We start from the raw sequence: 62,006 nt of genomic DNA, 5'->3' as shown, positions 1-62,006 counted from the left end.
CTCTAAATATCATTATGCAGAGAAAGACCCTATTTTATATTTTTTTGAGTTGTTCTGCTGAAATCTACTATGCTCTACTGAAATCTAATCAGCTTTGCAGTGTTGGAAGCTGATGTTTTGCTATGCTCTGCTAATCCCCTACTCTGCTCTGTCCAAAAGCTCAAAAGAATAGAGTCTAAGTTACCAGGATTAGTTATCGATTTAGCATTACATTATATTTTTTAATCTTGGAAGTGAATACATATTGATCGAGCTATTAAATCGATTGTTAAATACTTAATATGTTGATAATTGATTTTATAAAAATGTGCAATTAAAAAAACTTGCTACCTACGTCTCTGTGTGTCAAATAAATGTCTATAACTTGTATTAAACCTATTATTAGGGTGTGTTTTAATCTAAACGAACTAATTTAAATTTAATTGAACTTAACTGAACTAGCTTAGTTGTGATCTAATTTGTAATTTGGTAATCCTTATCAAAACTTATTTTCTCTGAATCGAATTTATTTGGACTTATTAGACCTATAATAAGTGAAAATAAGGAGAACAGAACAAGCCAATAGATTTTAATGATCTTAATTAAAATGTCTCAACATAACATAAAGTGTATTAAATTACCTACATTATATCAAAATTAAACCTTAATGATGGATACTTATATATATAGATTGTCGTATAGTCAATCGGCTACAAGATAGGTTAAGCTATATTATATGAATAAATTTAGGATGACCTTTACTCGTGGGGAAAGATTATTCCCTACTTTATAATAAACGTTGATCAATCACAGGGTCCATGAGCGCTATCTTTTGGACCTTATTTATACTTGAATGACAAAGGCTGGAGAAAGCCAACTTAAAGATAAAGAAGGCTGAAGAAAGATATAAATTTATAAAAAGGCAATTAATTAAAGAACCAAAACCAAGAATTTTTTTCATGCAAAAGTTTGTCTACAAACAGCTTATTAGCTTTGTGTTATTCCAAAAGATGTATGTACAATTTCTAGCTTTCATATTATAACAAACTTAAGAAAGTAAAAAGTACTTAAATTTATGTATATATGTTGTTCATTTAACCATTAAGACATCCTTAATTCATGCTTATTTTTTTAATTCATCAATTTACCTAATAAAATAATGTACTCTTGTATCTCAGAGATTTATACCGTATCGTTTCAAGCTAATTGATCGAATATTACATAATTTAACTCAGAAATTTAACAACTAATCTTGAATATTTTATAGTTTTTCTTTTTCTAATATGCATGTAATTGATCGAATAACACTGATTAAATTAAAGTAGTGTGATCTAGACGCACAAAATGCAAACATGATAACCAAAAGGAGTAACTTATATGTATTGAGCTATTGGCTTTTATTTTACAAGTAGATGATAGGGAGTGCTTATAAGAGGAGTGAGGTGAATTAATTATAAACTAAAAAAGGTTAATATATAGTAAAACAAATTATTTGCTAGAAATAAAGAACATACAAAGACAAAGAAATCAATGCATGCGTGCGTTTAATGAAGATTGAAAACACGTCGTAAAGTATTAACGATCTTTGCTAGTGATTGCTAATGTGTTACATGGCTAGATCACTTTAGTTTAATTTGTCCATCAACTAGCACCACCACATACTTTTTATACATATTCAACTCATTTAATCATTACCTAATCTAATGCAAATGTGACAATATCTCGACAGCTTACTTCGTTGTCGATTAAATGTTAATATATACGGATATTTATTTTGCTCTCATATCAATTAAAAAAATAGTTTTTTTTTTTTTTTTTTTTTTTTTAAAAAAAAAAAAAATCCTATTATCTCTTAAAGACTTTAGTTGTATAGCCAGAAAAAAATCTAAATTAAATAGCCATACTAGGTAGACAGATATATTTAATCTATATGTAGACTTGATTTAATTTTCACATATATACATGAATTTATAAAACTTATTAGAAATTTTTAGAACTTACTTCCTCTGTTCTTTTTACTTGACCCACTTTAATTTTTACATTATTCACCACTCTTCCTTTGACCGTATTTTGTGAATTATATGTAAGGAAAACATATTCATGTGAGATCTTGTTGGAATCGTCTCAATAAATATTACTGTACACAATTTACAACTTTTATAATTTATACTTATAGAGTAATAAAGTTATTAATGGTTAAAATTGTGCATCAACAAGCGTGAAAAAGAAACAGGTCAAATAAAAAAGAACGGAGAAAGTATTATTTATGAAATTATATTGACCTTATTCAAACTAATTTTAATTTATATTTCTTAAAATAAGTGGAAAAAACCTGAACATAATCGAGCCTATACAGGATTTTAGAATAGGGGACAAGGTAATACTATTTACACAAAGTATGCTATTAACCCTATAACAAATCTCAGAAGTCGATCTTTTAAGCAAAATACTCACCGGCCAATCGAGAAAAAGATAATTTTGTGAGATAATTGAGAGGGAAGGTCCCAAAGATATTGCTTGCATGTATATTCTTTTCTAAATAATGCATTTATGTACTCCTTATTAAAAATGATTGGTAATAAAAACCCAAAAAGTGTACATAAAGCTCATTTTTTCCCGTCTTAATTGGGTAATTAACTTGATCTAACACCATCTTTACAGGAAACAAACAAAAGAAACAACCTTCATTAAAACTAAAAACATGCTTTTTCCCTGGTACAATGCATCATATGGTACACTAAATCTTTTACTTAAGTACACAGTAATTCTTCTAGTTGTTTGTGCATAAATAACCTTCTAATTAATAATTAATCAAGAACACATTGACAATTAAGAAGATTAATGCCCTACTTAGTGTTTTGTTGCCCTCCTTTTCTTTGCTAATAGGGCCCAATCAATGATGTAAATTGCGCTCCTAAATGCAAACTTTCCGTTAATTTGTTGAACTTGTAATCGAAATGTTTGACATACATACTAGTAGAATTAAAGATGATAGAATTTTGCCCTACAAATTAAATAAAGTTTATATTATGGCAAAAAGAGTATGCATAATCTAATATTTTTGGAATAATAAAAGACAATGAGTACAAAACCACTTTCTTATATTGTCTACTCGTTTTCATAAATAGTGAAATAGCTTTTTAATTTTAGGTTTTACATAAGTGCAGAAGGGGAAAATATATATACAATAAATAAAATTGTAAAAAAAAAAAATAAAAATAAAAAAATAGAAAGAAAGATAGATGATAGAATTTTTCCCTACAAATAAAGTTTGATGGCAAAAGGTGTACCCATAATTCAATAATTGAGCAAGAAAAGACAATTTGAGCCCAAATCACTTTCTAATATTGTCTACTCATCTTAATTTTATATTTTATAATAAGTATTATCTTTGATTTTTTTTTTTTTAACCTTCTATGGCGTAGATAATACTAGAAAGTATATAATATTGCCTACTGAAAAATTTGCATAATATTCAAGAGAACATATATAATACTTTGTACAGCAACTTCATGGATCATTTATTTGTCAACTAAATTTTCGTTAGCGTAATTACTTGTAAATAAAGTTACACAATTCTCCCATTCAAAAAAAAAAAAAAAAAAAATGTTACACAATTCTTAAATTAAACTTCAATAATTCACTTAAATGAAGAGTGGATGTTACATGATTAAGCCATATTTTATTTAACTCATTTAATTTTGAGTGGGTGTTACATAATTAAGCCATATTTTATTTTACTCATTTAATTTTCACTTATATCAGAAAAAATAAATGTCAATTAATCCAAATAACCTCATTTTGAGCTTGTTCAAATTAAAACAATAAATCAACATAAACTACCGTACCCATGTTTAATCTATAGATAAGACAAGCTAATTATTTTCTTAAAAAGTGTTACTCGTAATTCAAGTTCATGCAAATAAGATCAAATTTATAGAATTCACCTATACAGTTTTCATACGAATATTGCTCTATAAAATATAAATGTACGTACTATATCTCCATGCAATACAAGATAATGCTTTCTACAAGCCTATCATGTAATAATACAAAATAACATTCATGCTTTTAATCAAATGAATACGGAGTACGTACGTACAAGATATAAGTGTATAGGAAGACTATTCAATGACTACAATAAAATTGTGGCCATTATAATGACATTAAATCTCAGCCCTTTATTTTTAAGAAACGATCTTATCCATTCATTATCACTAAAAAAAAAAAAAAAAAAAAAAAAAACTTTATATAAAAATTAGTTTTTAAAATCTAAACCAGTAAGAGACTTCTTTTCCCCAATAATTAAACATTTAATTGTATAAAAACCATGCATTTCCCTTTTTATGCTTCAAGATCAAAATTTATACGTAGTACTATCCACGGAAAATCAATGGAAAACTTCATTCCATTCTATGTTTGTTAAAAAAATATAATTATTTTTCCTACTTTTTATTTATACATTACATGAATACTCTTGTTGCTTTGTTGGTCATATTAAATTACCATTGTCTATGTATTTTTTCATTTGATAATGATCAGAATATGAATTTCGTGTAAATGGGTTGATTGGCTGTTCATAATTTGCAGAGAATTAGCAATTGAAGTTTCGGTACGAGAGAGTAGTTTACTTTTGGGAAAAAACAGTTAAAAGTTTTTTATTTTTTAATTTATTTTTTATGGTTGTTTTTTTGTCAACTTAATCAACGGTATTAATTTATATAATTACAATCAACGGTATAGATTTCATTGTTATAATGACCACAATTTTATTGTAGGCATTGCAAAACTATCCCAAGTGTATAATACAATGAAACTTCATCTCAAAACATCCAAACTGAAGTTCAACTGTTATACTGTAAATCAGTAAAAATATAACAGTTGTAGCAAGTACCAACGTGTACTAGAATAACATGGTTTGGTTTGAGTATTAATATACAAACAGTTCACGAATTCAAGGAAATGTCAGAGTCAAAATCTTGTTAAACCGATAAAGTTGGTCAAGTACATGTCTTTCTCTTTTTAGATGCTTCTAATTATGTAATATAATACCTATTTATTTTTCCTTAATTCTTTGCTTAGCTATATTAGATAGCCACGGGTGTCACTAAAGGACAAGAAAAAGCAATTTAAAAACATTATAATTATCACTAAAACACAAAATTAATACTCCGTAATATATTTAGATATTTTAATAATATTGGCCAGTTAAATATATAATTATATATATAGATTTGGATTTAAGTTCATAATAAGAATTTGAATGTACACCAACCACTGGCATTCATTGATGCGTCAGATGGCATGCACCTTATAATTATTATTCGATGGATAATAAAAATATAAATATGAAGTGTGTATTAAATAGACATCAAAGGGAGAGGATTATAAGGATTAGATAGTGCTAAATATTTTATTAATTAAGCAAATTGTAGACACCTATTTCAAGTTCAAAATATATTAAATTATTTACTAATGTCTGACGACAAGAGAATTATCTGGCTAGTGTACTAACAAATTAAATAAGAAGGATCATTTTTAATAATTATTATGGAGACCATTTTTCCAAATGATCCATGATGTGTCAGAAAAATTTCATATCACCAGTTAAGAATGAAAGTTTTACAGCATGTAAAAGTGTAATATAAAATTAGAAAAAGCTAAGATTCAACATAATAAGTTATAATACAGAGTACTCGTATTGAGTTTTCCTTTCAATTTATTTTGATTTGTCTATACAAATCTAATCTAAATTTTTCTTAATTTAAACCTTTAAATTTTGTTTTCCTATTCCTGATTTCAATGCCTTACAAAAATAAAAGTCGGTTAACATACAAAGATAATAAACATTATAAATATGCTATGCTATGCTGTGCTACTCTTAAGAGTATTAATGAATAAAAATCTTCTATATTACTTCATCCATGTTTACTCAACTTAAATATTAAAAAAATTTAACTTAAATTAACTGGATATAGAAACAATTTTTTTATTGGTCTAGATAATATTCATGTATAGAGATTAGAGAATCTATTAATGTATGTATAATTATATATTGAATTAAGGATGTATTCTCTTCTCAGAATAAAAAAAAGCCTAACTTGAGAAAAAAAAAATGTATTAATGAATTGTCCCATCTTATGGACATTTTTTTTTCATAATTTCAGTTCAGTTATTAATTAGCTATATAAATTCTTATTTCCAACTCGATTCATCTTTATCAAGTTCAATTTATCCATATTTAAGTTTATCTATATTTAAGTTTAATTCAATAATTCAATTCTGTTCAACCCCATTAAATTTAGTTTAACTCAATTCTTTTATTACTAAATAACAAAACCTAATTTAACTTATTTCAACATGCACCAATTATCTATATTTAAGTTTAATTCAATAATTCAATTCTATTCAACCCCATTAAATTTAGTTTAACTCAATTCTTTTGTTACTAAATAACAAAACCTAATTTAACTTATTTCAACATGCACCAATTAGAGTCGTCTATATCGACGGGCAATTGGGAAAACATGAAAAGAAAATGGAATAAAAAGGCCCACGTGTGGAAAAGAGAAATAGGATAGATTATGAAATTATGACATTCAATCTTTTACAATTAAGTGAAGTTATAATTCATTTTTATTTATTTTATTTAAAAAAAATGCTTTTTAGTCATAAACTTTGCAAAACTTGGGATGCCTTTTTCTTTGCATTCCGTGTGGGCGCCTTACTATGTTCATTGAAATTCGAGCCAATTTCTCCAAACTTAAGCCTACCATTTACTTCTTCTCACTTCATCTTTTCTTCTGCAAAGCACGCTCTCTTAAAAGAGAGTGAAAACAGCTAAATTTTATTACAATTTTCATTTTATTTTTTTTAATTTGGGAATCCTATGCTTTTTTTATGTCAATTTTTCATCTATCTTATCAAATAAAATTCACTTTAAAAATCTAATTTTTATTGGTGAAAAAGTTTTGATTTGAGTTATGTTAGATTCCTACACCATCATCACTATCTAATGGTAACTGTTTCCTACTTTACCATCTTTTTGGTTTTTGTAATTTGGCGTTTACAACTTACAATGTAGATTATGCTCTCTACTAACCAACCAACCAAACATACTAGGACACAATAGATTACCAAATGTCATCAATCACCATATTTAAGATTGATCATTTTTAACATCTTGCCTAAGTAAATTATCCAAAATTGAACTAATATGGGTTGATTTAATGGGAGTCATTTGTCATCTTCTTTTCGCATACATATAATCTTGCCTAAAAATTATCCAAAATCGAATTAATACTAGTGGACAGTTAATGGAAGTTTCTTATCATCTTCTTTTTAGTGTATTGTCGTTTTGATATTGTAATTGTCAAAGTTCTGTTTTACACCACAAGTTGATTAGATATTTAATTTGCATATTTCCATTGATGATATGAGTTATCTAATGTGGTGCCTTATGAAAACTACTAAAATATAAAGTGACTAAAATGAAAGCAATATTGATAATCTTTTACCATATATTGATTAAGAATTTAAGATTAATCATCCTAGCTAATCAAATCATATTTTTGGATAAACAATAATATTAAGGAGAAAATATAAAGAATCACACGAACACCAATAATTTTAACAAGCCTTAATCTATCCACGTTTCATTCACCTAAACCTAATTCCGGTTAATGCGAGACAAATACGTAAATAAATAAAGGCAACATTTTTTAAAAAACATTTTCAGGGTCCTATCATAATTCATGAAAGCAAATAAAATGATGCAACCAGAGTCTATAACATAGTAAAAATGGTAGACATACAGAAAGTAAAGAACAGATAACAAAAAGACTCAAAGCAATATACCTTTCAATAAAAAAATATCATGTGCTCTTACAATAGCTCATACACTCTAAGGGCCCTGGTTTTGGGCATGCCTATGAATAGACTCCACTTTTTTTTTCTTTCTGTATAATATCAGCATCAGAAATATATATGAATGAAGAAAAAAAAAAAAAAAAGAGGGAATTTACAGAGCAGCTTGGTCAAAAGTTTCATAACAACAAACAACTAGGCCTAGTCTCTGATTCCTCCCAAACATAAAATAATACTCCGTAATTCTTATGTTTTTCTGTTTTATGACATGCACTTTGAGGAAGTGATTAGAGAAGATAAACGAACAACAAATCTTGCCAAAAAATTTAAGACCAATTGGCTACTACGTAGTCTCACTCGTATTTCTTACATGTGCTTAGTTTGACATAATTGTTTGTTTACTTTACTACTCTAATTAGTTTCACAAAGTGCATGTTATAAGATAGTATCAGAAAAAAGAAAAGAAAAATAAATAGAGAAAAAAAAAATTAAGGGTTGGTCCATTTGTACAGTAATTTAGTTACTTCCTCTGTTTTTTTATACTTGCAACACACCTTTTATCACGCTTTTCGAGGAGGTGATTAAATTGTGTAAACAAATGAATTAAGCTATGAAATTTAAACCATAACAACTTATCCCTTTCTTCTTATAGGTGGCAAAGTTTTGTAAATTAATTTATTCGCTTACCTAGTCTAATATCTTCCTTAAAATGCGTGCCGAATGGGGTGTGTTGCAACTAAATAAAGACGGAGGAAATATGTCTTTCCCTTTTCATCTTTGCCAATTTGCAAGAGAAGGGGGGTAGCAATTGATGGACTATCCCAAATTATATGGGGCATGACCCTGATGCATAGAGGCCATGCCCTCCTCAGCTTTTGAAACACTGACAAAATTATAGCTTAGGCCTTAAGGGGGGTTAAGGGTATCTATTTTAATATCTTTATAATATATGGTGCTATCATAATAAGGTCCCATATGAAAAAAAAAAAATAGTTATTATTAGCATAAAATACAAAAATAAGATGTGTAATCATATAAAATATCTTTAAATAGGACAAGAATAATACACTATGTACTAACCCTTATAGTATATGGTATGTGTGTGTGTGTGTGTGTGTGTGATTGTTTATAAAGATTTATGTAATGTAATCACATGACATGATCAAGAAGGGAGCCCAAACTTGGCCATCCCCATAATCTAATCATTCTCTTTCTGAATGTATAATCTAGCATTATCCTCAAGCAGCATCCAGCCATCCATCATGTCATGTTTGTGGAAGCAGGGCTCAAAAAAGAGGGCTCACAAAAGAGACGTTGAGGGGGGATCACTTATCATTCATTTCGAAAACAACGATTACAAAAATACTTTCATATGTTCTTTCTATTCAAATACAATGAAGGTCTACATATGTTTGTAAAATCACGTCATAATCTTAAAAAAATAATAACATGACAGCTAATTCTGGCCGAAAAGAATAAAATATAAATCGTTGCGTGGCCATCTAGTAGCATCCTATAAACTACAAATCATAAACTTGAATTGGGATGAGGGTGAGGCACTTATGCATAGATAATCAATTGAAGATCAAAAGTAAATGGAATACAAGGAATAATCTACCAGCATTCAAACCAAAACATGTTTTAATGATCCAAGAAGGGTAAATAAAACAGCTTAACTAAAAATTAATCATATTTAGAGGCTCCTAGTTAAATGATTACCTTCCTTAATTGTAAATACTTTGACTGAAATTTGAACAGCAAATTTGTCAATTTTAGGAAGTAAAAGATCCTTACATCATGACTACTGTGTTTACCGTTTAAGGATAAAATTTGATTTTGATATAAACAATATTAAACATTTTTAACCAAACAGCTTTAACACCTGATAATGATTTTCTCCAAAGCTCTAAAACAGGATTGCTATGACAACGCTTGATGAAAGATGCTACTAATGAGTGTTACTCTGTACTTATGAAATACAAAAGTAGCATATATAAACAGAAACTGCAGAATCACATTACAATCACTAGTTACAACAGCTGAATGGTGGAGCCACATAGGTTCAGCTGTAGTAAGCAGTCTTAGAACTTGACCTGTCAAAGCGGTCGGCTAGATTGGATTCTCGTTGGTTAAATTTATGTTCGGTACAGTTCCCTTGTTATCTATCTATACTAATATATTAAAATGTGTTCTCGAGTAAATTTAGTTGCCATGTGGTACCATCCCCTAATTCCGAATCATGCATCTATATTTAAAAAATTAGATATATGATTATTATAGATCAGGTCCCACACATACAATCTCTAAATTTGAATAAAAAATAGAATAACTATTGGATATGTAATCGTATGTTATCTCATTTCCAAACTAAGTATAACAACTTCAATAATTGAAAGAAATAATTACATACATCAATGTTGCTGATAAGATTAGACTATTTTTCCGTCCAATAACTTGGTATATCGCCCGAGACCAAAAGCTAGTTTAGGGATAAAACTGTGTTCAAGAATTTTAATTTTCAGATGGGTTTCAGGTCTAGATAACACTTCATTATATTTATTACATTTTGAAATTAGTTATAGTTTGGGGGCCATAGTATCAAGAATGACAAATTCCCAAAATTTTGATACCAGTTTGGCTAGCAATTATGGCCCAGCCCATTAGACTGAGTTCCAGTAGCAATTCTACCCCAACAAATCAAAAGTGTGTCAACTTGTCCATAGAATCTCATGTAACTTTAGGCCTTTGAAGTTTGAATTACTAAAATTCTGTTGAATGTTTCCATAGAACCTACTGTTGTATCACTCAAGAACATCCTCTGCATTTGTGATTTAATGATAGTGAATTTAATCCATTAAGTGTTTCCCACAACTTATGTAACTCGGACTTTAATTCATCTCAAGCATCTCATGCCGGATCATATATATTCTGGCATGTATGATAGACTAAACCTAGCAATTGGGCTTGGGCACAAACCCGTGTTCTAGTAACATTATTCTAGCTTATTCCGAAGAATGGATCTTCTCAAGCTATAGGCTAGGTTAGGGTTTCAGTCGCTCAACAACCATTACTAGACTCCTATGGAAAATTGACAGCAAATAATTACATGCTTCAGATGTTTAAGTAGGATCATAATGCTGCAAAATTTAGAGATGAGATACCATTTCATCTGTAATCTGTTCATTTGTATCGAATGGTGTTTGCTGCTTATTATTGTGAGTGATTAGACTTGCAAACGTGCAGGACGATTATTCTAAATTAACTACAGCCAGAAACCCCATGATCTACCCTCCATTGCACCAAAAAGAGTTGATGCTAACTTCCCTTGTCCAACAATTTGCATCAGACTTCATACTAGCTGTCTTTGTATCCGTTTTCCACAATAGGAAGTTTTCCATTATTCTAAATAAACAACAGCCAGAAACCCCAACGTACGATTCTCAGGTTAAGCTACATTCTATAAAATCCAGTTGCTACCAGTCCATCAAACACGCAATACAAAAACTCATCTTCCAGATACAAGTAGTAGAGAAAACTTTCCAATATTGACTTCTAAATAAACTACAGCCAAAAACTCCCACTAACGATTCTTAAGATAAGCTACACTCAATGATTTGCAGTTTCTGCAAAGTCTCCAACAACCATGAACACACATACTGACGTACATATGATCATTCATGTTATGGTTTGACGCTGCAAAGGTGCAAATTTACAAAAGCATAACTAACAATAGCTTGTACAAGAAATGAACTATACCTTTGTGATATTCTAGTTTGCTAGTTTTGATGATCTAAAGAAAGAATTCTAAATAGCAAGACAATTTCATTAGTCCTTTGGCAATCTACCAACCAAAAACAAAGGACAATCTAAATTTTTAAAATATGCTTAAAGCTAATGCCTTAATTCCCACACTTTAGGAAGACAAAGTCTAAAAGTAAAAATCCTACACTATTTCAATAGAGCAATTTCTTCAAAAACATGTTTAAAAGGCAAAGGTGGCAGAAATTTTATTAATTCAAACCAAGTTCTGCCAATTTAAAAATACAAAGTAACATATACGAACCGATTAGTAGCTGGTTGTATATCATAGTAATGGGAATGGAATTAAGTGTGATTTGACAAGATAACATCCTAATATTAATCTTATTCCAAAACTTAGTATTCTTCATAAATGTCTATTGCCACCACCAAGTACAACATTCTTGGGTGAAATAGCATTACCATGGTAGTAGACATTGTTTTTTCTTACAAATATATACTCTACACAAATCCATTACCATTATGGCGCCATTTATTACCACTTACCAAACGGGACGTAACCACGTAGGGGTTATGAGTTCAACCAAAGATCCTCATAGTTCATCAAAGTACAACCCAATAATAAAACCCATCATCCAATATATCAAAATTAAAATTTGCATTAAACAATCAAGAAAACCAAACCCATCGCACATTAATTATCATAATTAGACAAAATTGATGCATAAATACCAATATCTATTCAAATTTCTTTCAATTCACAACAAAATTACAGTATATTTGCTAACAATTAACCAGTAAAACATGATATAAAACCTCCAAAATCAAAAAATTTACATACCTCCTCATTTCCCTGAATCAGTCCAATGAATACAAAGCAATCAAAACCCTTTAGTACCAGTTTCTTTAAGAACAACAGGCTTCTGAGTCATAGAAAGACAATACTTTGCAATTTCCCTAAATTTAGGAACACTCCTTAAATCAACTTTAGTCCCATCTTTTAAGGTAATAATAATATCACCCCATTCTCCAATAAACCTAGGAACTACCTGAACATCCTTAATCACATTATAAGAGAAATCACTCCTATCATCCCCAGTTAACCCAGAAATTACAGTAACCCTTAAATTTGTAAACCTGTACCTCAGAAAAAATGCCCTTGAAACTGCTGCTACTGTTAAGGGAAGCCAAAACAGAGTAAAACCCAGAACAAGATTTGCGAGTAAGTCACCGTAGTGCGCACCTCCGTCAAAAAAGATGGTTTCTTGGGTGGTTTTTGAGGTGGGGTCAGTAATGGGTTTGTTGGTTGGAGAGGAGGAGACTTGGATTCGGGTTGTGGGCCGGGTCATGGGCCGGGTTGAGAGGGAAGTGGGTTTTGAAGGAAGAGGAAGAAGGTGGTGGTGTTTGGTGGTGGAGGGAGGAGAGAGAGAAGCTGTGGTTGCGGCGGAGATTGACATGGTTTTGGTGGGTTTTTAGTGAAGGAAGGAAGTGGATGAGGTTGTTAGAGATGTTTTTTCAAGCATTTTTTTTTCTGTGTTTTTGTGGATTATGGAGTTGGGAGGAATGAATTGACGTGGCTTATGATTAACCAATCAACATGAACTTTTAAGTTTTGATTTTTTGACGTATTCTTCGAGTAATGTTCTAAACTATTCAGCTTAATTTCAATTCAGTTCAGTTCAGATACAATCAGTTCAGCTCAATTCAGTAAATCAGAACAAGCCCTAAGTTTCGGTTTATCTCCTTTGATAAGCGAAATATGGCAATTAAAAAGTAAATTTGTTGCTTTATTTGCAAATGAAATGGAGGGTGCAGGTGGTTTCACTATTAGTCCAAGCGGGGGTGAGGTTAATCCGCCTCTGGTGTCATGATTTGCTCTATCTGGAATGTCAGGGGCCTGAATGACCTTGGCAAAGTTGCCTCTGTAAAGAGGTTGCTTCATTCTCATTCAGTTGATGTTCTTGGCTTACTTGAAACAAAGGTTAAATTAAAAAAATGTTGCTAAGTATCAAAAGAAATTTGGCTCTTCTTGGCTATGGGTTTGCAATTATGATTATTCCCCCAAAGGGAGGATTTGGCTTGGGTGGAATGCAGATAGAGTAACTATCAATGTTTTAAAGGTTCATGAGCAGTTCATTCATTGCAGTGTCCTTACTAAAGATCTTTCTACTCAAATTCACCTCACTGTTATCTATGGGCTTCACTCTATTCATGATAGACTTCCTATGTGGGATGAGATCAGAAATCTCTCTATTCAGCATTCTTCTTGGTTATGTGCTGGTGATTTTAACTCTGTGCTTACTTCTTCAGATAGGCTTCATGGTAATGATGTTACTGATTATGAGACTAGAGATTTTCAGAGTTTTGTGGTGATTTGAACCTCACTGAAGTCAAGAGCAAAGGACCTTTCTTTTCTTGGTCAAATAAGGCTCATACTGGTCCTAGAATTCTTTCTAGAATTGATAGAGTCCTTGGTAACCAAGCTTGGTTAGATTCTTATGGTCATGTTGAAACTGTCTATCTTCCCCCTGCTTTATCTGATCATAGTCCAGTCCTTTTGGATATCTGTTCTGTTCCTGCTGGGAAGGGTAGACCGTTCAAATTTCTGAACTGTATTGCTGATCATCCTGATTTTCTTGATATTGTTTCTCAGGCCTGGTGTTCTGGTAGTTCCGTCTGGCAGAAACTCAAATCTGTGAAGTCTAGTATCAAATCTCTTAACAGCAATCAGTTTGGCAATATTGCTGAGAAGATTGATCGAGCTAATGCCGAGCTTGATGAAATTCAGAACTTAATGGCTCGGAATACTGATGATTTGGATTTATATGCAAAAGAATTTGAGGCTATTAAGGTTGTTAAGCACTGGAATGATATTCAAGAAAGTATCTTCAAGCAAAAGTCTAGGATCAACTGGATCAAGCTTGGAGATGGCAATTCTCACTATTTCTCCTCAGTGATGAAGACTAGACAAGCAAGGAATAGAATTGATTCTATCTTTGATTCAAATCAGGTTTTGCTTAAGGATCCTGATTCTATTTCTCATGAGATTATTTCTTTCTATAAGTCTCTTGTAGGGACTAAGGCTCCTTGGCTTCCTGGTGTTGACCTTGTTACTATGAGGAGAGGTAAACAGCTTAGCTCTATTGCTCAGAGCTATCTTATTCATCCTATCTCTCATGCTGAAATTGATGATGCTCTTAAGGGAATTGATAACACTAAGGCTCCTGGTATTGATGGTTTTAACTCTTTTTTCTTTAAGAGAGCTTGGCATATTGTGAAAGATGATATTTATGCTAGTGTTGTTGATTTCTTTACTAAAGGGACCTTGCCTAAACAATGGAATTGCACAACTATCACTCTTGTTCCTAAAATTCCTAATGCTTCTCAAGTTAAGGATTTTAGGCCTATAGCTTGTTGCACTGTGGTCTATAAGCTTATCTCTAAGGTCATAACTGCTAGGCTTACTGCTGTCATTGGTGAGGTCATTGATGATGCTCAAGCAGGGTTTATTCCAGGCAAGCACATTGAAGACAATATCCTTCTTGCAACTGAGTTGATCAAAGGTTATGATCACAAATTCATTTCACCTAGGTGTATGGTTAAGGTGGACCTGAAGAAAGTCTATGACTCAGTTGAGTGGGGATTCTTGATATCTGTTATGCAGGAGCTTGGTTTTCCTCAAAGGTTTATTAGCTGGATCTGGACTTGCCTTACTTCTGTTTCTTATTCTATTCTTATCAATGGTTTTCCTACCCCTCCCTTTGAAGCTAAGAAAGGATTAAGGCAAGGTGATCCTATGTCTCCCTTTTTGTTTGCTATTGGTATGGAATACCTGTCCAGATGCTTGATGAGCTTAGGTTAACTCCTGATTTTAACTTTCATCCTAGATGTGAAAAGTTAAACCTAACTCATATGATGTTTGCTGATGATCTGTTAATGTTTTCTAGAGCTGATAGTGTTTCTGTCAAGCTTCTCTTCCAAGCTTTTTCAAAATTTTCTGATGCTTCAGGTCTTTCTGCTAACCTTGATAAAAGTGAAGTGTACTTTGGAGGAGTTTCTATTGATGTTCAGACTGAACTTAGAGAGCTTCTTGGTGTTTCTCAAGGTTCTATTCCCTTTAGATATCTTGGGGTTCCTCTCTCTTCTAAGAAGCTTACAATTGCTCAGTGTAGGCCTTTGGTGGAGAAAGTGACTGCTAGAATTCAAGGGTGGATGGCTAAACACTTGTCCTATGCTGGGAGACTCCAGTTGGTTAAGAGTGTGCTTTTTGGTATTCAGACATATTGGGCTCAAATTTTTATCTTACCAAAGAAAATCCTGAAAGAGATTGAGGCTAGATTCAGGTGCTTTCTTTGGACTGGCTCCTCTGCTCCTGCTAGGAAATCTTTGGTTGCTTGGAACTATGTCTGTCTTCCTAAAGTTTGTGGTGGCTGGAACTTGCTTTCTCTCCCTGAGTGGAATAAGGCAGCTGTCACTAAATTACTTTGGGATATTGCTCATAAGGCTGACAATCTTTGGGTTAAGTGGGTTCATGTTTATTACTTCAAGCATAAAGATTGTTGGACTACTCCTATTCCTGCTAAATGCTCTTGGTTTTTGAAGAAAATCTTAAGTTGTAGAGATATTGTGAATGATCAAGGGGGATGGGATGGTTTCATACAACACAATAAGATGAAGATCAAGAAACTTTATGCTGCTATTAGGCCTCAAGTTCCTAAGGTACCTTGGAAAAGGGTCATCTGTCACAACTTGGCAACTCCTAAAAGTGTGTTTATCTTGTGGCTAGCTTTGTGGGATAGACTTGTTACTAAGGATAGGTTGCTTCAATGCCACATCTCTTGTGATCCAAGGTGTTTCTTTTGCTTGAATAGTAATGAAAGTGTCCAACACCTATTCTTTGATTGTGAGTACTCTAGACAGGTTTGGAGCAAGATTTTGAGTATTTTGCATGTTTCCAAGCCTGTTAAGCAATTTGATGATGAGATTGCATGGTTGATGAAAATCTGCAGAGGTTCTAGAATGAAAAACAAAGTGATCCAAGTTGCCTTCACTGAAACAGTCTATAGTATTTGGATACAAAGGAATGCAGTTTTGTTCAATGGCTGTATTAAACCTGCTGATGTTCTAGTTAGGGATATTATCTTTCACTCAGCTTGTAGAATTCCAGCTGGAAGCAAGTACTTGATTGTGTAACTTTTTGCTCAGTTGGTTTTGCAGGGAGTTGCAGTTTTGTTAATGTTCTGGTTTCAGGCTGCTGTTGTTTGAAATCTGCAGCTTGATTTCTGTTTGCTGCAGTTTATTTTCTGGTTGGCAGCTGGTCTTTTGCCCTGCAGCTGCTCTGCTTTGACAGGCTGGATGCTGCAAGTTTGTCAGTTTGCTGCTGCTGCTGTCTTGATCTGCTGTTGCTGGTCTTTTGGTTGCTGTTGCTGTTTCTGATCTCTGGTTTGTATGTCTGTCAGCAAGTTTGCTGTAGTGTGGGCATTGGTTTGATATTTTTGTTCTGGCAGCTGGTGGTTTAGTGTCTGTCTCCTTCTTCAGCTTCTTTGTTTGCTGTTTTAGGCTTTTTTGGTGCTTTTAGCTGCTGTTTTGTCTTTTCTTTGTTTGCTGTTTTTGTCTTAGGTGCTCTTGTCAGGTCCTGGCTCTCAGAACCCTTCCTAGAAGGTGGCTGTGAGCCTGAGTCCAGTAGTTGTCCTTGTTTCTCTCAAGCACCCTTCCTAGAAGGTGGCTTGGGTAGATTCTTGGACTGTTGGTGTTGGGTTGGCCTTCTTTGGTGTTTGGTGTTGTTACAACTTAGCTCTTTGTAAGTTTGTAACTTTCTTTTTGGCAATAAAATTCTTATTTACCAAAAAAAAAAAGTAAATTTGTACTATTTGTGATAAAACGGCAAACACCACTAATTCTTTTATTCCGTATTAGTATCATTGTTACTTCTTTTTTTGTAAATAAGGTTATAAAGGGAAGAAAAAGAGGATATATTATGAAACTCTCCGCATGAGGGGAATTCCTAATGCGTTTGAAGAAAGAATAGAAATTAAAGAAGAGTTATTATAAGGACTAATGTACATACTATCAATAATTAAATGACATACATTAGCAACTCAGTCTGCCACTCTATTTGACTCTAAATAAATATGTCGGATGCTCCACTTGTTGAGTTTGCTAAAAAGGTAGTGTATGTAAATAATGATATGCTCGATCTGTCATGAAATTGACCAAGTACCTATAACGAAGTTGATGACTATATAACTAACAGATTATCACCTTTGATATAAATGTTCTTGATCCCTTCCTCAAGAGCTAGAAGAATGTCTTTTGTGAAGTAGAGTAGCTTCTGCTTTGACAACTTTGGTATTACCGAGATTGAAGGTGCATGCTCCAACAACCGTCCCAGACTCCCACTGTTGTCTCTTATGCTGATTTCCGATGCTACAAAGTTATTGAGAACTAAACCATCGAAGTTGAGTTTGAATGAACTGTCCTAGTGATGTATCATTTTTACTTTACTAATTAATTATGGAGTATAAGTTACCCACTCAATATACGTAATATTACTACTCGTATTATATATATACTTCGTATATTCTATTTTCATGGTAAATAAACTTGGTTTTACTCGCATTTTCCTATCTAGGCCTTTTTTATTATTATTATTATTATTTTTATTTATTTATAACTCTTTTTTTTTTTTTTTTTGTGAGGCAAAGGATTGGTGATTTTATTAATCTATGGACAATTTGTATGCGATAATAATATATGGGATCTTTCTTAGTTTCTTGTCCACAATAACAAACGAAGAAACCTGAAAGATTATGATTTTTCCAATTTGCTAAACTCTGAACAACACTAATCTATTACAATGATGGGTTACAACTTACAAGTCTTACAACATAATCATCTCTTTGATATGAGACCAAATAATCAAATGAAGTACAAAAAGTACTACTCTTTACTCTGTATGATACACATATCTTAAGATGTCAAGTTCGGAAAAGAAGGTTGTAGCTTGTTTTGTTGAGCCAAGAAAATAAACGACTACTATAGAATTTTCAAAGAAAATAGGACATGTGAAATTGTAGTTGGCAAGTAATTATCCAAGCAATTATTCTTATGAACAATTCAAAAGCCCAACACTAATTTCAACGCCAATATCAGACTGCATGTTTAATAAATGGCCCAGTTATTTAATAAGCCAAACCTAGCCAATGTTTATATCAAGCCCAACTAATTACACAAAACCCAGACAAATCTAGCTCTTATTAAACTTATTTATCAAGAGGAAATGAACAATTTATAGTAGTCTTCCAACCTCATTAACTTGTATCGACATTTACGGAGTATTATCTTGTGCTTCTTCCTCCTTTTTCTTAGTGTGGACGTGTGGTAAAAGAGGCTCATAAAAGTAAGATAATTTAGACAACATTCGATATTTGATTACATGTCTTTCAACGCCTTAACTTGTACTTTTCCTTTTTTTTTTTCCTTTTTACATTTACTTTCAACACTTTTACTTTTACATTTACAAATAAACACATTAGTGAAGTCATATAACTAATTTGGACTATTATGTAACTAACATTTCTATTGAACAACTCATTATGAAAATGCTTGAGTTTAACTAACAATTCCTAGTACATGGTGCATTTAAACAACTGACTATGAGGCTAAGCTATCTCCAATCTTTCTTGAGTTTAACATAATTGTATTAGAGATTGAACATTATTTAAACTTTTAGTCCTTTTAAAGTTTAGGTTGTTATTTTAACTTATTATATATATTTTTGTTATATAAAAGCTTTTTTTTTTTTTTTTTTTTTTTTGTTTAAATATTTTATTATTGTATGAAGATTAATAAGAACTTATTAAAACAAAATAAGTATGTAGAGGGACTCAAGGGAGTACTTAATTGATTTTTGGGTATTTAATAGCTTTTTATAGATAAAAGTATGTTTGGATTACACTTAACCACCCCTGATGAAAATGATGAAATTAATATTTTACAAGGGTTGAGTATGATATGTTCTAGAAACGAGAAGAAATAATCATATTCTTTTGGCTTTACTGCACCAAATATTATCAGGGAGTAATCATTTGGTTAAAGTTATTGGCACAAACTTCTATATATATGTTTGTTCTAATCATATTTATTACATACGGATTTAGATAACTTTGACTTCATTAGCGTAACAACTTAATAAGAAAATGGATTAATTAATTAACATTTCAATTAATTAAACCGTTGACACAAACTTACCTGAGATCTCAACTAACAATCATGATTGGCAGTAACTTTGCCCACCAGTTATCATAGATTCATAGTAAATCTACTGTAACAAAATGTAAGAAATAGCAATAAATCTAAGAATTAATCTAACTTTAATTTTAGATCTTGGACTCTTGGCTACTTTACATGTTAATATGTTTTGAAAATAGGTTGTATCCAGCATTCAAATTTGGATTGTTTTCTAATATTTTGTGGTACACGGAAAAACACATTGATTTTATACATACATGATATATGTACGATTGACATGAGATATCATGTCGTTTTAGCACTTAAATTCAACTTAAATTGCATATGGGGTACTAATTATACCTTTACAGAGTCAAGCTATGTAGAATTTAACAGACTAATTTTATACTATATGATACACCCGTTGTATACTAGAATTGATTTATAAAAAATCAAAACAATAAAGAAAATGTTGGAAGAAAAACAAAGGAGCTAGATATTACTTTGTGGAGCTTCCATGTTCTTTCAAGCCCAGGTGCCTACCACATGCAATTGTTGATTATAAAATTTCAATGATCCACCAACATGCCAGGATTTGTTTCCTAGAGTATTTGCAAAAATCTTCAATAAAATCCATAGTAATCTTCATTAGGTAATTAATTAATTCCAATTATACCACTAACCACGTGGCCACTTATAGAGCATCTGGATTTATTTTTTAAATATTTTTTTACTTAATCTTTACTACTTTATGTATGTCGATCTATTCAAAATTAATATTATATAGTAATAAAAAAATTACACTATTAAGATCATGTTGTTTGACATCTAAATGAACACCTCAAAATGCCAAATTTTCCATCCTTCCTGCTAATTAAGAAGTTAATCTTTGTACATTTGCACATGATCCCATGTTTTATTCTTAATTAACTAATGCCCAAAAAACTTGGCCTATTATTGAGTAGATCACTTACTTGATTAATGTGCCCTTATATTTGGGGAATGATCTTACAATGGTTGTATTAATTAATAGAACATCTTCAATCTAGTTATCTGCCTAAGACAGGTAGTACTTCCAATTGTAAAATCTTTATGCTACCTTCCTTAATTATTATGTTCAACAAAGGAATATTTTATGTCTCATAAATAATACCCTTCTGTTGCACATAATAATTAACGAAGGTAATTATTCGGTTACTTCTCAATTCTTAAATTATGATACTCTATAATATGCTTTGGTCGGAAGATGCAACCATTTTACTTTGCTATTTTCAAATTGTGGAGACGAATTTATATATAGGTAAGACCAATAAGTTCAAGAAATAAAAATAGCTAATTTGATTATAAAACAAAATAAAAATAAGATCAAAAGGGGAAATAGAGAGGATTGCAAATAGAGAGAATTCGGGTGAACAATAGAGAGGATTCGGGTGAACAGTACATAACGAATTAAAGATATATATAGCTTTCTAACAAGTTGTGTTGTACTTTATGTACAACAAGGTAGGGTTATGTAAAAAGAGAAATGATGGGCATGTCTTATCACTTTTGAATAATTTGTTAATGTTAAATACATTCTACTAAATGTAAATTACTCCGTAGATGAATTGATATGAGTAACTAGACTATACATGTTGAATTTTCGTGCACTAACAAGTGGATTATGTAAGAGTTTATAAGAATTACAAATAATCGCTTACCCCTCATTTTTTATGGATTAAGATTGATGTATTATATTGTCGTTTCCTAACTATTATGCACAAAGACATTGTAATACAACAATGTATGTGGAGGTGGCTATATACCTTCGATTAGGCTCTTAAACAAGAGAAGATGAGAGCTCCATCCCTTAAATCGTGTCATTTTGTGTAGAGCTCCCTTAGCAAGAGAGGTCGTTCAAGGCATGTGATATGTTAGGAATTGAATTGGTCCTTGATAATTAGTTGGAGATTCAGTTTTTTTTTTTTAAAAAAATTAATAAGAATTTTACCACAATATATCCATACATGTGTGATGTCTTTGTAACTTAACAAAATTATAAGACTACTTTAATTAAAAAAAATGTAAATAATATAGTGTTGAGCAATTAGGTTTTGATGATTATAAACTAATGATGATTATCTATCTAACGTGTATGTTAAGTTGTGCATAGAAAGAGCAAGTTATGCTTGGAACAGGATACAAGGAACCTGAGTAATGACAGGTATATATGTAAGGAACTTGAGCAATATAGGATAAGCATTAGAGGAACAAGAACAACGATAAGTGTTATGGTTGATAAGCATGATGATGGCTAAGGAACCATGAAGGTAACTATGTAAACATGTGTTTGCATATGTTAGCTTCATAAGGTAAGTATCCTATACATATATAGGTCATGTATGTGTAGGAGTCTTTTAATTTAGTTTAGTTTTCTTTATTGTTTTTATAAATGAAAAAACTAACCTTCTGAGTTACTTTGTTATCCTCAGAAGTTTGCTCAGTTTGTCATCATTAAAAAGGGGCAACTTGTTGACCCTTATGAGGTTTTGATGATGATGTTAAGAATTGAGCAAACTTCCATTTAATAAGGATTTTCTAGTGTTGTGATGTTTGCAGGTTCAGTAAGCGTTGAGGGCTGAAGTAGGAACTGAAACAGAGGAACTTTAGAAGATCCACGAGGATACAAGTAAAGTTAGAAGAAGAGTTCCAGAAATGGAACTTCCAGAAGTTTCTTAACAGGAACTTCGAAACGGGTTGTAACGACCTGGTTCCGGTGTAATGCTGGGGCAAACCCTAAGATCCAGAATATATCAAGACTACAGGATTCCAGAACAAGAGTTTCAGAGAAGCAACATGAAGACAGAGAAATAGAAGTATATTGCTCTAGGATTCATGTAAGTATGTTGGACATAAAAGTCGGTCTGGAACAAGTCTTTATAGAACCAAGGTGAACTCCAAACAGTCAATGAAACTAGAGTAACTGACTTGTCAGGAACTCGGAGACTGTCAGAGTTCAGGAACCTAATAGGAACTTAAGTGTGCACGTTGTTAAAAGTCGGTTTTAATGATATATATATTTACCTTATACGTGCATATCTTTTAGGGATTTGGCTTTACTGAATAAAGATATTTATCTTCTAATAAATCCCTTTTGGAAAAAGATAAATTTTGTTTAAAAAGTATTTTTAAACTAAAAGATAAGATTGGAATTAAATCTGATTTTATGTTAAGTTTATCTTATTATTATTGACAGATTTTATTCTTAACAAAAAGATATATTTTCGGAAAACTTGTTTTTAGAAAATATCTTTTAAACTTATCTTTTCAGAAAATCTATCTTTTTCAAGATGAAATGAATAATTCGAGTGTACTATAAATATGCTCATATGTATTCATTCAAAGTTGAGGCTGACGAAGTGTAGTGGTCGTGCTTAATGGTTTTAGCCTTCACCACGAAGCTAAGTCAGTTCTCCTGGTCAAAGTTCCTATCAGGTTTTGGTTACAGTACGTCCAGTGAGTTCCAGACAGGTCTCGAGTGTTCAACATATTAGTTTTATCTCTTTATTCATAGATATGTATTTAGGGATATTCAATGAGATCTTGTAATGGGAAAAAGGGTTTTTTTGAGTGTTTTGTATTTTGGGGTGAGATTGTGAATTCTCTTAAATTCACACAAGTGATGAGTTTGAAATCTCGTAAAATTCGAGTGGTAGTCAGTCACCCCGAGTCTGTCTTGGGTTGCAAGTGGGAAAAAGGAACCTGAGTGTGTCTTAGGTCGAGAAAGGAACCTGAGTGTGTCTTGGGTCGAAAAAGGTGCCTGAGTTTGTCTTAGGTCTGATAGGATAGGTTCTTATCAATTAGCAAGTGTCTTAAGAGGAACTTGCGAAGCAAATGTCTGTGTAATAGGTTGTACTAGGAGAGTTGCCTATTATAGTGGAATTTGTTTATAAGTCCCAATAGGGCCGAGGTTTTACTTCCAGTTAGGCACTGGATGGTTTCCTCGTAAAACTTGCTGTGTGCTTTAAGTTCCTTTACGTTTTAATTGTTTATTTCCGCTTAAGTTCCGCGATTGGAACCTACTACCATTCACCCCCCCTCTTGTAGTAGTTCATCTAAACTAACATATAGGAATAAGCAATTTATGTAGATTTTATTCATAATTAATGTATCTAGATGATCTTGATCACATCAATATAACATACAAAAACTTGTTAAAACAAATTCAATATGATTTAAGTTTTGAAATATGTATTAACTTGACTTATATAGTTTATGCAAAATTGAAACTAACTTAAAAGAGTAGACTTGCAATCATATCAAGTGAGAAATAGTTTGATTCAAAAATATTATTATTCTCCCAAAAAATTCAATCAATATATATATCCAAATAGAGTATGGCCCATATGTTTATACATAAAATTATAAAAAATTCTAACATTGCTTGATTTCCTCCACATCAAAGGGTTTAGATTTTGATCGATCTTGCAAGACTTTGTTGGATGATAAGATTCCTCTTCTTGAATATGAGAGTTAAGCTAAAATACGGTCCCTCAACTTTTCCTTTAGTAGCATATTTGGTCTCTCATCTTTGAAATGAGGCAAAAAAGTCTCTCAATCACCCTTGCCCCACCATTTATGGTGGAGGAATAAACTTCCTAATCAACAAAGTTTAGGGATATCAATGCCAACTAAACCAAAGTTCAAAGACTTCCAGCGATGAGTTAGCAAAGTTTAGGGACTATACTTATTTTTTTCAAGCAAAAGTTTAGGGACTTGTTAGATCATAGTCAATTAATTAAATTAAATACAAACAGAAGGTTTTTTTTTTTTTTTTTTTGAAACAATATAAACAAAAGCTTAGGAATTCATAAATTGAGTTTTTTTAACCAAATATTTATAAAGTAAATTGACAAGAATAAAAATTGCTAATAAAATTTGATAATCATGATATATTTTATATTTTATTTTTTTATCATTCCTTTACTTCCTACCATTTTTTCGTAATCAAATTTTATACAATATATCCCACCTAAACTCATTAACCACACATCCTCAAATCCTAACTCCTAACCCCTTATATATTTCACACACCAAAATAAATTTAAATAAAAATAAATAAAATCGAAAAATATAATGTGTTTTCAAAGTGAGTGAGTAAGACAAACCCAAACTTTGTAATATAAAACTAAATAAATTTATGAAACTAGAATAAAAATAATACCACCCCACAACTTTATCTCGCTTATTTTTCATGAGTTTATGTTCTAAAAGGTTTTCAATTTTTAGGGTTTTTGTGTGTCAATTTCAAGGTTTTTTTTTTATTTTTTATTTATTTGTTTTGTGTTCTAAATGATTTTCAATTTTTTGGGTTTTATGTGAGACAATTTTAAGGGTTTTCCTTTTTTTCATCTTTTTTCTTGTGTTAATTTCTAGGAAAAAATAATAATTTCCTTAGATCATTAACTAAATGTATTTAACTGAAGTAAATGGCGACGACCATACATTCACACTTAAATTATCTCACTTATATATTTTTAAATAGTAAATAATTTTTACTAAAATTAAATTTGTTTAGTTGAAATGAAATTAGTTTAATTGAACTAAATTACACTTAAGGGTTAAAACTTATAATCACTCTTGTATGGGAGCATCACGTGTCCCTTTAAGGTCCCTAAACTTTGGCTTATAATAATTACATTAGCCACCTCACCCTATAATTGTCCCTAAACTTTCATTTCTAATTTAATTAATGCCAACTCATCAGCTAAAGGTCCCTAAACTTTACATTTAAAATCATTAAATTTATTGCCACATGTGCACCAAGGTCCCTAAACTATACTTAGTCAAATGATTTGTACTTAAAAAGTGAGTCATTGGTGGTTGAGGGATCATTTTGCCTCATTTGAAAGTTAAGGGACTAAAATGTTACAAATACCAAAGTTCAAGGAGTGTATTTTAGCTTAACTCTGAATACGGTGGATGACAGTAGGCCCATTTGATTAATTGTTGACATCACCGTACTCTAATGAACAGGAATTGCTACAAAGACTTCAGTAAACTTCATCCAAGTGCACCATAATAATAATAATAATAATAATAATAATAATAATACAAAGAACGTACCAATCCACATTCTGTTCGATTGATATGTTTTTTATATTGTACGAGTACAAGTATTGTGTACTGTAAAATTGTTATAACAAAGTTTAGCTAAGCTTTATTTATTTCACTTTATTTTTACTTAGCTTACATGTCTAAGAAGATCTGATAAAGGAGGTAATATAATTTCATGGTTTGGCTAATTAATTTAATAAGTTTAGGTTTATAAGTTTAGACTTCTATTCTACCCCACCATATCTTTAGGTAATTTAAGTAATAATAAGATCAAAGATTTGTTTAGAACTAATAAGCCTAATAAGTTTAAATCGGGTGATTGACAATATATACACATTCGATTAATTAAGCTCATATAATAATTGACATACATGACTTTTTTTTTTCTCAACTTTGAATTTTAGTATCTTTGATTGCGTATTAGTATAAATGAATAAATACTTGAAATTGCAATAATATACATTATCCAACAAAAACTAATTAACATATTTTTTTATATATATAATTGCAAAAAAATATGGACAAAATTATGAAAAAAAGTCATGCATGTCTATTATTATGGAATGAAGGTAGTACAATGTTTAAGTGTTGTATAAAGCAAGATGGCTGATATTTATTACTTTCTCTATTTTTTTAGTTGCATCATTTTATTTCACGGAAACCTAGGCAATTTTTAAATTAGAGATAGATAGTGAAGAAAAAAAATTAGGTCTATGTGATAGGAGAGAGATAAAGAGAACTACTGAACTAGTTAATTTAAAAGAAAAGTGATGTATTTAAATTGAAACTTCCTTATTTAAAAATTGATACATTTAAAAAAAAAACATAGATACAGATGAAGAGTAAATTTAGGTGAATATTCTCGAATCACCTAACAAGTTTTGTACAATGTTAACAATTTTTTTATAATTATATTGATTATACACTTTGTACAATACACACGTTATATAGACAAAGTATATTTCTGTATATACACCCTATATTTCACTTCACTATAGAAAAACTCAAAAATTAAAATGCTTTCATTGTCAAAATAAAGAGAGCCAACGTCCTAATCACGAAAGCGACTATTTCCCACTCTCCGTCTGTTTTCTTCCCCCTGATTTTTCCCCATCCTTCTTCTTGTCGTTTTCCTTCCTTGGAATGTGTGCTTGATACTCTTTTTTATTTTTATTTTTTTAAAAAAAAAATCCACTTTCTCTTTGAAAAAAAAATTGATTTTTCAAAAAAAAAAAAAAAAAAAAAAAAATTACTACTCGTAGTACAGTTTTTGTTTATTTATTTATTTATTCACTAACTTCAAGTAGATTTTATTCACGCTCTCCTATGAGCATAAAAAGGTTAATTACATGAAGAAAACATGCAGTGATTGATGCAATCATCATTTTTTATCATTACCTACTTTTTTGCCACCTTATAAAAGTTACTCCGTTTTGGGTAACGAGTATGGTCAATGCAAATAATTAAATTATATAAATTCCATTTTCATAAAACTTATAACAACTCCTCTAATATTTAAAGGTGGTAATTTGACCATCACATTATAATCTTGTCCAATATGCAATCCATTGAAATTGAACTTTTAAAGTATGATGATGATGAATTAATGATTGTTTTAGGGTTAATGAAAATAAATATAATACTATGTAACATCATTCAATATTATACAATTTATCGATGGATTGAGTTAAATTAACTAGTCAATAATTAGCTTGTTAATTTGCTTGAAGTTAGTTAAACCTATTTTATCTCGATAAAAGTTATTTCATCAAAAATGAACTTTATTGTGTGTATGAAATAGTCTAGTTCAAACTGACATGTAATGATTCAAAATAATTTGAGCAATATAATGCCTTGTGATTGCAATTTTGTGATCTAAAATAGTTAAAAGTTATAGAAAACATGTTATAATAATCCTACTATAATATATATATATATATATATATATATATATATATATATATATATTTTGTTACGAAGATATATATATATATAAAAATAATAGAAAGTTAGATAAGAGTTATGAACATTTAACTATATGTGAGACATTGAGACATAAATTGAATGATCTTGGTTTTCTAATCAAGGCATTCTCCCTTCTCATGAAAGGAGAAGGATTCTAATCAAGGCCAAGGTTAGTTATTTCTTCTCACTTTACTATATTATTTTGTGAATAAGTTAGCATGTGATTTGAGATAGTCATTAAATTTATTTTGCTTAACCAAGTTGAATTTCTAACTTATCATATTAAATAGGGGAACTTAACGTATCTGTTTATTAGACATACATCATTGTAATCGTGGATATGCTAGTGAATAATTCACCAAAATATGTGAGAAAGACTTTCATTATATTTAATTATGTATAAATTAAAATTAACTTATCTTCATATTGGCTTAATACTAGTATTTTAATTTAAACATAATTAAATAAAAATGAAACCTTTGTTGCAAATAGGCAACCTAGAGATGTTGGAGGTGGAAAATGTACGAGAGATCAAAATTTATATGTACATAAATAAATAAATAAAATCTACAAATTTGATTTATGATTTAGAAGCACATACCCTTTATTACTTTCTTCTAAGAGATCTAAAGTAACAAAAAGTAGCCATTTAACATGATATTTTGAATAATATACACCAAAAATAAAAGTAGCCATTAAACAAAAGAAGAAAAAAAAAAAAAAAGGAGAAATGAAACTACTATGTCAAATTTTAGTAACTTAATTTTCTTGTGAGATCATAAACCAAAATATTTGCTCCCAAACAAAAGGGAAAAAAAAAAAACATAATTAAAAATAAAAGAACACTTAATTAAAATTTTGTTGGTCAATCCAAGGCCAAAACCCAGTTTGATCATCAATGCCACAAAACATGCTAGTAAAGGTCTCTTCTTTGACTGAGGGTGGTTGTTGTTGTGGGCTTTGGAAGAGTACTTGGGCCACAGGAGGCCCATTGGGCCTCATCGATGACGGTGGGAAGAAGGTTCTTCCGGAGGCTGTGGCTGTGGCGGCGGCAGCCGTTGTAGTTGGATGGGCTGAAAGATCTAGTGTACTTTCAATTGTTGTTGTGGGAGTTCTTGAAATATCCAACTTTATATCAGAACTATTTTCACTCCTATTGCTACTTGATCCTTCTGTCTCCTTGTTCAAGTTGATTGACTCTGTTGGCTCTCTATTTTTTAGCGCCAATATCTACACATTCGCAAATTACATGAAATTATTTACAAATTATAATTTACATTTCACAAACAAACTAAATCATAATAATAGGAAAAACCCACAATTCTGAAATAAGCAAGTGAGATGGAAAATGTAATGTAGATTTTTGTAAAGCATAGTATAGTCATTTATTAAATATAAGCATTAATTATAACAAATTGAAGATTTTTTTCCCCCCCTTTTCATATACAGTAATAACATGATCAATCAATCAACATAATCCCAAAAGGTGACCCATAAAATAAAGAAAAGGTGACAAAGAAAGAAATAATGATGATATACAATCTTTATAAAAAAAAAATGCAATAAATAAAAAGAAAATTAAATTATTGAATGAAAAGAAGAAGCACAATTAAGTTTCCCATAATCAAAACACTTGAAAATAAAAGTGACAAAAAACATTGAAATCCAAATAATAATTTAAAAAAATATTACCTCAGATTGGAGTTTCTGATTTTGAGCAAGAAGAAGATCATTATCAGCTTTAAGAGCATCAAATTGTCTCTTAAGAAGATCATAATCTTTCTCTAATTGCTTAGTCTTCCACCTTGCTCTTCTATTTTGAAACCAAATAGCAATTTGTCTTGGTTGTAATCCAAGTGCTTTAGCTAATTGCATTTTTCTTTCAGGCTCTAATTTATTACCCAATTCAAAATTCTTTTCGAGGGTTTTCACTTGTTCCATATTTAATCTCCTTTTTTTCTCCCCTGCTCCTCCTAATTGTGACCCATCATCTGATAATTCATCATCTCCTACATTATTATTATTGTGCTGCTGGTGGTGGTGGTGGTGGTGGCTGTTGTTTCCGTTTCCGTCTTCGTTGTTGCACATATCGATCCCTGTAAACGACATCGATCTCTTCCCTAACATTGGTGCAATCCCTCCTGCACCCATCAAATTTTCATTTCACAAAACTCAATTATTATGTTACACCAAAGATCGGGATTCTCTCCAGTAGCTGACTGGAGAGAATCCTCGAAAACAATATTGATAGAATATATAAACCAATACTGTGTCTCAAGCATCAGCTTAAGCTTTTGGTTGAGGTGCAAAATTAGTTCATATACTCTATCATCAAATACATCAGGTGGATATATAGACGAATAAATAGATAGATAGAATTATCGATAATACTTAAAAGAGAGAGTATACCATGATGAAAGTCTTGAGGAAGGATAGAGGAGAGAGAAGGAGGAGGATGATTGTCATTATCATTTTGAGTTTGAAGCATGAAATTAGCTGGGAAAAAAGCCATCCCAGTACAAGTAGTACTCATGAGCTACACCGGACCTTGCTCGGCCGCCCGGCTATCTAAACCTGCTAGTGTAGACACCTAATCGTGGCTCAAAGAATTAAGCTCAGCTAAACTTTTAATCTTATCTTCATGTCGAATGAAATAATCGTAGCAAAGGCAACACCCTAGAGTAAAGAATAAGCTTAGCTTAGCTCTACTATAGTTAGAAGAGAGAGAATTTGGTGTGTGATGAAATTATAATGCTAAGTTTTTATTTATTTATTTTTGTTAGGAATAATAAAAAAATAAAAATGGAGACTATATACTATACAAGGTTATTTTTTAGAAAATATGGTACACTGTTTGTTAATATGATGGATGGTTTATATACCTTACTAGCTTGCTCTTCATAAGATGGGTTTTTTTTTTTGGAAGAGAGAGAAAAGAGGAGAGAGAAAAGGTGGCCACTTTATGGTGGCTTCATAGTAGAATCCTTTTATATTTGATAAGGTTTTATTTATTTAATTTTATTACAAACTTGGGAATATGCTTATTAATTAATTAATTGATTAATTAATTAAATCTTGCATCAGTATAAACAAATTAAATTACTAGTAGTAGTACGTTAATTGGGTAGATTTCAACGTAGAATGTCCTGATCTTATATATGTAGAATTTGTCAACTGTTTTGTGGGCGAATGCATTTAGTTTAAAACTATTTTTACTAATTAGCTAGACAGTAAATTATTTTAGTGCCTGCATTAATATTCTTGTGAGATTGAGGTAACTTTATTTATTATTATTTTTTTTTCTTAAGCATATTTTATTATTAGCATTTTAAAATAAGTTATATAGGTGTTATTTGTTTCATTTTCCAAAAATAATAGCTAGTCGGTCGACATATTATTATATTGAGATCTTGCATAAACAATCAAACAATAGATCTTCTATCAAACTGACGAAATTGTATGTAGATGAAATGCCTTAATATTTCATTAGTTTTGGTGGTGTACTTACTACTCACTAGTTGATTCCTTTATTCCAAAACAAGTCTATAGAGTATAACATAACTTCATTCATAATTTTTGTAATAATGCTTTCAAATAAACTTCATTTTGAATATATAATAATAATAATAATAATAATATTAAATTTCGCTCACTCTGCCTCCAATCCATTTATTTATAAGAAAATGACATATTATTTTAAAAAGGGTGTAAAAAAGTAGAGCTTCTAAAGTTTTTATTAGTGTTTTTAGGTCTATCTTATATAAAAAAAATTACTATGAAAGGAATGAAACAAGTAATAATTTGAGACATATAAAAAAAATTAAATTAAAATGGAACAAGTAATTTAAGATGGAGATATAATTACTATCATACCTACGTATCTTCAAATAAAAATTACGGAGTATGATACAATTATAAATTTTTCCATGAGTAAAATATGCTGATTATTAACTTAGGCAATCATATATAATACTTCAGAAAAGTACAGCAATTAACAAATCTTAATGGGCAGAACATTACTTACTTGTTACTTGAGTAATAAATTAAAACACTAAAGTTGATGTAAAGTCAACAACTAGGAATTATTAAGTGATTAATGCTAAATAATGATTAATGATTCAAAGAAGATTATGGGTATTCACATTTCCAACTCTTAAAACAGATGCAAAGTCTATATCTTCTTTCCTAAGGACAGTTGTACCCAAAACATAAACAAGTAGTGTATGAGATGGGAGAAGACAATTTTGTTGCACAAACATGGATTATTCCTTCTTTAATTAACGGGTGTTAAAGGTAATTAAGAGAATAATTATATGTGAAAGCAAACACTTTTAATTACCAATTTTTTTTTGCCATTCATTTGTCAATACATGAAAACACATAACATGATCTAAACCTTTAGTTATATCGCAGCGAGCCCTTTAAGATGGGTGTCAAGGGTTATACATAGGGTATGATATGTGTGTTTACAATTTCTGTTCTTTTAAGTTCTATCTATCTTATGGTCACTTTAACTTTAATTATAAAAAAATTTATTCCCCTTTTACCACCTTATTATTAGTTCATTTGGGATCTTTTGTTTATTAAACTCTCTTAAACAATTACATTAAAAAATAAATAAAAAAATAAAATAAAAAAACATTCATGGACACACTGCACACACATTCTCTTATCTTTGTTGATATTTGTTTTTACAAGATTCAAGGGAGTAGCTAGTTTGTTTAAAAAATCAACTAAATAAAACATAATAATTGATGAAAGTACTAAGGAAATTTTGCTCATTACAATTTAGGTTCTAACCATCAACTTAATTAAAATTTTACTTCTAATCTGATTGATTTGATCATTTGACATGTTATAAAGAACTAGCCTGACTAGTAGGTCACGAGTTCAACCCATTCACCCTTCCTTATGGAATATATAGCCCTAAGTATACTTATATGGAGTCCCTATTGCAATTACACTTCATGCCCATAGGGCTTTTATGTAATATGATGGATCATAATAGAGTATAAAATCAATCACGGAGTTCTAACTATCATCTTAATTTAGCTTTTAGTGAGTTGGTTGTTTAACAATCACTATTAACTTAGTACTTGTATTAGATACTATGCAGGACTTCAAGACACATTATGATTTATAGCCTTTGCAAAAATGTTGTAGGTTACACCCTTTACAAACATTGCATATGTGCACATACACTCTTGCTACATTTGTGCCAGGTTTTGATTGATATTTTTACTAGTAAAACTAGCAATTATGGTCAAATATATTAGATTGACTTCAAAAAATTATGATAAACTTTTACTTTGAGCCAAAAAAATCCATCAAAATTCAGCAAGAGGTATCAATAGTAAGCCAAAGTATTGAAAAAACTGAATAATACAGTATACAAAATGAACTTTCAGAGACGAAGGGAGTAAGTCACGAACTAACTTACAAAGTAGCACATATATATTCATTGATGAAATTTCCAAATACTAACTATAATTATATATAAAACCAAGATGATTAATATGTCAAAGCTTATACTAGTAGTAACTCGAGAGAAAAGAGAAATGAGTTGGCTAAAATTGTTTTATAGCAAAAACAAAGAGGGAGAAAGAAAGAAGAGGAGGAGAGAGAAAGAGGAGGAATCTAGGGGAAGAGGGTGAGGGGGGATGGGGCCTAAGAGAGGGGCAGAGTTTGCTACCTAACCCACCAACAAGTAATGTGAATATCAGGACCCCTACCCATCAACCCCAACCCCAACCCCTCTTTCCCATCACCCATTTTTATCCTTTCTTTCCTCTGCTTTTGCCCCTGCCCCCTTTGCCCTTACCCTGCCCTCCCCTCTTCAACTAACTAGTCTTAATGACATACATATAGAGTTGTGTATTGTACTAATGTTGTACGTCCTTCTGTTTTTTTTTTTTAAATCCATCACTTTGATTTTTGCACTATTTACATACCATGGTTGATTTAATTTTTTTACCTCTATAAAATAAATGAATGTTATTATATAATATATCATTAGATTAGTCATAATGTCTAGTTTTATAATATAATTTTATTACTGTACAATTTTTACTAATAGACAATTAAAAATATTAATGGTCAAAGTTTCGTCTCGACAAATAAGTCGGTCAAACTGATACAAATAAATAAAAACAGAGGGAGTATCATGTTTGGTTTTTTTGCTTATGTGTGTGTGATTGCTATTTTTTCCCCTTGCTTCTTGACTTCTATTCTTACTCAAATTCTATTAATTTCTTGGTCTATATCTCTTTTATTTTAAGATGATGATTCCCCTTAGGATGATTACGTGTACTAATTTGTGGGTAACGTAATAGGGAGTTAGGGATAATCACTAATCATCTGAAAGGTGTGTGTTTATGAAAAACGTTAAATGTCACAGAATTTTATCTAATTTCGACAAGTCTTTTTATTTGTCTTGGAAATTATTGCCAGTTGTTACAATTTGAAAGTTTTCACGTTCATTTAGGTGTTTAATCAATATGGGTGCGGAATAAATGATTTACTGTACCTAATGATCTCAATACTCGTATAAACAAAAAATGTTCATAGATGATTGTAGTGAACAAATTAGGCAACAAAACAAAGGAAAATACACCTACACACCTTTAATAAACCAAACTATATTTAGCTACTAAAGGAAAGAAAATAACTTTTGACATCATATCATATCGAGTGCATAATTAATTATTATACAATTACCTTGACACGGCTCAAAATAGGATTCTCATCCTATCGACCCCTACCAAGTAACAACCCTCTACGTCTCCTACCAATCTCGCCAACACCCACACATGCATCGCATCTTTCGGGCTAAACCCGTATTCGACATAAAAAAAATAAGGGCACCCGCCCGTATCATAATATAGACGTATGTTGAATCATACATCAAACCCTCCATGTACGTACAAGCTAAGGGCCCTAGTTTTTTCTAGTGACATTGCTTTAAAAGAAAAAATAAATAAAAACCACAACTTTAAAATGGAAAGACTAGACCTTTAATCGAAAATGAATGTTTGCGATCAAAGGTTCAGCTTGTTGGTTGAAAAGCATAAGGACAAGGAAAATTGTTGTATGTCACTAGTTAGCTTGGGACACTATATAGTAATGAAATGGTCATTGTCATATTAGTCAATATCATAAAGTTTGATCATCAAAATTATGCTTAAGTGTAACTAGTACATGAATTTACAAAAGTGGTACTAACTCTTTTAGATGAATCATAATAATTCACATAAAATTTGTGCACCATTATAACACTAGATGTACCAAATCATATCCATAATATTGTATCACAAAGAATAACATATATACGGATTGATTGATATGGCCTAACCACCTTTAGCTTGATTGCCTTTCTTCCTAGACTGCCCAATCATGCACATAAAATGGGGACTACATAAGTTCTAAATCTAATTTTTTAAATTATTAGGTATCAAATGCAACTTTTAGTAAAAAAATTGTGCAAGGATAATAATTATCCATGATGAGCAATCTTGAGAGTCAAGTTAATAGTTTGTATTTTATTGCCGATTGTGATTTAGATACATATTCTATAATCTCTTTATTTTATATATACTGTTATTTTTGTCAATGTTTTTTAAAGCATATAAAACTGTCTTTATGATCATATTGTAAAACAATATGAAAATAGGAAGAATGAATCACGCATTAATCTTATATGATACTCACCCTCATACCAATCATTTAGTGTAGAACAATTTTAATTCATGTACGCCTATAGCTATGTGTCAAATTCTAAGCCATGAACAAAATAAGCGTAAGTTGTGTAACATGCAATTGACCACATTGCAACATGGATACAAATTTTATAGTTAAGCTATTTGGTCCATCTCAAATTTTTAAAATATAATCTGCCAGTAGCTATTCGTGTTTAAGTATGTCATTTTAAGACGAGAAATTTTGGGTAGAACAATTTGATTCAAATTTTAATTTTTTTTCAAACAAAGTGATGCTAAAAATTAATTAAGATGACTGGCTCGAAATGGCGGAAGAAACAAACAGCAAATAGGACCCATAATAATAAGGGAATTAAGGGTCAAGAAAGTGGACCAAAAGAAAGGTAAATTAGAATTAAAGGCTCCTATTTCACACTGAATCTTGTTGATTTCTCAACAGTTTTCTGATTTGATAAGTCCATCATCAACTGACTGGATGCGCTGAATTATCAGATTGTGACGTGAGTATAAGCCAAATACCGTTTGGGACCATATCATTTCAATCTTTCGCCTATGTTTTGTTTCATACTTCCACTCTTTTTCAAATCCACGTTTTGATTTTTTACACTATTTTTATACACGACATATTTTAGTATTATAATAAAATACAGTATAAATATTATTAGTATTTCATATTGTCATTGTTGTTGGGTTAAGTAATATGAAACATGCAAATTCAAGATATAATCTTTTTGTAGTTTTTTTTTTTAATAGATAGATACTGATGATATAAATGATCAAAGTTGTCGATTATTTATTTGATTTCTCTATTAATAGTATCTTAGTATGTACTTATACTTCATTATTATACAATCCATACGTTTAATTAAGGGTTTACTTTAGGTTCTTATTAGTGGGTCTACATACTAAGTACTCTTAGTTTGATATAACAAGAAGAAAGAACAAAGAAGAGAATGATTACACCTTTATAGAGACATATCAAAACGCATTACACTAAATTAACAAAGTTAAGAGTCCCAATACATGGGATGATTAGCCAAGCTTTCGCATGAGAATGTTAACCATGATGCCAAGTACAATTAAAGCATTTGTACTCATATACAAAAGTGCTACAAAGCATGATATTTTATGGTTTATTTAAGATAATGTTTAATTAGGTTAAAACACATATTTTTCAATCGTTAGTGTCAATTAGTTAAATTTTAAGCTTTTGAATATTAAATGTAAACAATTGTACAAGTTTATGCTAATAGTGTTGTTATATCCTTCAAACAAAAAAGATGTAAAATTTGACATAAAACTATTCTCATATGTCATTAAAGGGTTTAATACAACATATAGTGTCTTACAGTGAAGAAAATTGAACATACACTTATATGCATCCAAAAATAATAATAAAAAGATAACATCAAGCATAGTAATATTATTGTATATTGAAAACCAATAATATGAAGAGGATTGGCACAAAAAAAGAGCAACTTGATCTTCCAACATTTTGATTAGTTAATTTATCTTTGATATTTGAGATTAAGACTTAATAGGGGTGTAGACTCGCTTAATCAAATATTAATATAAAAAAATCTGATGAAAAGGATGGGTGATTTGAAGGAGAAAATTCTTTATTCAAATTGTATTAAAAACAACCACAAAGAAATCATCTAGAATTTTCTACATTTAGCTGTTGATTGGCATGATTATCAAATATGGAAATGTAAATATTATAAAATGTGATATTATTATCCTAGTAGCATAATCATGAGCAAGTAAGGCTATATACATTCTGAAAAAAGCAGAAGATTTAAGGCAGATATAAACATAGGCTAGATTTGAGTTATACTTATATGCATGGATTTGGAAGAGGAGATCTTGAATATTTGATGTATACATGCAATGCATGATGGTAGAGGGTGATATAAATGTGGTTGTCAAGTGTATCTTTTTAGAATATCAAAACCAAAACAGTGTCTAACAAAAGAGTGTAATCCAATTGAGAAAATTTTTAAAATTTGGGACCCACAAAACACTATTTTCTACTATTGGTGGGGTGTTATGGTTGGGTAGTGGGATCCCACAAGTTAAAAATAAAATTATATCTTCCAAAAAAAAAAAAAAAAAAAAAAAGAACAAAGACAAAGCAAGTCTCAGTGCCATCACATGATTTTATTAGTTGGAAGCTGTAAGGGTACCCCATAAGAATTGGGTGGAACCATGTTCTTAAGTACTCTCAAGGTCACCCCTCAAAAAATTTAATTAAAAAAATAAACACAAAATCATATTAGTATTGAGATCGCTTGTTAATACATAACTTATACTATTAGTATTTTTATTGACTTATAATAAATTATACAAATACTTGATGGTTTGAAAGCATATAATAAAAAGTATCATATCCAATTGAATATATCTTGCCATTAATATGATTTCTCAAAGTTAATCAAATGAGAGTAAGTAAATAGTGTACAATTGCTATTTTCAGATAACTAACTCTATCTAAAACCTAATAAGAGCTTGTTCTTTATAGCCTTTTAATTTCAATTTTTTAAAAAACTAAAAATCAAAAACAGAAAATAAGGAAAAAAAAAAGGATTTCATTTTTGTATTGTCAGTTTTTTACTAATATTTTTTTATTAACAAGTCAAACTAATTTTTGATTCTTAATATAATGACAAGTACCATATGACTTTAATAAATAAATAAATAAATAATTGAAAACTGCAATGATATCAAATGAGTCATGACCTTAATTTGATGATTTTTAGTTGAGTTTTCATATTATGTCAAATGACCCGTAATAATAAGGTGTTGTTTGGTTGACAAATAAAAACATAGGAAGTTGAAATTCTTAGGAATTGAAATTGTTTTAAGTTGTTTGGTTGACAAATTCATGAAAAGTAGAAATTGTCATGAATTTCCACTTTTCACAAAATGGAGAAAGTAAATTATTTAGGGCCTAGATAAGTGAAACTTTTTTTTTGAAGGAAAGATAAGTGGAACTTTTTTTTTTTTGAAAGAAGATAAGTGGAACTTAGATAAGTGAAACTTCCTATAATTAACCAAACACTTTTTAGAATTTCCTAGGAAGTTTAATTTTTCAAGAAATTTGCAATTTCTTACATTCAACCAAACAAGCCCTAAGTTGATACGGAATAGTTTAAAATAGTATACTATTTCTATTTTTTATTATGTGCAACAAAATTAATTTTTTGTGAGAAATAAAATATTTAAAATTTATAAATAATAAGAAAGTGAGGTATTGGTATTTGGTAGTATAAAAAAGATATAGAATCAATACTAGCTTAGTATTTAAATTTAAAAAAAAAAAAAATAAAGGGAAAGAAGTGAATGTTCCCATCCACATGGCAAACTAGATGTGGTGTGGTGAGCTAGCTAAGCAGAAGCACAGATCCCCATGTGCCTCTTAACCTTAGCGTCATCCTCTCTCTTTCGATAGTGATTCGTCAACCACTAGTTTATACTAATATAGTACCACTCTACCTTCTTTCTTTTTCCATATCATTCTTCAATTTCCTATATTTATACCACTACTTTTTATTTTTTCTTTGTTTATTTTGTATTTGATTTAATATGAAAGGCTAGCTAGTCACCAAAGTTTAAGGAAGGAGACCAAATTTAATTTAAAAAATTGAGGAGATAATATGTGTTGTTGGGAGACTATATCTCTTCGATATAACATGATCACTAATTTGTCACTTACAAACAAATTTCTTCCGACATCGATTGAAATACTCTCTACGTCTCTAATTGTTTGCCCACAAGTCACATTTAACTTTACAAGAGAAAAACTTGGTACAACAAAAAGTAATGTGTGTGAGAACTAAGTTATCCCTCTAAAATTTATTATACCGGCAATATGATTTAGGGTTAAATGAAAATTTTTTTAAAATGAAAAGGATTTTATGTGCTTAATATTTGTTCAGAATCTGCATATTTTTTGAACTAAATGTGAAAAGAAAAAAAGAAAAAAAAAAAAGTTAGTACATTTTATGATTTTCCAGATAATTCAACTCATTTAAATAAACTTCTGATTGAATTCCGACCCCTGATAATATTATTATTTCCAGATAAAAAACAAGGGATATTGAGAATGAGGCCGTAGACAACATAAAGATATGAAATTGGTAAGACAACACTTAAAGATCGGAGGAGATGTAAATCAACTTGACTGTGCGCATGTTTAGCATCGTGTGATTTTCATTTATAAATTCATACAAACTAGTGTACCATTAAAAATGCAGTATAAGATAACTGCATAATAATACGAGCATGAAACATGATTAAAAAGTGTTGAATTCTAATTGATTTATTTTTGAATTGTGTCAATATTGATACATGTGTCTAGGTACAAATCGCGGTGTAGGGAGGGGAAGCCGCCACAACCCAGTTTAGCGCTGTATAAAGAGCAAACTTGTTGCTTGGGACGAAATATAGAGTGCTTTGGTGGGGCACTCAAATTAGCATTGGGGGTGAGCTATGGGAGTAGGCGAGCGAGCTTGGTGCAAAGCACCTCGATGGGACTGAGAGTTGTGTTGTGAGTACTACATGGCAAAACCTAATCAAAAGCCGGGGACATGTTAAGCTATCGGGAAGGGGCAGTCGAAGATGGTGAACAACAATAAGCAACAACGTATGATATGGTGTTAAGGAGGGGTGGGTTGTGCCATTAGGTAGCTTCATCGTTAGGCGAGTGTATTAGTATGTACATGTCACTTTTGTTGTATAAAATACCATCTATATACATTCTTAATTCCACCAAAACACAATTTATCGCTTGCTAAAACTGTCATTGAGTTACCTTCACAAACATTCATCTCGACATAATACGAAGTATATCAATTGGTCATGCATCTTTAGGCTAATTTCTTCATTTTAATTCATCAACTTAAAATTTATTCTTAAGAGAATCAAACAATTGAGTTTAACCTGAAAACTCTAGACTAGATCAGACCATACCTTTTCTTAAACATCATGAATAGTGTTTAAGTCAAATTTCGTAATTTACATTCTCAAGAATAGCATGCAAGAACAAGGAAAAAAAAACAAAAAAAAGAGTAGAATTAAGACATAACATTACAGTGCCCAAAAAGTTACCATGATTCATATGGTGTGTACAAAGCGGAAAAAAGTAATACAGATTTACCTTGCCATCACAGCAGGCATCCTCCTAAATATCTAATTGCAAGCAGCTATTCTATAGGATGTGAAAAACGCAGCAAAATTAGTGCTCTAGAAGACCATAGAGCTTAACATCATTTACAAAATTGTATATTTTTTCGCCTATCAGTGGGTTGAGAACATGCCCTTTACCCTTTTTATACGTAAAATTACACGGGGTAGCACAGCTCAGTAGCTCACCTCCTGTATGTAATGTAAGTTCCTATCAACGATGGCCCTATGTATTAACTATAAGTTACAAATGCCAAAACGAGGCTAAAAAATGAATTGAATGATCGTGTTAGATGATAACTGTAGGACGATAAGCTGCACATATGAGTAAGGGGATCACTCCAATGCATTATACCTATAGTTGGCATTTGTGTCAGCTGATAATCACATACTCTGTTTATTAGGCTCATTGCAGGTAAACGCTATCACCCAACATGCATGCCAGCTGACTTGAAGCTGCCAGAAATATTAGGCATCTTCAATGTTGCAACAACACCAGCTGTAAGTGCAGCTAAAGAGGCCAAAACAAATGCAGGTACATTTCCTCCACCAAATAAGGCATCCCATGGCCCAGCACCAAGTGATACAATCATCTACAATCAAGCAGACATCCGTTTAGAATATACTCCTAAAATAACAGCCTTTTTGTTTCCATTACTTTGTTCTCCCTGCAACCTTTCCCACCTGTTGATTAAAGCGCCATAGGGCAGCTCTTTTTATTTTATTATTTTTTATTGTGTGTGTGTATGTGTGTTCTTGGGGAAGAGTGAGAGGGGGGGGGGGTGAAGGGGAGGAGGGGAAAGCAAAAAAAAAAAAAAAAAAAAACTAAACAAGGTAAAAGACAGCCAAGAAATGTTTTTCCATTCCTATTCATTATTAGTCAGCTTGAAATAGATGATAATAACGCATTTATGAAAGAAGGTTGAACACAGGCTACTTGATTCTTATAATTTGTTTCTTTTTATTTCTCTATTTGCCACAGGTTTGACTGTCTGATCAACTTGCTGTGATAAGTTTAATAAAGATAACTCAAATCCTTGGAGTCTAACAATATAAATTTACTAATTTTAAAAATATATTGTAGAGGTTGCTCATACTTCATGATTACAAACTATGTTTTGCTCGAAAAGAGAAGCCGAAATATAGAAATCTGATTTCAAAAAATTAGGAAACATGAAAATGCGAAACTAAAACTTTATTTTTGCTGTAATTAACAAATAAATGCAAATAAACTTGATGGCAATATTCACTTCCTAAAATCCTGTGATTCTCCATGAAGAGGAACTTATCAGCAACTGCTTAAAATAAAATTTCCAGCCAAGTTTGTAGACACAAAACATGATATTCATTTTCAGTGATCACAGATTAGAATTAGGAAAAGCAACTAATTAACAAGGGTGATTATATTTCTAATTTCTCTTATTAACACACACGTGCAAACAAATACTACCTCCATTTCATTAACGGTTTTAACATATCCCCTATTATTTTTATTTTATAATGTTCTAACATCTATGTTACTCGGACTCGAGTACCCATGTCCGACTTGGCTATTTTATGAAAAATTTCCATGATTTGAACTAAAATGAAGTGTCTAAGTGTCCTACCCACGTCCGAGTGTCGAGGGTCCGACACGGTACTGGTAACATAGCTTAACATATCTACTTTATTCCATATTTAATAAACCCCTTTTACTACCTTCTCTTACCCCACAATATTTACGCCTTCCACTCTCTCTTACTTTATTTACCTTTTTCTTACACCCCACCCTCCTTTTTCCCTCACTCTTTTACTATATCTACCTTTTTCTTGCACACCTGCCGTTTTTACATTCTTTCCTTTGCCTTAATTCTTGTGCAAACAGTAAATGTTATAAGCATTATTAAAGGGAGTTAGTATAACTACTTTAGGGCTTGGTGCAAAACTAAGCCTATCCATCCAGATAAGTTTCGAATGAAGGAGAAACTAACCAAACAATGCAAATTACCTGAGGGACAACAATTGCAAGATTCAGAACTCCAAGTGCCAATCCTACATAAATATAATTAATTCAGAGTGAAAAGGTAGGCATCAAAGCTAATAATTATAACACGAGAGACAACCTGTTAGACATACCTTGACCACCTCCAGAATCGGCAGTCACTGAGGCAGTGACAGAATAGGGTACACTATAAGTTATCTGCCATGTAGGGGAGATTCATAGGAGAGATTATTATACAACATTAGCCAAATAAATATCTCTTTTAAAGATGATAAATAAATTCAATTATTCCAGGAAAACTTGGTCTTACAGAGAGAGGGAAACCAAGCATGGCAAATATAACTAGGGCAGCAATCCTGGTTGATGAGTTTTCTCCAATCACATGTTCTACACCTTGGGAGTAACTTCTGAGAGAAACAAAACTGATCACAGCAATGCTAGCCATGCAGATGAATACAATAAAATTGCTCAAAGCCCACACAACTTTAGTCCCCAGATGCCGGCACATGGGTTCAATTAAAAAAGAGCCAACACCAAGGACAACCTACAAAAATGCAAATGACACAAAACTATAAGCTTTCACAATAAAGGGGGTAAAAAAACAGGGCCCAAACATTATTATTTTCCATGAATAAACACCAGTAACAATTATCAATGTCACAAAACTGCATTAGCCACAGAGAGCAAATGTAACATGTTTAGCTCTTACTGAATTTAGAAGCAATCCGACAGCACCTTCTCTGACACCTTGATCATAGGCTTTTACTTTAGAGGCATTTCCAATAGGATCCCCATGATAGACTTCTCTTCCCATCCAATCAGTATCAAAAAGCAAAAAGGGAAACCAGGAAACCTGCATAACAGAGTAGAATATATTTATTGCGGAACTCTATGATTAACTGTAAATTAATGTCATTCTATTTCACCCTCACACATTAAACCTACTATACAGGAAAATTATTTAAAGAGAAATAGTGTCAAAAATAAAAAAGAGAACGACTAAAAAAGCCATTTAAAGAGAAATACCTGTCAAAGTTTGTGTTAATAACTTTTGACCCATACTATTATTAAATGGAGGGCTATGTAGATTGGAGGGTATAAAAAAGGGAACAATTCAAGAATGAAATATTGAGAGACTTGTTGACTTCTTTGTTGCTCAGTATAATTTGATAAAAAAAAATAATCGAAGTTGACAAGTAAAATATCTGTAACTGTACTTGCCAAAAGAAGTTGACAAGTATTTTGATATTACATGACTTTTGACTTTGATTATTTTTAAATAGAAGGTAAGTTTAAAAGAGACAAACAAGTGGCAACAGCCAACAGAACTAGAAATACTTTTAACAAGGCCACTTTCTCAACCTCATCAAATATAGAAATTGTCTCAAAACACTTACCCCTCTCCCCCCAAAAAAACAAAAGGAATATAAAAGTAGGGAAAGCATACCCAAGTGAGAGCTGTTACAATAAGCACTGAATGCATTGCAGGTGGTAGATGTCTTAAGCTAGTCAACAACTTCACCATAACAGCTCCAGGTCCGTCATTAAAACCTTTATCATGATTTTCTTCATTCCTTTCAGCATTCTCAGTGTAAGGCAGCGAATTACTATCGTGGGGCTTTGAATTAGAAAGTTCCGTTGACAGTCGTTGAGAGTCATCTAGTAATGGAGCAGAATCTGATAGTCTCTGAGATGGACCTGCATCTAGGGGAACTTCTTCGGCAAAGTAAAGAGTTACAAGCGTACATAACGTCAAGAAGACCTGCATTCATCACATATGAAACCTTTGAGTCTGCTTATAGTATAGAATAGCAATTATATAAAAAGATCTTTGGCAATTTTCTTAGAATTCTTGCCAATCAGTACTATAAAAGTGAATTGTCAATATAAAGCCAATGCCTTCAATTCTTGTGGAAGCTGGAGGGATATAGATAGGTTTAATATGTAGGCAAAATCATGTCAACAGTAGAGCACATTTACTACATTTTTCTTCTCTCTCTTGTCCTCTCTTAATTTTCTGTTCTTTACTCCTTCCCTCCTCTAATAGTTTTGAATAAAGAGAGGGAGAGAGACAGATAAACCAAAAGCATGATATATGCATAACAAAAACAAAAACAAAAACCTATATAGCTCCTCCTGATAAGTTGGTGGATGAGTAACATTCATATGATCTTAAAGTAGTTGTTGGTTGCAATTGCAGAGGTTACCATAGACTACTAGAAGCAGTATCCAACAGGTGCTACATCATGCATCATGGCTGTCACAAAATAAATGGAAAAAAATTGAAAGATTCCACTACATCATTGTAGCTCAAGTGATGTGTTCAATTATGTTTACAAATTAAGCATATATACTTCTCTAACACCTCAATCTTTTCTTTATGAAGAAATTAATGAATCTCAATAAGCAGTTACTAGTTAGACTAGTTACCCAACTAAGACTAAATTTTTGTGTATGAAACTGAGACAATAGAATAACAACCTTTAACTAATGTCACATGAATTCCACAAGAATTTGGTCAGCCCTATCAGACAAGCAAAGTACTGCTCCCAGGACATCATAATAAGCAACAAACAGGGATGAAATCCTCACTCTACATTAATAAATGAAAAGAGCACCATCAAGACACAGAAAGGAGGTGCAATCAACGAAGTTTATCTCAATGGTTCAACTTTCAAGTAAGAAGAAAGTAGGAAACATACTTTCCGGCCCATTGCTGAAGAGACGATTGCTTGCAGAACTACACAAAGTCACAAACGCCATGAAAGACCCTAAAGGATAGAGAAATTGTAAGGGGATACAAGAGAGGAACAAAGAAATTATAGCGTTGTGAGTTGTGAACCCCCCAACCCCCCCCCCCCCCCTCTTCTCTTAAAAAAGAAATAAACTCTCCCGTCCATAACACTTTACAGCAAGCTTCACAAATCTCAACCAGCAAATGGTAAAAGAGATATATACCTAGAATTAACCCAAATTCTAGAAAATGACAGGGAAAATGAGCTGGAGACCTTATAAGGGAATAAGAAGATTTTGACTAAAGGATGTAGGTTAACTGGTTAAGAGTTTATTGCAGTAATTCATAGGCAAAACTTTATAAGATTCAATGATTTAATCATTAAGAATTGATTGCAGTAGCTACTTTAAAGGTGTTGGGCTCAACTCCAGGACATTTCAAGCACGAGAGTAGTAAAGGTTTGTCCCTTGTTTTTATTTATTATTAACAAGTAAGACAGGACTACGGGAGGAGAAAAGATGTAGGTGAAGAGTTTATTACAATAGAGTTCATAGGCAAAATTATATACGATTGAATGGTTCAACCATTAAGAGTTAATTGCAGTAGCTACTTTAGAGGTGTTGGGCTCAACTTCAGAATATTTCAGGCATGAGAATAGTAACAGTTTGTCCCTTGTTTTTATTCATAATCAACAGGTAAGATGGGAGGAGAAAGGGAGTAATATGGACTTTATGGAGCTAATATATATGATAAATAAGATTTTGGGAGTCAATTTTGAGTAACACATGTATTAATTGCCTGCTTAATAGTTTAGTGTAGGTCACTGGACGGTTATGAGAAAATAAGATATAGCATAATTGGGATAATGCAAAGAAGACCGGTATAATTGGGATTATTGTTGTCAAATATAAACAATAAATCCAGGAACAAGCTCAAATACCTATAAGGCTATAAGAAACCATTACGACCTCCAATACGATATTATACCACCATAATATTAGCTTGATTTCCCACTGTTCACCACTATTGAGCCAAATTAAGATACTAACATAAAAAAGAAAATTGCATCACCATACTTGTCTTAATACCCTGCATCATTTATCAACCACAATCTCAACATATCCTCGACCCCTTCTTCCTTTTCCATCAAGTTTCCCACATGAGACGGTGAAGAAAGGCCTGCCAAATTGATGTCAGCAAGCTCCTAACAATCTAACCTTAACAACACACCATTTTCCTCAAGGGTGTTAATTATAAGGCAATAGGTGCAACCAAAAAAATTACGCAGGATTATCGATGAAGATTTTGGATTCATGGTGCTTCACAATTCAGCATCAGCAATAGAGTCCCAGCAGGGAGAAGGAGCTTAGACCTTCCTCTTTTTTTTTTTTTCCTCTCCTCAGTTCATCTGTTCTAAAACTACAGAAGCAACCTAACAGCTTTAAAAAGGATCATGATAGGGTACCTAGTCCTCAGTAAGTTACCCCCAAATATATTGGAAAAGTTTCAGTTTCACAAAGTATTGTCATAAACAGAATTCAATCAGCACAATAGCACCAAAATAACTGCCAATCAAAGTAACAATATGATAGCAGCTAACAACAAGAAACTCCCTTATTCACTCAATCAAATAGGTCACAGGAAAAATTGGAAATGGAATGGTTTATGCATGACTGCATGAGATATTTTGATGCATAAAAACCAACATGTCTTCAAGAGTTGTCAAGAAGCAGTGCAAATAGAAAGTTAGAAGTTCTCAGTCATATCATGATGCAAACAACAGTGTTCTATAGGTGATTAACAACATAACCCATACATGCATTATTCTCCAACAGGAAATTTAAAGACAAATGGATATAGAGGAAAAAGTTACAAGTTTACAGCAGACACAAGCAGATAAGGTAACAAAACTGGCACACTGAACAGGCTCACAAAATTAAGCTTGATGCAAGAAGATAAGCTATAATGAATATAATGATAGATTATTTCAACAACAATAACAAAATTAAAAAGAGAGAAAGAAAGAAAAGTAATGATAGATAATGAATTAATCTTGGAAGAACATATTCAAAGTACAAGGACATTCACAGAGATAACATAGCAGTGTGCAGATATAAGCAATAAGATAAGTAAGAGAACTATAACCTACCACTGCAATCAGAAATGCTGCTTTCAAATTTCCACAAGCTTCACAGCAAGCACGGTTTGTCAGAAAGGGGAACCACCTGCACATAATTAAAGTACCAAAACAAACATAAAAAATAAATATAAAAAAGTAAATATAAAGTGAATAGAGAAGCAACAGTAGCATCTGAACTTCATATATTTACCAGTAAGAGGAATTGAATATATCCTCAAAAATCCACACACAAAATCAAGAAAACTTTTTGAATGAAATCAAGCTAAAGTTTGTTGTTTCTAAACGAAGGAATAGAAGGAATGAGGGAAGAAAAAATGGAATGGAAGAATAAAGAATTTCTCAATAAGAGGGCTTCCATTATAGCACTGATATTTCCTTGTTTCTACCTCCTCTACAATGCCAAATTTAAAGACAACCTATATTCTCACAAAACTCATTTTCTTTCTTCCCTAATAACAATTACTACCTCTGTTACATGTTAAGTGCAACAAAGAGGCTTGGGTTGGTAGTGTTTGTGGTGATCGTTGATGATGATGGTAGTTCTGTTTGAAGGTATGAGAGAGAGAGAGAGAGAGAGAGAGAGGTGATTAATTGCTTAATTAAATTTGGTTTAGTAACTTAAGAAATGTTATTAATTTTAAATTGGGGGTATTGTGGTAATTTCATTCTAAAACCTTACTAAAAAAGGAAAGAATGGTTGCACATAATGTGTAGCTTTCATTTTTGGAAAATGTTGCACAAAACATGTAACACAGGTAGTATTTTTGTCTTTAACCTTACGTTGTCAATATAGAAAACAGTATTCCTCACAAAGTTTTAGAAAAATAATACAATCAAAAACCAAACAGTTAAACTAGACAAATGAAAAGTCAGATTAAAAATGCAGCATTCATGACGCTCCATTAAAATGATGAGGCATGAGCCATTCATTAGTTGTTTCGATCCATTAAATATCTCTGAGAAAGAAATTCACAAGCCTAAAGTAATTTTGATCCTATTATGCAAAAACATCCCAAAAAAACAAAACCCTTACTTGTGCCAATTTCCACTAGCACCAGATAAGAACCCCAAGATGTTACCGACAGCCATCCAGGAGGCAAACACGGCATTTGCAGCATTCCGTTGTTCAGGTCCTAAAATCACAAGAACGCTAGTAGTAAACATCATGATGTACATAAGAAACTACACAAGGAGCATGATCACAATAGTAACAAGGAAGTTAATGTGAACTTGTGAAGAGATAAAACCTAATCACCTGATAAATCAGCCAAAAGAGCTCGAGCTGGGCCCTGCAAATCAAAATGCTAAGTAACATATAGGTCATAGAAGAAAGAACTAGTCTAATGATGCAAGTTAGATAGCTAACCTGCACAGTATTATTAGCAAGATCCAACATCCAAAAACCAACAACAAATGTGATAGTTGCCATTGTTCGAGTACCTTTGAATGTACTGCCAATGAGTGAATAAAAAGGATTTATGAAAGAAAAAGATAAGGAAAAAAAAATTATGGCAAACAAACAACGATAAATAGTAGCAACCTGCAGTGCTCCTTGGTGTCTCCTAACAAATATCCAATGTCTGCAGAAAAGCCTATTATTATGACCTAAAGTAAAAGGCTTAAATTCAGCAGCTAAATAACAATAATCACACAAAGATTTCTCTGAATAACATAAATCTACAAGTGCTCACAGCAGCAGAGATCATGAGGGATCCAGCAAGAATAAAGGGCCGCCTTCTGCCATATTTAGAAGTGCATTTATCACTCCAGATACCAACACATGGTTGAACCTGAACCAAGATAGCATTGGAATTTGGTAAAGACAAGATGCATATCAAATCACAGCTCTTTTGAACACAACCTGAAACTGATCCATGCAGATAAGCACCAAATTCAAGTATTCAACGTTACTCAAGGCAAAAAAGTAGTTATCAGATTTCAGCAAGCTTAGTTCTACTCAATTTATTCATATCCATCACCACCGTCACTACAATACAATCTACAGCAGTATTGCAGACTGATAGTAAGATAGGATCGCTGATTGGAGTGTACATTAAGATTGCTTAAAACAAAGAAAACAAACTTTAAGGTGCCTCTAGGTGAATAGATGATGAGAGTAAGATCTTGTGTCTACCATACTTCAGTTTCCCAATAACAAAAACTAGAGTATGATGCAAATGCACATGTTAGCCTCATACTAGGGATGGCAATTTAGTTTGGAACCGACTCGATCCTAAGAAAAAAAATAAAAAAACGCAATCCAAATCCAATAATAAGTACATAGTAGTCCAAATCCGAGTCTGCCAAAAAAAGTCCGGCTCTGAATGAGAGGTGGATCAGACTCGGATCTTGTGTAGGGTCTGACCCGAGTGAACCGAGTCGGACCCATTTGAAGATTTGTGTTTATTTTTTGTTACATCTAACTCCATATATCAATATGAAACCTAAGTACATAAATGCATTCTTTTCCCAAGCAGCCGCCACCCTCCACTTTCTTTGGTTGATCTCCTATTCACCCATGTCATCTCTTTCTCTCTCCCTTCTCAGCACCTCATTTTCTTAATTTCTCAGTACAATTCAAGAGAATGAGAATCTCTAGCACTATGTATTTCATTGCTTGACTCTCACTCACACTCCTTTTAAAGAAGAAATTATACATGATCTTCAAGATACAAGAGGTCACCACTACTTAACAATAAAGCTAGTAAAATTGTGATTGGTTTCCTTGAAGAGTTTTTAATGGGAGTTAAGTCATCAATTCATCATCATATTCAAAGGGTTGTTCTTGGCCTTCTTGTTGCCTTTTATTTATTTATTTTTTAAAATTCTTTTTATGTTAAATAATGTCATAATTTGTATTATATTACCCACATTTTTCATTCCTTTGGTAAGGTTCAAGAATAGGGATAGAAAACATAATCCTTTTTGGGAGGATGTTTGGAAAGGAGAGCAATCATTTTTTTTCCCCATTGTGTAAATGTGGTTCAAATTTTAAAAACTTTGACTATAAATTCCCGTTAATCTATAAGTATATTAGTAAAGGAAAGGAAAAGAAAGGAAAGGAAGAGAAAAGAAAGGAAGAGAAAGTGATTATATTTTCTGATGTTTGGTAAATGTAAGGAAACGAAGGGAAAGGAAGTGAAAGGAAACATCTTTTATCTTTCTCTTTCCTCTCAAATTCCTCCAATTTTGGGAGGAAAGGAAAGTGAAATTTCTTGTAAAGACTCTTTCCTTCCACTTCCTTTCCTTTCCTACCAATTCCCATATCATTTATCATATCAAACATGAGAAAATAAAAAAACTCACTTCCTTTCTTTTCTTTTTTATCAAATCCCATCAGCTAATATAGTCATGTTGTATATTTTACTAATATCAATTTTTTTTATAATTTTACGCATATGAAAACGAAAAATATGCGTGTTTTAAGACGCATCTTAAAGATCATGAAAAGTCAAATGGGCCAAAAATATAGGGACAAAGGGAGTACTTCTTAAAGTAATCATTGTAAAGGAGGTTAAAAACCCATTAATAAATCTCCGCCAACCGTTCCATTCAACCAGCATTCCCTGGTGCGTCCTTATATGTAGAGCAACAATTCTATCTTAATGGTGCTCTTGGAGGTAGAGAGTAGCCAATGCGGTAAAAATAGTAGGCTCCTTAGAGCATATTTGATATTAATTAGCCTCTCCTATCTCAAGATCAACTCATGCTTTGTTTGTACAAAGAAGTTAAGGAAAGGGAGGGAAAGAAGAGGAAGGGAAGAGTGAGCTTCATTTTCCCTTCAAATCTCTCTAATTTTAAAAAGACTATGCAAATTAAAGAGAGATGGAAAAGTGATCCCTCCTTCTCCTTCCCTTTCCTTCCCCCAATCCTTTACCCAAACAAGAGCAATTGTCCCCTACCCTTTCTCTTCACTTCCTTCTATTTCCTTCCATCCAAACAAAGTGTAAAACTAGATTGCTACATTACCAACGTGGGGTGAAATCGTGAATAAGACCCCTGAGAACATGCATCTCACAAGTCCACACAAGTTTTAATGAAAACTCAAGTAACTTAACTCTTAATAAAGATGTTATAACCTTAGGACCTTATAGACGCAATAAAAATAGTAGAATAATATAACATTAAATAAGATAGAAAATAAACACCTAATTAGACAAGGACCCCTAACAATAATTTTAAATACTATTTTGTTTTTCAATCCTTGGGGACTAGTAAAATCATGTAGAACCCCTGATAAAACATTAAAAAAAAATAACTTAACCTTATTGGATTAGGATTAAGCCTAATAGCTTCCTTGTACGTCAAGTGTCTTTTAACACCCAAACTACCTTAGTATCAAAATAGCCAAATAACCAATAAATCAACCCAATACAACCACAAATGGATAGCTCAGCTGCTCAAAGATGGTGTTGATTTGAGCGTTGACCAAACCAACTCAAATCCAAGTCAATGGTGTAAGGTTGTCCAGCCAATTGGTGTATATTTTATTTTAATATTTATTACTTATTACCTACTATAGTTGTGGCTTTGTTAATTACTAAATAAGGTGTTAGCTATGGAGTACTATCTATTGGACGAGATCATGATCACTATTTAGTTAATCAATTAGTTAACAACTCTTTTTTTAAAAAAAGTAGTAGTTGGAAAAGCCCCAACTTTAGTAGGTACTCCCTTTGTCCCTATTTTTTTGCCCCATTTGACTTTTCACGGTCTCCAAAATGCGTTTTAAAACGTATATAACTTCATTTCTATACACTAAAAATTATAAAATCATGATATAAATAAAATATATAATGAGAAATCTAACAAGATCCCAATGTATACAAAAGCTTAAGGCGCACGAAAGCGAGAGGGGTTCTGTTGTGTCTAGGTGCGCTAGAGGCGCACTATATGGGCAGTTAAAAAATTTTGGTTGAAGTTTGCTTCAAGTGCGCCTCGGGCGCTTTTTGTACACCTAACCCAAAACGCTTCGCCCATACCAAAATAAGCACTCACCCCTATTGCCTTGCGCCTTAGGCGTGCTTTTCCAAACACTGCAAGATCCTATATGATTATATTATCAGTTGTTCATTGATGAGAATTTATGGTCAAAATTTTTAATGTTTGATCCATTTATTTGCAATGGGGCAAACAATGGGGACAGAGAGACTAGTAAATCCTCCATATGTACCTTGTATGTAACTACCTTCCACATTGCATTGCAGATTTGTTTCACATATATTCTCAGACCTAAGAAATATACAGTTTCTTATGACAACCAGCATAGTGGAGCAAGCCTATTGCCTAAGCCAATAATATATGACAATTGTCTGCCTAAGAAATATACAGTTTCTTATGACAACCAGCATGATGGAGAAAGCTAACAATTGGGGGGGGGGGGGGGGGGGGGTGGGTTTGAAAACACAACATTACATAGAAAAGAAGCAGGCAAATGAAGATAGATAAGAAACCAATGAAAAGTCTTACAAAACAAGGACTTACCACAAGACCTGTGATAGGGGGTTGAAAACACAACATTACATAGAAAAGGAGCAGGAAAATGAAGATAGATAAGAAACCAATGAAAAGTCTTACAAAACAAGGACTTACCACAAGACCTGTGATAGGGGGTTGAAAACACAACATTACGGCCCCGTTCTCTTCACCTTATTTTTGTTGAACTGAAATTACTTTTACTGAAACAAAATTATATTTGCTGAACTTAAATTATTTTTACTGAACTTAAATTAATTTTACTAAACTGAAATTATTTTTACTAATTTTCTATTATAATTCTTGTTTAAGAAAACTGAATTTTAACTGAACTGAACTTATTTTTACTGAACTGAAATTAATTTTACTGAAGTGAACTTATTTTTACTGAACTGAAATTATTTTTACTTAATATTATTTTTTTTTAAGGTGAAGAGAATAGGGCCTACATAGAAAAGGAGCAGGCAAATGAAGATAGATAAGAAACCAATGAAAAGTCTTACAAAACAAGGACTTACCACAAGACCTGTGATAGGGCCACAAAGCCAAATAAATGAAGAAAATGCATGTCCTATTCCAAGAGTCTGCAAAGATAGTAAAACCAGCAGTGTTAAGCTAATATTATTTGGTAGATAAATAATAAAGAACAGCACTAATATTAAGCTTAACAATTAATATGAAGCAAAAATACTATAAATCGATAACTCAAACCAAGTCATTAAAAAGGTGCAGGGAAGTCCACATTGCACCCCCTAAGGCCCTAGCCAGTGTGAACCGAGTCTTACTTAAATGGCCATCAGGTTGAAGATAACATGAAAGAATTTTCCTTTATTTTTTCTTTGTATTTCGACAAACAAAACACTCCCTTGAGTTGATATGATGAAGGATATCTCCCTGTTCTCACCATTGCCTTGAATGATAGACTAGAATTAACAAAAACTGACAAGATTTGACAACTAGACCCAAACCCGAAACAAAATTAGTGGGTTTGGGTCCAGCATATTGATCCATCTAAGTAAATAAACTGGCATGAAAACTCCATTTAACTAACTGGTTTGAGGTTAGAATTTGAGTTTAAGCTCTCAAACATAAACTCTATCACTACAACGCTACAACAACTTTTTAGACTTTTTCAACAGTCACATGACTCCAAATCAATTAGGTTTGAAAGCCAGCCAGCTAGCCCCAATACTTTTACTCAATACTGTTTCCTTGAATCTTAACACAAAACCGAAAACAGGACATCATAAGTAGGCCTGTACAAAACTATCCGAGAATCCGAAAATCCGATCCGCAACCGATCCGAATTTTAGGATATCCGATCCGAGTTTTCATTTCGGATCGGATATCCGATCCGAAAAATCGGATATCGGATACAATTTCGGATATTGATTTTTAAATTTTCGGATATCGGATATCCGAACTGATATCCGAAAATTTAAAGGGCAAATATTGAAATTAAATATATTTTTGTAAAAAAAAATATTATTAAAACAAATTAATAAATCAGTAGTTATTTAGACAACCTATTCAGTATTCACCCTAGACAACCCTATTCAATTTCTCTCACAAAAAACCCTAAATTCCTCCCTTTCTCTCTCTACGCTCAGCCGCTCAAGGCCTCAAGCTACCACCCCACGTCCCCACCCCACCGCCACGAGTCCACGACGCCACCCCACCCCACCGCCACGCTCCAGATCTCCTTCACTCCTTCACTCCTTCACTCCTTCACTCCACTCGTCCAGATCTACACGGCACCAACCTATTTGCTCGGCTTATCTCCGCTCCTCTCCGGTATGTATTTGGGGTTGATTGCTTGCTAACTTGATTAGACACTTGTATTTTTGAGTTGAGTTGAGGATTTAGGAGCTTGATTAAGAGAATTTGTAGATGGTAAAATCAAAAGTTAATTTCGTTGATTAAGAGTTTGCTAAAATGTGGTTAGTTAGTTTGGCAGAGTGTCACTAACATGTCATGGTTTCAGATTCTATTTTATTTAGTAAAATGTAATATTGAGACTTTAGTAAACTTTGTAATATTGAGACTTTATTAAGCTTTGTATTTTTAATTGGAGGAGTTGGTTTTGTAATGCACTAAGATTCCTAGTATGCTACTGCAGTACTGCTTGTATTTGAGGAGTTGTATGTTATTTAATGGTTTTTTTTTATTAATTTAATTTGCAAAAAAGACTACTACAATTATTGTACAGGTTTTTCAAAAAAAAAAAAAAAAAAACAGTACAGGATTAACAGGTACATGATTACAGGAATACAACCATAATTAATTTTGAGTTTTCAATAACATTGGATAATGGATATCCGAAATATCCGATCCGAATGATTTCGGATATCGGATATTGGATATCTGAAATTTTCGGATCGGATTCGGATATCAATTTCTGACATCCGATGAGTTGGATATCTTCGGATTGGATATCCGATCCGTGAACAGGCCTAATCATAAGAAGGCCAGCCAAACAATAAATTGTCTAACCATAATGTTACCCTAACAAAGAGACAACCTTTTTGACAAAGTCATGTGATCTCATTCCACTTTCAACACTTCATTCCTCAATAACCTAATTCAAATCATAATTTCTCAAATTACATCCACAAAACCAACAAAAATGCGACATCCTCTTTGTTCACGAAACAACTCCTTATCAAACATTCCATAAATCAACTACAATTATCCACTGCAACAGTGCAACACTCCGTAATCTCACTACAAAAACACGAAATTTCAATCCCTAACCCTAATTCCACAATCATTCAATTCCAATCTCTAATAACAATCATCAATTCACACACAATTATTGAATTAATAACGACAATTAAGAAAAAGATGGACCTGAATGTAAGGAGTAAGAAGAGAAAGCTGAAGCGCCCAACCAAACTGAACACCGGCGGCAACCGTACAACTAAGAATCAATTTCACCAAACTATTCTTCTCCGATCTCGAATCCGACGAATGCCGGTGAATTTCCGGCGAATCGCCGTTAACAACCCTAGGAGAATTATGATGAAAATCAACCAATTCAACCTCAGAAGCTTGCTTGAGGTGTTTATAGGGGACTCGGATCGACACCGCTGAATCGGAGATGTCCGCCATGGCTGAGTCACTGACTCAGCGAATCGATTGATTCAGATGAATGTCATGAATTGGGGAGATTGGATTGCAGATCTAGGAGGAGAAAGATTCGTTCACAAGTAAAGTGTTTGGGAGATTGACTATGAGAATTGAGATGGTGTTCTTTTTTTGGACCAAAAATGTTAGAAATACGATACGATGGTGTGTACTTGTTTTTTTTTTTTTTTTAAATTAAAGATGAAAAAATGCGCGTGTTTGAATAGGCTTCGAGTTTGCTGTCTTTCGTTGGTTAAGCCACCCTTTTCTTTTCGAGTAAGGTCCAATTTAGAGAGGTTCCAAGGTTGGAAGGGGTAATCAATCTGATTATCAAAGTAATAAGTCTTTTAGACTTAGGGCATGTGTACTTCACATTATTTTTACTGATTTAATTTGATAGATTGTATACTTTATTAATACTCCCTCTATTTTATTTTTATTTTTTAATTGCATCACTTTGGATTGCACAAAGCTTTAGGAGAGTAATATAATATTGTGAGTGGGTGAATAAATTATTATAGTAAAGTAACTATGAAAGAGAAAGTATGTGAAGATGATAGATATTTTTATTATTTTAGTAGGGACTATGAAAGAGAGAGAAATTATAAAATAAGTTGAGTGGGGTTTAAAGTAAGAGAGAGAAATGATATAATATAGTATAAAGTTACCAAATATAGAAGTGATGCATTTAAAAAAAAAACACCCTAAAAAGGAAAGTGATGCAAATAAAAAAAATAAATAAAAAAAAACACAGGGAGTATGTAATTTTCGTAATTTTGTTTATTGCAAAATTAAAGATTTTCAGTAATAAAAACCGCATAATATACAATAAAATGTGTTAGGATTTTTTTTTTATTTTATTATTATTTTTTTTTAATGATCTGTGATTCTAATTTAATTTAATTTATTTTATTTTTTGGTGATTAGATATGAACTTATTTTTTTTGAAATATGTAAAAATAAGGCGAATTCAAAGTTCGGTTAACTTAATACAAAATACTCCCTCACATGAAAACCTGTTTAGGTAGAATTTTTGAGACATACACCCGAGTGTATGGTGCATCTAAGGGTATTGTTTGCTCATATCGATGATTAGTACTCATTTTATTTTATCATCAAATGAGCAAACAAATACCCTTAACTGCACCGTGTACCCGAGTGTATATAATAATATCTCACGGGGGTCTATCAAACTAATATGTAAATTTCAAGATTGATTTATATATTCTATCACATATGTCCCCTCACATAAAATTTCGTTGATGGTATGTTGACATAAATATTATTCTTTACTAACAAGTCAATTGTTTCTGGCTTCATTAAAAATCATGGATTCGATTTTAGACTTTGGGCCTGTTCATATTTACTGAACTGAGCTGAACTGAACTGAACTGATTGGAGTTGAACTGAACTGAACTGAACTTATTGGAACTGAACTGAACTGAATTGAGCTGAAATGAATATTTTATGTGAGAGGAAAATTAAGAGCTGAACTGAACTGAACTGAACTGAACTGATTGGAACTGAACTGAACTCAACTGAACTGATTGGAGCTGAACTGAACTGAAATTAAGTAAATATGAACAGGCCCTTTGTAGAGTTCACTTGATAAAGTGTAGCTTGGGCTGAGACATGCAATCCTAGGAGGCAATGAGGCATTGTTTAAGATAGTGAAATTTTTTACCTACAACCCCCTTTAGCCAATTCTGCCTACTCCCCCCATGATACTACATCGTTTTACTCTTGTTTCTATGTTTGTTTGTTTTTTTTTTTTTTCTGTTTCCTTTTTCTTTTTTTTTTTTTCCTTTTCTTATCTATCAAGGCATTTATATATATGATTCAAAACTAATTTTTCTGTTTTACGTTAGTTTTTTTTTTGGCATTTCTCTCTCTTCTTCAACATTATTTCTCTTTCGATCATGTTTTTTCCCTCTTATTCATGGATGAATCATTGATTAGAGTTGTTGATTGTGATAATGAAGTGTTGCATTCTTCAATTGCCGAATTTGATCGTGATTGTGAATTTATTTTTCCTACTTCTAGTCGATTGTTTAATTCATCCGTTGATTAGTGTGAGTTGTTTTATAATTTCGATTTGTGTTTGTTGCTACTATTCAATTTAATTTAAGTTCAATTTTGATCAATTTTGTCTCTGATTTCGATTAATGCTTGCTGGTCAATTGTTTGATTCAATTTTGTTAGCTGTTTTGCTTTAAATTGTTTGCTGATTTTATTTGATTTTTCAAGTTTTTTTTTAATCAATTTAGCCTCTGTTTTAGTTCAATTTGGTTTGGTGTTATAATTCAAGTGAATTGAAGTTTTATTTTAATAAATTTTGTCTCTTATTTTTATCAGTATGCTTTATAATTCAAGTTTGTTTGCTGTTTTTAGTTTAATGATTGCTGATTGTGATTTGTTTTATGTGATTGATTATATTTTTTATATACGTTTTCGTGTTTTTTTTAGTATTTTTACAATTTTGATCAGTTTCATAATTCTAAATGATCATTATGATTCAAACTAATGTTCTGTTATAGATGTTTTAATTATATTTTAAATATTTAGTACTTTATTTATTTTATTATTTTGATCAAATTGATAATGCTAAATGATCATTTATATAGGTACTGTTTTGTATTTGTACATATCTGTTATTGATTATGTTCATTTTAAAAAACTTGTGCAGTGGAATTTTTGTATGAAGAAGCAACTAAATCAGAGTTACTTTTTACAGATTTTAATTCTGAACAAAAAGCTTATGGAAGGTACAATGAATATGCTTTTAAGAAAGAATTTAGTATTGTTCAAGTGCGTGCTCCAAGAAAAGGCCAAGTTCCTTCAAGTGCTCCAAGTGATGTCCAAGTTTCTTTAAGTGTGCCAAGAAAAAAGGTTCAATTACGTCCAAGTGTTCCAATAAATAAATTTTCAAGTTCCTCCAAGTGTTCCAAGAGATGTTCAAAGTGTTCAACGTGGTAGCTATTCTTCTAAGTATAATAGGTTGTTAGCTTTTCTTTTTTACACTAATGTAGCGAATAGGTTGGCAAATAATAATAAGTAAGAATTTGGATTGAAACAACTAACATATATTTGTTCCAACCTAATTTTTTTTTTTTTCTGATAAGTGATATGTAATTGAACATGTTTTGTTTTGACACTGCACATTTGCCTTTTTGGTTATGAACATTTTATTGTATTTCGTTATAACTGTTACGTAATTGAACATATAACTTCTTGATAATGAACATTTCCATTCCAGTAATATACATATAACAAGCACTAATGAATTAAAAAAAAATATGAATATTAATGTACTTGATCATTTAGAAATCCATAAATGATCAAATAACCGAAAGAATAAAATTTGTAGTAATATAAGCTTCCATAAATCTTCTTGCTCCTTTTCTATTGCCTCTAGCTTCTGTTTAATCCAAATAGCATCAATTGAGCAATGTATTGTATTCTCAGCTTCTTGATTTGGTGTATCTGTAAGTCAAACAAATTACAATGTCAATGTATGTATTCGTTGTTATGAAAATGAACATTATGCTATATGTCAAATTAACTTACTTGTGGTTCAACATACTTCTATCAAAATATGATTCCCACCAATTACTATGTTGTTCATTTCTTTCAATATAATTGATGGCATTATCTCCATATAAATATAGGTTCAGAGTTTCCATCTCTAAATTATTGCAATGTGTGTTTCACTCTATATAGAACATAACTACAATATATATTGTGGTTGTAAATCAATGTATATGCATAAACATTATATTGATATTACAAATTTAATAAATGTTCAATTGGCAAAACAAAAATGTACATTCTGTTTTATTTAAATGAACAAATTATCACAAATAACATGAGCATATATATATCACAATTAATGTAAGTGACAATATGTGATTTATTTTGTGAACATTTTTTAAAATAGAATCATATTTTAAAATAGAACCATCAAAGGTTTATGATGAATGAGCAATATGTGATTTATTTTTGAACATTTTTAGACATGTGAATGAACATACATTAACATATGTGTGAATAATATACACATATCCAAATGAACATCTATGTATCAAATTCGAATTAGCATCTATCAATATTCTCTCGAGAATTTTAGGGTAATATTCTCTCAAGAATGAACCCTAGTAGATGTAAGGTAAGAATGTAAATGATCATATACTAGTATCATAATGAACATCTATCAAATTGAAAATGAACATTTACTGAAAATGAACATTTGTTCAGCAATCGTCTTCTCCGACGGAACCTTCAAAGTGTTCTTCTCTGTTTCATTTCTACTAATTAAAAATACCACCAAATATAGTAGATTTTAGTCTATTTTGCACAAAAATAAGTTTAATTATAGTAGAGTTTGTTTTAAAATATCAAAACGCAAAAAAAATATAAAATCTAGGTTTTACATTCAAATTTCTACTTAAATGAACAAATTCTAACTCTTCTTTTTCAGAATTTAGTTGCGATTGACGAACTTCATCTCGAATGTCAGACATTTTTAGATGTTTTGATGCAATTTGCAGTAATTTTGAAGATTTTTTTTCTTGAATTGTAGCGATTTTGAGTATTTGAAGAGAGAGAATATGGTGTTGAAGAAAAATGGAGAATTAACTGCAAGTTCTAACTAGTGCGGTTAGTGGGGTGTGGTTAGTGGGGGTAAGGGTTTTACGGTAATTTCAAGGGGGGTGTAGGTATTGTTGGCTAAAGGGGGGTGTAGTGAATAGGAATTATTTAAGATAGTTCCTATGGGCCGAGGAAACCCTTGATTAGTTTGTAGTGGGCTTTGCATAAAGTGTACATGGTACATACATTCATGGTACATAAATTCTTAATCACGTTAGTTTTCAAGTTTTCTTGTTGTTTAATCCTTTAAAAAAAAAAAAAAAGTATGTAACATTTATTTATGGGAAGTGCTAAACGCAACCTGACTTTACTTAGCATAACCTCTATTCCACTCATTAATTAGATGTAGGGAGTAATAACCATTTTATATCTTTTCCTCCCAAGTAATCTCTAATAACAAGAGTGCATTGATTTAACATAAAATGCATTGAATTTGCAATGGGTAATGATTTTGACATTAGCCTCTTAGAATTTGATGAAGAATCGTACAAATCTATTATGTGTAGAATTAATAAAATAGCTTTTCATATTTCGTGTGTATTGAATGAAATGACTGAGCCTATTTCGTGTGCATTGAATGAAATAGCTTTGTATATTTCATGAATGTTGTATGTAACATGTATAACTAATTTGTGAGTATTCATTGAAATAACTTTCAATTCTAATTTTGAAAGCAGATTGCAAATGTAAAATACATCCGTTTAACCAAAATTTGGATCAAGAAAAAAATGAACGGCCAACTTTAATTTCAAGTATGATAATCAACACAACATTACGAAATATGAATGGGATTAATGCAAAAGGCAGCCCCTAATTGGTTGTGTAAGTAATTTGAATAAACAAAGGTATAAATTTCTGAAAATTAGGTGTGAAAGAAGGTGGAAAGGAAAGCAGACTAAAATGTCATGAAGATGATTTTAGCTTAGAAGGGTATTTAGGGTATTTAGGAGGGGTGTATAGTAGTAAGTATTGGTTGCGTTTAGCAATCATGTTATTTACAACAACGGACATTAGTTAATTCAATTTTGTGCCTTATTTTAATTTGGGTGTGTTTTTTCCCCTCTCGATCACACAATCTTCTTTTGAATCTTATTTTGTTTTGTTTTGCTT

General features: G+C 31.6%; 3 protein-coding genes across 4 annotated transcripts; all 3 read right to left on the bottom strand.

The window, feature by feature from the left end:
• Positions 1–12,321: 12,321 nt before the first annotated feature.
• On the bottom strand, positions 12,322–13,150 carry LOC145581551 (NAD(P)-linked oxidoreductase superfamily protein). Its single transcript, XM_081638559.1, has one exon. It carries the CDS (start codon positions 13,059–13,061, stop codon positions 12,486–12,488), a length of 576 nt encoding a protein of 191 aa, XP_081494685.1. The 5' UTR covers positions 13,062–13,150; the 3' UTR covers positions 12,322–12,485.
• Positions 13,151–28,643: 15,493 nt separating this feature from the next.
• Positions 28,644–30,834, bottom strand: LOC145581549 (homeobox-leucine zipper protein ATHB-13-like). Its single transcript, XM_081638558.1, has 3 exons — positions 30,304–30,834; positions 29,587–30,035; positions 28,644–29,124 (listed from the first exon to the last, which is right to left on the bottom strand). Exons 1-3 carry the CDS (start codon positions 30,425–30,427, stop codon positions 28,741–28,743), a joined length of 957 nt encoding a protein of 318 aa, XP_081494684.1. The 5' UTR covers positions 30,428–30,834; the 3' UTR covers positions 28,644–28,740.
• A 9,843-nt stretch (positions 30,835–40,677) lies between these two features.
• Positions 40,678–56,397, bottom strand: LOC145582662 (sucrose transport protein SUC3-like). 2 transcript variants are annotated; one of them, XM_081639649.1, is made up of 14 exons: positions 55,974–56,397; positions 53,642–53,707; positions 49,340–49,438; positions 49,189–49,253; positions 49,015–49,099; positions 48,904–48,937; positions 48,682–48,781; positions 47,658–47,733; positions 44,222–44,536; positions 43,484–43,627; positions 43,085–43,318; positions 42,909–42,972; positions 42,781–42,824; positions 40,678–41,386 (listed from the first exon to the last, which is right to left on the bottom strand). In XM_081639649.1, exons 1-14 carry the CDS (start codon positions 56,232–56,234, stop codon positions 41,219–41,221), a joined length of 1,755 nt encoding a protein of 584 aa, XP_081495775.1. In that variant the 5' UTR covers positions 56,235–56,397; the 3' UTR covers positions 40,678–41,218. The 2 variants fall into 2 exon arrangements, with proteins under 2 accessions (XP_081495775.1, XP_081495776.1); XM_081639650.1 differs by having other exon boundaries at positions 41,332–41,386; positions 42,764–42,824.
• Between the last annotated feature and the right edge of the window lie 5,609 nt (positions 56,398–62,006).

This window comes from Chenopodium album, chromosome 15 (assembly GCF_948465745.1).
Source record: "Chenopodium album chromosome 15, dcCheAlbu1.1, whole genome shotgun sequence".
NCBI classification, from domain to species: domain Eukaryota; kingdom Viridiplantae; phylum Streptophyta; class Magnoliopsida; order Caryophyllales; family Amaranthaceae; genus Chenopodium; species Chenopodium album.
This window is presented reverse-complemented; position numbering and strand designations above follow the sequence as displayed.

Bases quoted from the DNA above. Each gene is read 5' to 3' on its own strand.
- LOC145581551 (XM_081638559.1), bottom strand. From the start codon at position 13,061: ATGTCAATCTCCGCCGCAACCACAGCTTCTCTCTCTCCTCCCTCCACC.
- LOC145581549 (XM_081638558.1), bottom strand. From the start codon at position 30,427: ATGAGTACTACTTGTACTGGGATGGCTTTTTTCCCAGCTAATTTCATG. The intron at 30,036-30,303 runs GTATACTCTCTC...TGATGGGTGCAG, and splicing joins TCCTCAAGACTTTCATCATG to GAGGGATTGCACCAATGTTA. The intron at 29,125-29,586 runs GTAATATTTTTT...GCGAATGTGTAG, and splicing joins ATCAGAAACTCCAATCTGAG to ATATTGGCGCTAAAAAATAG.
- LOC145582662 (XM_081639649.1), bottom strand. From the start codon at position 56,234: ATGGCGGACATCTCCGATTCAGCGGTGTCGATCCGAGTCCCCTATAAA. The intron at 47,734-48,681 runs GTAAGGGTTTTG...AATTATGTGCAG, and splicing joins GCTAGTGGAAATTGGCACAA to GTGGTTCCCCTTTCTGACAA. The intron at 44,537-47,657 runs GTAGGTTATAGT...TGATGAATGCAG, and splicing joins CAGCATTTCTGATTGCAGTG to GTCTTCTTGACGTTATGTAC.